The 71,039-nt window shown below is 40.4% G+C and overlaps 5 protein-coding genes and 1 pseudogene across 5 annotated transcripts; all 6 read left to right on the forward strand.

Moving 5' to 3' along the window:
* The first annotated feature begins 11,063 nt into the window (after nucleotides 1-11,063).
* Nucleotides 11,064-11,990, forward strand: LOC120569447 (olfactory receptor 6N2-like). Its single transcript, XM_039817316.1, has one exon. It carries the CDS (start codon nucleotides 11,064-11,066, stop codon nucleotides 11,988-11,990), a length of 927 nt encoding a protein of 308 aa, XP_039673250.1.
* A 4,524-nt stretch (nucleotides 11,991-16,514) lies between these two features.
* LOC120569448 (olfactory receptor 6N2-like) lies at nucleotides 16,515-17,435 on the forward strand. Its single transcript, XM_039817317.1, has one exon. The coding sequence runs from the start codon at nucleotides 16,515-16,517 to the stop codon at nucleotides 17,433-17,435; it is 921 nt and encodes a 306-aa protein (XP_039673251.1).
* An 8,427-nt stretch (nucleotides 17,436-25,862) lies between these two features.
* Nucleotides 25,863-26,789, forward strand: LOC120569449 (olfactory receptor 6N2-like). Its single transcript, XM_039817318.1, has one exon. It carries the CDS (start codon nucleotides 25,863-25,865, stop codon nucleotides 26,787-26,789), a length of 927 nt encoding a protein of 308 aa, XP_039673252.1.
* A 4,272-nt stretch (nucleotides 26,790-31,061) lies between these two features.
* LOC120570524 (olfactory receptor 6N2-like) lies at nucleotides 31,062-38,299 on the forward strand. Its single transcript, XM_039818916.1, has 2 exons — nucleotides 31,062-31,968; nucleotides 38,298-38,299. Coding segments are annotated over exons 1-2 (909 nt in total).
* Nucleotides 38,300-47,623: 9,324 nt separating this feature from the next.
* On the forward strand, nucleotides 47,624-48,568 carry LOC120569450 (olfactory receptor 10R2-like). Its single transcript, XM_039817319.1, has one exon. It carries the CDS (start codon nucleotides 47,624-47,626, stop codon nucleotides 48,566-48,568), a length of 945 nt encoding a protein of 314 aa, XP_039673253.1.
* A 5,970-nt stretch (nucleotides 48,569-54,538) lies between these two features.
* Nucleotides 54,539-59,911, forward strand: LOC120569452 (annotated as a pseudogene).
* Nucleotides 59,912-71,039: the final 11,128 nt, after the last annotated feature.

A 71,039-nucleotide genomic window follows, 5' to 3' on the forward strand; every position in this document is an offset into this window, starting at 1 on the left:
ACACATCCTAGATGATATCATCGTGCTAATCATGATCTGGCTAATTAGGTTCTTCGAACACACCTGCCGTTGATGATTAGTATAGCTGGATTGAGTTAGTGAGATAATTGCGCGTTCATGCGCTTGTTTAAAAGGGGATATGTATCGATAGCAGAAACTTTGATCAGCAACGCTGCTATCTGCTCACCATGGCCAAAGAGCGCGCTCAGTTTTTCAACACAGCAGAGCAAGAACTATTACTGGAAGGTTATGCTGAGTTCGAAACAATAATTAAAACACCAGGGAACACCTCAAAGTCTGCAAAAAGCCAGGAGAGAGGGCTGGCAAAAAGTAGCAGACAAATTAAATGCGTAAGTGTTCCATGTTATGGTTATATCACTTATTACAGTATATATTCTTGTATTTTAATAATTTCATAATTGCTTAATGTCAGAGCCAGCTCGGGACCCACTAGAACATGGGAACAAGTAAAAGTGAAGTACAAGAATATTCTTCAAACTGGTAAGCTTTTCTACTTCTACTGTTTAGTCTCTTTTACCCAAAAACATTTTAAATGATGTTTGTCTGTTTATAACAGCAACCAAGAAAAAGGCGGAGCATAACAAAACAGGTGGTGGTTCTGCACCCCCACATTATACCCCGGCAGAAGAGCTGGCCCTTGGGCTAAATGCGAACCGACCCATTGTGGAGGGCATCCCTGGGGGCAGCTCTTCCTTAGACCTACAGCCAGGGACCGGTAACAGCAACACCTTAATTACAGGTAAATGAGTTTTAAATCATCTTGCTACAGTGTAAACAATTTGTTGCTGCATTAAATTAAGTATGTCTATAATCGAAATGGCTGGTACAGTCATTTCAACAGATAAATATTGACTCAATTGCTTTGACTTGTGAAGGTAAAAACTGCATAACTTAATGTACTAATGTTTTGCAGTATGTTATTGATCATATTTTCCCCTAGTGTAGTTCATTGTAATGCCATTGTGTTCTCCTCTTTTGTGTAGTTTTACATAATACACCAACACTTTTACCTGTTCCCAAGGAAGTGGTGGCTGAAATATGTGCAGTAAGTGGACTTTTTTAACTTTACATCAAAAGGAAAGAGTGCAACACTTTGTAATACCCATTTTTATTTTGCACAGGACAGTGAAGAAACCCTCTCAGATGACTGTCCTTTGGAGGAAGTACTTGTAAGTGCATAAATAACTTTATTTTATTTCTAGTTGTGTGCATATTATGTCTGACTGCAATATGAGGAAACGCCTACAGACAGGCCTACCGCGAAAGTGATACAGAGGTGAGCAGCCTACTTTTCATTTTTATTTCGTTGCATGAGGCTTCTGTTAATTTTTTTTTTCTGAATGGCACAGGGTGATGTCCGTACCCTATATAAACGGCATCTTCAACAGAAAATGGAGTATTTTGACCTTAAAAAACAAAAATGAAGGGGAGAAATGGAGCTCGACGCCTTAAAGAAGACAAAACTGGCACTAGAGATTGAGTTGCTTCAAAAGGAACTTCAGAGTAAGTGCTAAAACACTATTTTTCACAAAGAGTACTATTGCTAACCTTGGATAACAATATATCTTACTGCAGGCAAAAGATGACCATCACTGGCTGATCAAGACAAACAATAATTGAAATAAAACTCAATGAACTAAGCATGTTGTCTTGTCTTCTATTATTCATTTAATGAAGGTTTTTGTGTGAAAAAAAAAAAATAAAAATAACTCAAAAATGGTGTTCCACAATTCTGTCCCGTGCATCTCTGCCACTAGGTTGGTCCAAGTGCACTGGCTGGAGGTCATCATCAGGCTGCATCTCCACCACAGGGGTCCTCTCCTTTCTGATGGTGGCAATATTGTGGAGGATGGCACATGCAACAATAATGTCACAGGCCCTGTCAGGTGCAACCCTCAGACCCTTCAGACACTGAAATCTTCCCTTTAGTTGCCCAAAGGTCATTTCAATGCGTGCCCTTGTCCTGGCTAGAGCTGTATTGAAACGGGTTTGTGGTCCAGGGTTTGGGTCAGGGAATGGCGTCATGAAGTACTGCCTGCAGGAATAGCCCCTGTCACCAAGCAGGATCCCGTCGTAAGCACCTGGAAAATGCAGTTTTGTTAGGCTCAGAATAAAATTATGTAATAAAGTGAGCTTGAAATATAATCTTTTCCTTACCACGTTCAAATAATATGCATAAATGTGACTCTCTGAAAATCCTGGAGTCATGCACAGAACCAGGCCATTTGGCTTCCACATTTGTGATGTGGAGCATGGAATCACACACCCAGGGGCGGATCTACCGGGGTGGCATAGGGTGGCAACTGCCACCCTAAAAGAAAGCCTTGCCACCCCTGCTGCCACCCCAGTTGGCAGCAACGAATTACGGTAAAAGTTATGGCCAATTTGACAATTTACGAGCGTGCGTCTCCAATGTCCGACTACAGTGAATGCAGCATAAGATGACGCCTGAGCGGAGAGAGCGTGTTTTGTTTGGAAAACTGAGTGGTGCGAAGCGAGGGAGCCAGGAGTCGCGATGAATGGAGACACAGGAGGAAAGAGGTCAAAACGGATTAACTATCTATCAAGAAATGAAATTATAACGAAAGCACAGTGCTAGCATAGTTGCGATGCTGATTTTGAGATGATAAAAATCAGGTTGAAGAACGTTATTTCGCCAACTATACAATGTTGGTCTGACGTTTGTTCTGTGTAAAGTAGGCTACAAAAGCTACTATTGATTCAACGTCTGTCAAGGAAAACATCGTTACTTTGAATCTTACAGAAATCAAGAGGAAAGGTAGCATATTCAGTTTTTGTCTCCAAAGAGAAAGGCGAGAGAAATAGAAAATGAACAAGTGAGCAAGGTAGATGGAGAAGATGAGGTGGAAGGAGAGAGAAAAGAAGTGGAAGGAGAGAGGGAAGAGGTGGAGGGAGAGAGAGAAGAGGTGGAGGGAGAGAGAGAAGAGGTGGAAGGGGAGAGAAAAGGGCAACAGAAACGTGACAGAGACAGAATACAAGGCCAAGGCGACCAGGGACAGGAGGAGGTGGGAGAAGACCACAGCGGTGAAGATATGGAGGGAGAGCATCACCAAGATGAGGAAGGAGAAAGCGAGAGACAAGAGAACGTGCAGGGCTCAGACAGTGAAAGGGAAAGCAGAGTGCCTGGGCCATCACCAACCATCTCCAGTCAAGCTGATCCACACGGTATGGAAACTGTTGATGCATAGTATACTAAGTTAGATATGAATAAGAACAACAAATGACAAAGCTTAAATATGAATAATTAGGGAAAGTTGTCAGTGTGAAAGTTTGATGAGATGGGGAGATGAGTTTTTATATTTTGTGTAGAATGTATTTTAGATCTATTGCTCAGATTAAATATAAAAAATAAAAAAAATATATAAATAAAACAAAAAATAAACAAATGAACCTAAAAATACTCTCCCAGGCTAAAGTGTTAGTGTGTGTTAACACAGTCTGATGGTTAAAACTAATCAATGACAGTTCCTAATTTTGTACAAATGCTGCCTGCATCGCTGCCTCTCTGACACAGTCCAAAACAGTTTGCTTCCCCTCTCACATATCTGCCTCTCATCACCTGGGTCTTAACTTAATGCCTTTCCTGTGACAATGCCCCTTCCTTCTATCATACTTCTATATCTCCTATTAAGTGAGATCACATTGTACGGTCACTTATTCCTAATATGAATTGTTTCAAATGAAACCCCAAATGCAGGACATTGATTGCATGAGATGAAGTTTGTCTGTATGAGTTTGTAAATGGCAGCCTGTGCCCTTTTGTAGTGTGTACATACTATTTCTCATCAAACTGTGATAACTGATTAAATTCAGTAAATATACGTCTGACATATGTTGCCACCCCTCAAAAATTCCTGCCCCCCTCTCGCCACCCCAGAAATATTTTTCTAGATCCGCCCCTGCACACACCATCTAAAATACTGGTAATCAGTCAACTGCATACTTTTTGATTACATTATTTTTATATATATATTTCTAATCTGGAATATTAAGAATTGTAATAGTAATTTACCTGCACATTTACACTGTGAAATCCCTTTCTGTTCACAAACTCCCCTTCATTGGGGCCAGGTGGGGCCTTGATGGGGACGTGTGTGCAGTCTATGGCACCAATCACGTTAGGGAAGCCTGAGGAACAAATACTGTAAATCCCAGGCTACTTTTTGGCATGATCATGGATACATGATCTTCATTAACAATTATGTACCTGCAATGGCAAAAAAAAATTTGCTTCACAGCCTGTGGTCTTAAGTGGCTTGGAAATACGACAAAACCCCCTAAAAACTGTTTGAGTGCCAGATAAACTTTGCGAATGACACGACATACAGCACTTTTACACAAGTTTTCGGCATCTCCAATGGTGTAAAGGAAAGTGCCACTCGCAAAGAATCGCAGAGCAATACAAACTGTTTGTGCAGTTGTTAAAGCCCAACTCCGACGAGTCAAACTTTTAACGTGTGGCTCCAACAAGTTGATAATGTAGATGAGACCCTCCCGAAAAAAACGATATCTCTCAATCAATAGATTGTCGCGCTGCGCTAAAGGATCCTGTCGATCTCGCAAAACGCGATTGATTCAAAAAGCTCTTTGAATTATTCTGGCACCTTCAGCAACAGGTTCCTGACGTAAAAACGGACAAGACATGGCTGCGACAGACTTCCCATATCACCTCCGTTTATATAGCCGGGATCTAATCCTGTTGACATGAAATAAGCCTGCTCGCGAGCAGGTTTAAGATTGGGCACCTGTTGCTATGACAGCAAGTCCAGGATGAGCGTCGAAGAACTAAACAATCCAAGATCATGCCAAATCGTCAACAATCAAATCCAGCTAAGTGAGTTAGCGACGTACGAAGAATGGGCCCCAGGCCTCCAGAGTATGATCAAGTTGTTTACATGTTAGTAGCTTTTCCTTTGGAAAGTTTAATGAAATCCATGGAGGTTGAAACAGTCTGATAAAAAAATGTGTCACACACTCAAACAGCTTCAATTTCTGTTTGCTGGACCAAGTTCAGGTACTGAAGACTGAATAAGGCAATCTCAGGTTATATTAGATTTACCGTAATATACCAGTTTTTTGCATTAACATTTCCTTTTGAGCAACCTTAATGGATAATAAATTAAAAATGACATAACTTTTGATGAGCATGTGGAAATGCACAAATACAGATATCTTTACTTTGTGATCATGTTTACAGCATATTTTCTGATTATTTGCAGTAATTCCACTATTGTGTGCATCATAGTGATTAACAAATCCCTCCATGAGCCTATGTACATTTTCATTGCAGCTTTGTTAATCAATTCTGTTCTTTACAGCACTGCGATCTATCCAAAGCTTTTGATTGACTTTTTGTATGAAAAAACGATCATATCTTACTCAACCTGTCTCTTTCAGTGGTTTATATATTACACTCTAGGTGTTTCAGAATTCGTCCGTTTGGCAGTCATGGCCTATGACAGATATGTGTCTATATGTAAACATCTGTAATATTCAACCATCATGAGAAATAACAACTGTTAAAATTGTCCTGATTTTAGCATGGATTATGCCTGCTTGTCAGTTATCACTGGGGCCAAAACTTATTGCAATGAAATAGCTCTGTTACTTTATTGTAAAAGGGATGATTTGCAACAGCACAGTTCAGACACTTCACTGTGAGTTCAACAGTGCTGAATATATGGCTTGAGATGCTGCACAGACCTGTTTACCCCAACTGTTGGTTATAATCAACTTTTCCTGTTTGAGTGCTTATGATGTACTTCTAGCTCAACTAGAAATACATTTTCCCACATATTTACGTTTAATAATGTCTTTACAAATGATTTTGTATCATCCTCTTTTTATCCGATCATATATGGAACAGAAATCAAAGAACTTTATAAAAACCTCTAGAGAATGTATAGTCAAGACAAATTAAACTAATATATATAGTTTATCTGGGTACACTTATTACAACTTAATTATAATGCAACGATTCGTGGAAGGTATTTAATTCAAGGATTTGTTTCTAATAGACGTAAACACAATAAAAAGTGTTTTTAGCTTGAATGTGATGTTAAATATTTTTTCCACTGATATTTAAAAATCCAACACATTTTATCATGTAATCCCAAAAATGCATATTGAAGTTTCAATTTTGTTTCTGTAGTAAAGTGAAACTGTGTTACCAGTAATGGAATCACTATCAGTATCATGTATTTCTCTGTCTTCCAATAAAATTACAAGAGGTTTAAATCAACAGCAATGAATGTGAGTTTTCTGTTTAAATTTAGTTTTAGTGTCAAATTTGTCCATATATTGTAAGTGAAGGCTTAGTAGTATAAGTTTTGTTTTCATTGTGAAAAACAAACAAATATAAAAGAAACCTTATTATTGTTGCAATCACATTTTTTTATTATTATTAGCACTATTTGTAGACTATGCCTCATGAAAAACAAGAAAACTAGCACTGCAAGGTTTCTAACAGCCTTAGTTGGGTAAATCATAAACTGTAGAACTGATTTTGGATTTATGGATCTGTTTACATTCTGCACCAGCTACATTTGTGACAAAGACCATAGGTAAAAAGCCTATTTAGCAAAGATCAATGAAGGCCAAAAAAGTTTTACTATTGGGCCAGAGTCATGCATTTGTCAGACAGAAATTAAATTAATTTGACAACAGTGGACCAAAACTAAAATTGATGTAAGTAGTATATTTTCTAAGTCTGTGGTAGCAGTCTCTCTGCAGAATTTTCACCTTGCATTTGGATTTTAAGAATGTTCTGAAGATGTTTAGTGATGCAGAGTAGAGAGTATCTTTAACATGCAGCCACTATCAAGGTGCGACCACAATCTGCACAACCTTGCAGGAAATCTGCAAGGTGAGAAAGCACAAGGACTTCGCAGAAGAAGCTAAGTTAGTAACATGCGTTAATGGGACATGAATGCACACAGATGGAGAAAGAGAGGAGCAGAGTCTGTCATAGGAAGTCCCCTGTCAGTCTAAGCCTATAGCAGCATAACTAAGGGCTGGTGCAAGGCAAAACTGAGCCAGCACTAACTATATGCTATATCAAAAAAGGAGCATTTTAAGCTTACTCTTAAATGTGGCGACGGTGTCTGCCTCCCAAATCGAAACTGGGAGCTGGTTTCACTGAAGAAGAGCTTGGTAACTGAAGGTTCTGGCTCCCATTCTACTTTTGGAGTAGGAACCAAAACTAACTGCATTGTGGAAATGCAGTCTTCTAGTAGGGCAATGGGATACTATGAGCTCTTTAAGACATGATGATGCCTGACCATTTAAAGTTTGTTGGGCAGGAGAATGATTTGAAATTCAATTCTAGATTTTACAGGGAGCCAGTCAACTGGAAAGTCCTTAGGGTATTCTGGGAGCAACCTGATAATAAATTACAATAGTCCAGCCTCAAACTAATAAATGCATGGACTAGTTTTTCTGCATTTTTGAGACAGGATGTGTCTTTTTACAATGTAACACAAGTGAAAAAGGTAGTCCTTGAAGTTTGTTTTAGGTAGGCATTAAAGGATATATCCTGATCAAAGATAAATCTGAGATTTCTTACAGTGGTGTTGAAGGCCAGGTAATAGGATGGAGTTGTTGGGGCCAAGTACAGATCTTTATTTTTGTCTGAGTTTACTAACAGGAAATTGTAGGTCATCCAAGTGTGTATGTCCTTTATGCATGCTTGAAGTTTAACTGTTCGGTTTCTTTTGACTTGATCGATTATAATTGGGTATCATCTGCATAACAGTGTTTCTTAATAATATTGCCTAGAGAAACCAATTATACCAAATATACGATGAATAGAATTGGTCCAATCACAGAGACTTGTGGAACACCATGGCTAACTTTACCGTGCACGGAGGACTCATTTTTAACATTAACAAACTGAGGTCATGAACACACGGAAGTCGGATGAACGTCTTCCAAACTCGGGAAATGGGACCATCAGATGATCATCTGAATGCAACATTGCCCAGAAGTCTATGCTCATAGAGTGCCATTCTTAATATGACAGAGTCATGTAATCTGACAAAACAAAGTTACCAACATCTATGAGATCTGGGCTCTCATTTATATTTAACACAGTAGTTGAAAACAAACGTATACCTCTAACGTACATATAAAACCAGTGTGTGTACGCCAAACTGCCTAAGCAGAGCCGTAAACAGAGACACAGAAACAACACAGGACCGAATACGTTTAATAAAGGATTGAACAAAATTTCCCAAGCTTTAAACATCCCAACCTGTCACATAAAATGAAGGAGTACAGACCACTACAATACAAGACCCGGCCCCCTCTAAACTTCAGCTCATACAATAGAAACTGACAGAATCAGCCAAGAGCCCATGATCACTCTGGATGAACTGCAGAGATCTACAGCTGAGGTGGGAGACTCTGTCCATAGACAACAATCAGTCGATACTGCACAAATCTGGCCTTTATGGAAGAGTGCAAGAAAAAGCCATTTCTAAAATATCCATAAAATGTCGTTAAAGTTTGCCAAAAGCCACCTGGGAGACACCAAACATGTGGAAAAGGTGCTGTGGCAAACCAAAACAACTTTTGGCAACAATCAAATTAGTGTAGCAACACAGCTCATCACTCACACCTCCACGCAAACATGGTGGTGGCACATCATGGTTTGGGCTGCTTTCTCAGACAGGAAATGTTCAAATATGAAATAGAGCCAAATCAGGACCATCTGAAAAACCTATGAGTCTGCAAAAACCTGAGACTGGCGAGTGTCTTCCCAACCAAAACTACAATGGAAGCACAAACATATCCAGGTTTAGAATGGCCAAGCAAAGCAGACCTGACACAAGAACTTAAAACGAAAACTGCTGTTCACAAACCCTCCATCCAACCTCACTGAGCTCGAGCTGTTTTGCAAGGAGGAATGGGCAAAAATGTCAGTCTCGATGTGCAAAACTATAAACATCCCCAAGCCACTTACAGCTGTAATCGCAAAAAGGTGGCTACAAAGTATTCACTTAAGGGGCTGAAATTTTGCCCCAATATTTCAGTTTTTATGTTTAAAAGGTTTGAAATATCCAATAAATTTCCACTTCATATTGTTCCACTTTTGTTGATTCTTCACAAAAAATTACAGTTTTATATCTTTATGTTTGAGGCCTGAAATGTGGCAAAAGGTCAAAAAGTTAAAGGGGGCCGAATACTTTCGCAAGGCACTGTACGTGGCGTACGCACAAAACAGGGCTGAAAATGTGTGTACGCCACTTCCGACGCAAAGTTGTAAATTATAAAAAACAAACTGGATGGGAGAATGTGCGGTCCTCCACGCAAACTCTGACCCATGCGTACGCACATTTTGGAGACAAAATAGGAATTGACGACGCAGATGGTGAGGTGGTGAACTGAAGTCAGACTGCAGAAAGTAAATGGGAATAACAATTACTTGTAATATTTTCAAGTATTGATGCATCATGCACATTTTTTCACTCCATATCATCCACATTACCATGAAGATTAACACCTTGTAAAATCCAACTCAAATCTTTAATAAAAATGTGTTCTTAATGTTTAGTCGGCGCTGTCTCGTCGTCACATTGTCCACTACGGAGCGCATGCAGGATTAGGGGATGGCCCGACTGCATGGAATACAGGATAGCATCAAATACCTTAGCGTTAGATAACGGCAGAACACAGTGTAAATAACTAAATATCTGTCTTTTAAAACATATATCATCAAATGTCAAAGTCTGGAAATACAGCCGTTAAGCTCTCTCGCAATTGTTACCCTTAATGTCCTCGTTATCAGTCCTAACTTTAATACTGTTTGTGACAAAACCTGCATGAAGAAAAGTGTGTTTGACTACTAGACTTTCTTTCGTCTTCAAATTGTATCTCGGGGTGGGGGATACCACTAGTTGATGCTGTGTTGGCAAGGTGTTAACAATCACAAATTGTTGTAAACAAATACTGTGGTGAACCCGTGCTTAATGCTGCATGATGGCACTGCTGGCCCGCAGGAGGACTACAGCAATGGAAAAATCAGGAGAAAAAGAGACTTCAGGGACCATGACGATGACTTGCTAATATGCAGATTTAGATCTTGGATCTATGCACTGAATTGGGTCCAGTAGGGCAACGCGCTGGAACCGTGCCATCCCGGTCCAAATACAGGTACTCGCCACTCTGGGGGAAACCGGCTGTTTCCAGAGGGAAATGTCAGACAAAAGTGTTTTTTTTTTAAAATAAATATTATATATAATCTTCAACTTTATTTGAAGGCTTGTTTGGATATAGTATATAGTTCTGTTAAATCTTATTATATACGTCTGGTATATCAAAGCTGTCCCAGAGTAATGCCTGCAGTTTTGGACGTATTTTTAATACATGTAGTTATAGATCAGGTTTCCCTACACTGTGCAAGAACAGGCCCAAATTATAGTTCAATTGGCAGCAATTCCTGAACGTCTGATAAGTTTTTTGCTTTTTCTCCGCCAGTCATCATGATTCGGTCTAACAACTGCCATTGCCATTCATATACTGATCAGCATTCACGAGGTGCTTTGCATTGATTATTTATGGTTAAAAATTGGCGTGTACAGGGTAGGTACAGTAGGTAATCTCTGATTTATAAGGGGAGCATTTCTTACAGGTGTGCGTACACACGGTTTAATAAATCTGACTTTTTTTTGCGTACGTCATTTTGGGCTTTGGGGCGTACATACACTTATAGTAAGGATCCCACGCACAGTTTAATAAATGAGACCCCAAGCCTCCAGAGTTTGTTCAAGTTGTTTACATAGTGGTACATCAGTAGCTTTTTCTTTGGAGAGATTAATGAGCTCCATGGAGGTTAAAGCAGTCTGATAAAAAAACTTACCACAGACTTAAACAGGTCACAGATCCAATTTCTGTGTTTGCCGGACCTCACCAGTGTGTATCAAATTCAGGTACTATTGACTTAATAAGACAATCTCAGGTTATATGAGACTTCTTGTAATATAACTGTTTTATTCATTAACATTTTGTTTTAGACAACCTTAATGGATAATGAATTAAATGCAACATATATAACATTTGATGGGCATGTGGATGTGCAGAAATACAAATATCTTTATTTTGTGATCATGTTTACAGCATATATTCTAATTATTTGCAGTAATTCCACTATTGTGGGCATCATAGTGATTAACAAAGCCCTCCATGAGCCTATGTACATTTTCATTGCAGCTTTGTTAATCAACTCTGTTCTTTACAGCACTGCTATCTATCCAAAGCTTTTGATTGACTTTTTATCTGAAAAACAGATCATATCTTATTCAGCCTGTATTTTTCAGTGGTTTATATATTACACTTTAGCCATTTCAGAATTCTTCCTGTTGTCAGCCATGGCCTATGACAGATATGTGTCTATATGTAAACCTCTGCAATATCCAACTATCATGAAGAAAACAACTATTAATATTTTCCTGATTCTAGCTTGGATTCTACCTGTTTGCCAAACCTCAGTCAGTACTTTAATAAGTGCTAATAAAAAGCTCTGTTACTTTATTTTGAAAGGAATAATTTGCAACAGCACAATTCAGAATCTTCACTGTGTGAGTTCAGCAGTGCTGAATGTATATGGCTTGATTGTGTTTGTAATTGCTGTACCTCTCCCTGTACTCTTCATACTTTTTACATACACCAGGATATTTATAATAACCTATCGAAGTAGTAGAGAAGTCAGGAGAAAAGCTGCACAGACCTGTTTACCCCACCTGTTGGTTCTGATTAACTTCTCCTGTTTGAGTGCATATGATGTACTTCTAGCTCGACTGGAAACAAATGTTCCCAAAACTGTACGTTTAATAATGTCTTTACAAATAATTTTGTATCATCCTCTTTTTAATCCAATCATTTATGGACTGAAAATGAAAGAAATTTATAAACACCTCAAGAAATTGTTCCGGCTAGATAAATTAAACTAATATTTTCAACTGTGTACACTCAATACAACTTAATAATAATGCAAAGATTCTCGGAAGGTATTTAATTTAAGGATTTGTTTCTAATAGACTTAAACACAAGCAAATGTGTTTTTAGCTTCAACAATGTCATGTTAAATATTTTTTTCGATGATATTTAAAAATCCAACATATTGTAATCACAAAATGTATGCTGAAGTTTAAATTTTCTTTTTGTAGTAAAATACAACTTTGTTACCAGTATTAAAATTTGTATCAGTACCATATTTCCTCTGTCTTTTGATAAAATTCCAAGACGTTTAAATCAACAGCCTTGAATGCAAGACTGCATACCTTTGTGATTTTTCTGTTTAACTTTTGATTTGTGTATGGTTGGCAATATATTGTATGTTAAGAGTTGGTAGTATAAAATGTTTTTTAATTTCATTGTGGAAAAATAAACAAATATAAAAGAAATATTATTATTGTTGCTATCACATTTTTTTTTTCATTATTATTAACACTATTTGTAGACTATGTCTCATGACAAGCACTGTGAGGTTTCTAACAGCCTTAGCTGAGTAAATCATGAACTGCAGAACTGATTTTGGATTTATGGAACTGTATATATTCTGCACCAGCTGCATTTGTGACGAAGACTATAGGTAAAAAGCCTCTTTAGCGAAGATTAAAGAAGGCCAAAATGGGTTAACTGTTGGGCCAGAGTCTGCATTAAGTAAGTATTAAGAGTATTTTAAACCCACAGTCACGATTAAGGTGCGACCACAATCAAAGACAATCTGCAAGGTGAGAAAGCACAAATACTTTGGGGAAGAAGCTAAGTTATTAACATGGGTTAATGGGACATGAATACACACAGATGGAGTAAGAGAGAAGCACAGTGTGTCATAAGAAGTTCCCTTGCAGTCTAAACCTATAGCAGCATACAGAAAATAAGGGCTGTTTCATGGCTAACTGCTAGGGCTTTGACTCCAAACTCCGTTATTCGAATATAATGATATTCGAACAAATATTAGGCAGCCCTTAATATTCAAGCCTGTTATGGGCATTATTTTTTGTAAATGTGTTTGCTTGTAAACGTTTTCAGTTCAGATTCCGAGGCTTTGTCACGCATTTCAAAATGTAACTACACGTCACGGCAACGCACGTTTCTCGGCTGTGACTTGGTAGCGTTGCATTCACCCCTAATTCTCAAAGAAGGCAGGCTGGCCCAGGGCCAGGCCAGCTCAGCGGCATCTTTCTCCCGTCGCGTGCCGCTGTCTTTCCTACCTACACCGGCGCCCGCACCCTGTCCCTTCTCCCCTTTCTACCTGCCTGCTCAGTGCTGTTGCTTGTGAGGAGAGAGCACAAAGGGGAGGGCGGGGCTGCTCCTCAGTCACACAACAGAAGAGAGAGTTGACTGTTTTGGAGGGCCACACACACACACGCCGACTCGACGCACACACCAGCACACAAGTAAAAACATCAGACCACTTACGTAGGCTACGGCAAAAGCTCAGAACTTCCTGTCGAAAGCATAGTGTTTGTGTTTAATCCAGGGTCTGACTTTAAATGTTTTTTAAAACTTAAGTTTGATACCAATATAGGTCTTACTGAAGGCATTTAATGGTCAAAATAGTATTAATAAATATTCAAATATATTTGAATATTAATATTAATGAACAAACAAACTTCGAATATGATTTTTGGGCAAAAGTCAAAGCCCTACTAACTACTGATATGCTTTATCAAAGAAGAACATTTTAAAGGGGTGATAGAATGATTATATAGGGTATTTCACACTGTTCCTTATGGTCTCCTAATGGGGTATGTAACATTGGTTGGGGTGAAAATGGGCTGGTTGACATTTTATTGGCCCTTATGCATCCCTGTGTTTTGGCCCTATTTGTAACAAGAGCTTTTCTTCCAAATATGGTATGGTCATGAATATTTAGATGAGCTGCACGCTGATTGGTTGAGTGAATCCCCATACACACACATTAGAGACGAGACAGCAGGTCTCATATTCCAGACACTGCAATGTTCCGTTACCAAATTCACTTCTGAGACTTTTTTTATGCGAGAAATCAACTATATAAAGCTCAAATATGGGCCGTTTTACAAAAATTTATGGCTACATGCAAATTTGGTAAGACATGTTGGACTTTAGGAGCTCCACACAGTCTGATGAGAAAGCGGCAGCCTGCTGGGCTCCATACCCAGGGCAAAGTCACCCTTTGTGGATTACTGCACTACTGGGGCTCCGCGGCCAGCTGCCGGCATAACTATGATATATTTACAGTTTGAATTTCGTCACAGCTGATGGAGAGGATGTTAGCTGTTTTGGGCTCTTTAAACCCGGCTTTCCTTTTCACACGTTTTTCTACGACAGCTCCTGGCTCCTGTGCGCACTGCTTTGGCCAGCTCTCCCATCTCATCCACCAAGGATTACTGTGGGTTAGTTGTTGAGGCAGACAGGATTTTCCTCGCAAACCGGCAGCAGTTTGTGCTTGTGCTGCTTCCTGCACAGACTTTCACTCTGCCTTTGGAGGACACGTTAGGCACCGCGGCTGCAATGGCTGCTCTTCAACAATGGGACAATGGACTGTGCTATTACCACAACAGGTTTGGAGCCAAGGCCAAGCAGTGCTGTCCACCATGCAGTTTAGCTGCAGGGGAAATGCCAAAGCCGGTGCTCAATAGCAGCAGTGAGCACTGGCGGGGACAGCAAGCTTTTGTTTATTAAGGACTTTTTGTCGGGCCGGCGGCTGCTTATCAATTCAGGCGCCCAGCGTAGCATCATGCCTGCGTCAGCTGTGGACACGATGGCCAGGGGACATGGCCCCCCGATGGACGCCACTTACGGCACGCCTGCACGGACCTATGGCACCAGGTTTGTGGAGGTGTGTTTCGGCAGGTGGTGGTTTCGGCTGGGACTTTGTTATGGCTGGTGTATCTGTTCCCCTCCTGGGTGCAGATATTCTGTGTGCATTTAGGCTGCTGGTGGATGTTACAAACTGCCACTTAATTGATGCCGTCTCTTTTGCTTCATACCCATGCATCCTGGGAGGGGCAGAGTCACTCGGCCTGTCTAACATGCTCGCTGCAGGGGATGTGTAACGCCTCCTTGCAGAATTCCCTGGCCTTCCCACACCCACGTTTTCAGCAGCTGTGGCCAAGCATGGGGTGGAGCACCATATTACTACCACTGTTTTCCCAGTCTATGCCGTGATGGGCGCCTCGATTCAGCTAAGCTTGCAATCGCCAGGGAGGAGTTTGCAAACATTGAATGCCTGGGCATCGTGCGCCGCTCCTCCACATGGTTACTAAGTGCAGTAAAAGATGAGGAGTAGAACTTGATGTAGTCGATTCAATGACCATTTATTATTCTTGATGTAGATAGAATGTTACATAAACAAAAACTTAAGGTAAAATAAACCAAAAAGTCAAACTAAAGCAGTCTCTTATATGGTAGCAAAACGGCTTGTCACGTCATGGCACCACACGGCACACCACCACACGGTCAAAACACTGTTTCCCTCTCAGGCCACACCCACTGCTGTGGCTTCCTGTCTTTTAAGCCTTTCCCCTTGGGCTCCACCTTCAGCGTCCCAACCATCCTGTAGGTGGGTGTAGACAGACCTGTGGCCACATATACTCACTCATCCACAAACACACACATACTCACTACTATTCAGAAGAAAGAACATTAAATGAACCCAAAGCTCAATTTGGCTCCTACAGCTGTGTCACCTGAAAGTGTAACCTGCAGCTGTAAGACTCAACTTGATTTAACTTCTCCGTCTCGTTTGTTCCGCAATCCCACAGGACGTCAATTGTTTCAACAACGAGCGCCCACGAGCACAGTGATGCTAGCTAGAGAGTGACTTAAGAGAGCCAGTGGCGTTAGAACACAGCAGTGAGTTAGAGAAATAAAACGTTTTCTCCATTTTATCACTAGAAATGCAGCTGTAGTAAGGATCCCACTATCACTAACGTTAGCCCCATTCATATTAAGATGCAACAAATGATATATCCAGCTACAAAGAAGTCTTTAAGTCGGAAGTTAGAACAAAATTACAAAGAGTCGTTGCTATGAAGATGATACACTGTCTCGTCATGTCGTATTGGTGTAAATTCGCAGGTTTGAGAACATTGCAGACCGGTGCATTGCAAGTAGTTTCAGGTTTCAACTCATCACGTCGAAAATCTTTGATCCGAACAGGGCTTAGGAGTGCAATTTTTAATATGACAGAGTAATGTAATCTGAGCAAACAAAGATTAACAACACGAGTTAAGGCCTCCAGAGTTTGATCAAGTTGTTTACATGTTAGTAGCTTTCCCTTTGGAGTGGTTAATGAGATCCTAGGAGGTTGAAGCAGTCTGATAAAAACCTCAAACAGGTCACAGATCCAATTCTGTTTGCCGGGCCAAACCAGTCCGTATCAAGGTCAGGTATTGATCATTAAATGAGATAATATCAGGTTATATGAGACTTCTAGTAATTTACATGTTTCATTCATTAACATTTTGTTTTAGACAACCATAATGGATAATGAATTAAATGGAACATATATAACTTTTGATGGGCATGTGGAAGTGCAGAAATACAGATATCTTTATTTTGTGATCATGTTTTCAGCATATATTCTAATAATTTGCAGTAATTCCACTATTGTGGGCATCATAGTGATTAACAAAGCCCTCCATGAGCCTATGTACATTTTCATTGCAGCTTTGTTAATCAACTCTGTTCTTTACAGCACCGCAATCTATCCAAAGCTTTTGATTGACTTTTTATCTGAAAAACAGATCATATCTTATTCAGCCTGTCTCTTTCAATGGTATATCTATTACACTCTAGCCATTTCAGAATTCTTTCTGTTGTCAGTAATGGCTTATGACAGATATGTGTCTATATGTAAACCTCTGCAATATCCAACTATCATGAGAACAAAAACTGTTTATGTTTTCCTGATTTTAGCTTGGATTCTGCCTGCTTGTCAGTTTTCAGTGGGACCATTACTAATTGCAAATAAAAAGCTCTGTTACTTTATTTTAAAAGGGATCATTTGCAACAGCACTATTCAGAAACTTCACTGTGTGAGTTCAACAGTGCTGAATGTATATGGCTTGATTGTGTTTGTAATTGCTGTACCTCTCCCTGTACTCTTCATACTTTTTACATACACCAGGATACTTATAATAACCTATCAAAGTAGTAGAGAAGTCAGGAGAAAAGCTGCACAGACCTGTTTACCCCACCTGTTGGTTCTAATCAATTTTTCCTGTTTGAGTACATATGATGTACTTCTAGCTCGACTGGAAACAGATTTTTCCAAAACTGTTTATTTAATTATGTCTTTACAAATGATTTTCTATCATCCTCTTTTTAATCCGATCATATATGGACTGAAAATGAAAGACATTTTTAAACACCTGAAGAGATTGTTCAGTGGAGACAAATGATACTATTTACAACATCATAATAATGCAAAGATTCTTACAAAGTATTTAAGGATTTGTTTCTAATAGACCTAAACATAAAAAGCATTGTTAGCATCAACAATGTGATGTCAAATACTTTTTTCACTGACATTTAATGATACAACACCTTATTTTTTATCTTATCATCTAATCACATGAACTGAAGTTTGAAGTTTGTTTCTGTAGTAAAATTAAATGTTACCATTGTTGACTTTTTCATCAGTACCATATTTTCTCTTTCTTCAGATGAAATTCCAAGATGTTCAAATCAACAGCCTTAAATGCAAGAGCCTAGAACATGAGTGCATATCACTGTGAGTCTTGTTTTTAGTGTCTGATTTGGCAGGTTCAGCCATCCATTCTGACATACCCCCACTCTGACATTGACGTCTAATTGTCTAAAGTGGCGGCACTTCCATTGTTTTCAACAATTTTTTTTTCCGTTAGGGTTAGAGTTAGGGGATAGGGTTAGGGAATAGCAGCATGTCGGAATAGAGGCATGTCGGAGTAGCTGCATGTCGGACTGGCAGCATGTAACCTGATTTGGTAATATAAAGTACGTAAGGGGTTAGTAGTGTAATGTGGTTTTTTTTCATTGTAGAAAAAGAATAATTATAAAAAGATATTATAATATATTATTTTTGCTGTGATATGTTTTATTTCTTAGCACTATTTGTTGATTATACCATGTGACATACAAGAACACCAGCACTGTGAGGTTTCTAACAGCCTTAGTTGGGTAAATCATGAACTGCAGAATTGTTTTTGGATTCATGGAACTGTTTGTATTCTTGGACTTTTTGAGAGTATTGTAATTTCTCACTCAAAGCACACAGCCATCCTTGGAGGTATGGATCTTCTCTTGAATTTCCTCTCACAGAGTTTTTCCTTTGTTTTCCTTAGCAGTGATGGGAATTCATTTTGACCTGTAAAAACAACCCAGTCTCAGGGCAGTTCGTGAAATGGTCACGTTATTTAATCTATTGATTTGTGTACACGGACACGATTATGTCGTTTTTTTCATGGTGGAGAGCACACATTTTAAATTAATGTATTTTAATGGGAAGCATCTTTCGTGATCACAGCACGACAACGGTAGCGAATAGTATTAAAAGCTGAAAATCTGCGCAAGGAGGTTGGTTGGGGTGGTGGATGGGTCAAACAACACAGGACTTTCACGCAGGAGACTGGGGATCTTCTCCCATGTGTGACGTTAACTTTCCGCGTTGTTCTTCTCCTAAACACTACCGTCCGCGTGTGACCGGTTCCTTTCCCCGTCCGTTGTTGTGTGGTTTACTGCGAGTCACGTTTGCTTTCCCCGTTCGTCTTTTCCTTAACCCAACGGTCCATTGTTGTCTCGTGTCCCCAAGTGACCGGGGCTCATTTCACGCGAGTCGCGTTTGCTATCCCGATTCTTCTATTCCTAATCCCAACTGGTTCTTCTTTTCCTTAACCCAAACCTGCTCTTCTTTTCCTGATCCCAACCGGTTCTTCTTTTAACCCAACCGTAGCCTCGCATGCTCCTTTCCTGTTCTTGATGCTTCCCATTTCGTGCTGACCACCATGAAAAAAACGAGATAAACGTGTCCGTGTACACAAATCAATAGATTAAAAATAACGTGACCAGTTTAAACAATAAAAGATAATAAAATACTATCTATGATGTGCTGCCATCCCCCCAAAAACCTTAACCAGTGGTACATAGAAGACCCCATATGCCACTCTGCAACCAGACTCCAGCTGCACTCAAACATCCTGGTGGGCTGCAAGACCAGTATCATTTAAGGTCGTTAAACCTGGCGGCACAACCAGGTGTTGTGGTGTCTTGCAGCAGTGCTGATAGTCAGTGGATGAAAGAGTTGGTAGAAAGATAAGCTCAGATAAGATAAGATAGACTTTATTAATCCCACACTGGGGAAATTCATGTGCTACAGCAGCTCAAAAGAAAAATTTACACACAACAGAATACCACAAATACACATTAAGTAGACATAGGAGAAATAAATATACATTAAGTATAAGAAATAGAAAAAAATATAATTAGTTATAATAATAATAATAGTAATAAATCTAAAATATTTACACAGTAATAAACCTCCTATTAACAGACAGTATATAAACACAGATTAACAAATTAAAAAGAGCGCGCGCCCATATGTAGAGGTTTTTTCCTCGATGCAGCGACCGCGGGTTTGACTCCGACCTGTGGCCCTTTTGCTGCATGTCGTTCCCCCTCTCTCTCCCGTTTAACATCTTCAACTGTCATATACAAATAAATGCCTAAAAATTCCCAGAAAATAATCTTTAAAAAAAAGAAAGATAAACAAATTGTATTGACAACAAAAACTATGCGATAGAGATTTCATTAATCTTTAAAAAGCAATTGATACAGTTGATCATGAAATACTGTTACAAAAAAAATGGAAATATATGGCATCAGAGGTGTGGCATATGATTGGATGAAAAACTACGTAGAAAACTGGAGTCAGTATCTAGATATGGATCATCACCTTTGACGTCCCACAGGGCCAGTATTGGGCCCAAAACGGTTTATCCTCTACATAAACAACATTTGTAAAGTATCAAATCTACAAAAATGTATTGTTTTTGCAGATAACACAAACAAAATGTTGTTGCGGGATGATTTACAGAACTTGAAAATGGTCACAAAAGAAATTAACAAATTATATCTTTGGTTATATTCAAATAAGTTTAAAGCTAACTCGTGCCTAATTAAGGAATCCTGTATTTGACAGGTAGCCAGTGCAGGGACGCTGGTACTGTTGTAATGCTGTCTCTTTTTATGGTGTCAGTTATAAGTCTTGCTGTCGAATTATGCACCAGCCCCAGACATATCGAAGAGAATATGTAAAAAGATGGATATTTAACCTCTTCAGCCAAGATTAAGAGAGGCCAAAATGGCTTAACTGTTGGGCAAGAGTCTACACTCAGACTAATACATTTCTCAGCAGAAATAAAATTAATTTGACATCATGGACCAAAACTCAAATTGATGTAAATGTTATATTTTATATATTTGTATATATAAGTCTTTGCTGGCAGTTTGTCTGCAGTAATTTGGCTTTGCATTTAGATTATAACAATGTTCTGTTCAGTGATGCAGTTTTTTGGCCACTTGGAGGCAGCGCAACAGGCAGAAACCTCAAATAGAACCTGGCTCTTGGTGGGTGGCCTTCTGCCACGACCACTTGGGGGATGAGAGAGAGAGATGCAGATCAACTACAATAAATCCTAACTATAATAATTATAGAAATATGACATAATAATTATAGCAGTGTGTATGGAAAGACATGATGAACAGTGACAGTTATAGTAACAGTAAAGATTATAAGTAATAAAAATAATAGTACTAGCAGTGGACATTGAGCAGGAACACGGCCTCTATTTAAACATAGGCAAAAGTTTGCAAATTATTGTTAAAATTGTCTAAAAGTGGGGTCCCTGGTTTTTTAATAAGAATCTTGGTTTATTGTTACTCACATCAGACAATGAGAGTGAGATGGAGGAATGTCACATCTGTTCCCTTCCAAGTGACCAATGGTGTTAGCCAGGACGGAAGTCTGTCTCCTTTTCTATTTAATATGTATATGCATGATTTGTCTTTGATTTTAAATGCATGTGGTACAGGTTGTAGGATTGGTGACTCACTAATTAATCACCTTATGTACGCAGATGATTTGGTCATTTTTAGCCCATCTAGTGCTAGTCTCCAACAGCTTCTGAGAATATGCACACAGTATGGTGCTGACTTTGATATAAAATACAATGCCAAAAAGAGTAAGATCATGATTATTAGAAGTAGAGAAGACAGACAGTCAACCTTCCCTGACTTCTCTCTGCCTGGCACTGCACTTGGGATGTGCAGTGAGATTACATACTTGGGTCATATTATTGCAAATGACCTGTCTGATGACAAGGATATCTATAGGCAGCATCGGAAGCTGTATGCTCAAGCGAACATGCTGTGTCGTAAGTTAAGCATGTGCTCTGTATCCGTGAAGATCTCACTCTTTAGAGCGTATTGTACACCTTTGTATACTGCTTATCTGTGGTGTCGTTATAAGCAAGGCAGCATTAGAAAACTCACAGTGGCTTATAATGACAGCATGAGGCTGCTGCTGAGAGCTCCAAGAAGCTCCAGTGCAAGCCATATGTTTGTCAGTGTTGGGGTACCTATCTGCTGTTTTACGTAATCTGATGTATAGATTTATATGTAGGGTATCTGAGTCAGAAAACGACGTAATCGCTGTTTTGGCTAACCCTGTATGCAGTTCTATAATATTTGCTTCCAGACTCCAGTGGAACCATTGGCGGACATGTCTGTATGTTAGACACTGAACATTGTGGAAGGTTTTGTATTTTATTTTTTTTTACTCTGTGTGTTTTTATTGTGATATGGATCCCCCTGGGTCTGTAATAAAGAAATAAGATATACCTTGATCAAAATTAACTCAGAGATTTCATACGGTGGTGCTGGAGGCAAGGGCAACACCTTCCAGAGTAGCTTTATCTTTAGATAATGAGCTTTGAAGGAGTTTGGGGCCAAGTACAATATCTTTCTATTTTGGCTGAGTTTAATATCAGTAAATGTTAGGTAATCTAGGTTTGTATGTCCTTAATGTATGCTTGAAGTTTAACTAACTGATTGGTTTCTTCTGGCTTGATTGACAGGGTATAATTGGTATCATCTGCATAATAGTGGAACTTTAGGGATTTTTTTTTAAGATTATTGCCAAGAGGAAGCAAATGTAAGGTGAATAGAATTGGTCCAAGCACAGAGCCTTGTGGAACACCATGACTAACTGTAGTGTGCACGGAGGATTCATCATCACAAAGCCCTCAATGAGCCTATGTACATTTTCATTGTAGCTTTGTTAATAAACTTTGTTCTTTTCAGCACACTATCCGAAGATTTTGATTGACTTTTTATCTGAAAAACAGATTATATCTTAGTCAGCCTCTCTTTTAGTGGTTTATATATTACACTCTAGCCTCTTCAGAAATGTTCCTGTTGGCAGTCATGGCCAATGACAGATATGTGTCAATATGTAAACCTCTGCAATATCCAACTAATGCAGAGATGTGATTACTGTTAACATTTAGAAACTTGTTGTAAGTACTGAGAAAATCACTTCAGTTAAAAAAAAGCAAAAATTTTGGTTAAAAAGTTACTGTTATCACAATTTTAATTATTAATTTTAATTTGCTTTTAATGAAACACAGCAGTGCAGTGCAATGTCTTGTGGTCTACAGCGACATGTAGTGGCTAAACCCATAACTGAATACACATATTTACTGTCTTGTTTAGGAAGCTTACCAGGTAAAATAAAGATTAATATGCCATCTCTTCAATCACTTGGACCTCAGCTGTAGACAAATACAAACTTAAATGTCTTCCTTATCTTACATAGCTTAAACAAACTCCTCTTTCTAATAATAGTATCAATTTAACAGCAATCAACCTAATGTATATAACACTACTTTACAGAGAGTAGCTTTTAACTTAAAAGGGTACAGGAACAGGACTTTCAGTGGTGTCTGTTACACTGTCAGGAACCAAAGAGAGATGAGTAGTGTTCCATGTATGTCCAGCACATACGCACTTGCACCTCTCCTCACATCTCTGTAGGCTTTCGATGCGTTTTGTTTGGATGTGACACGGTTGCGCAGCTGCTTCTCTGGCAGCAGGGTAGATTTGCTTGCTGGACAGATGTTCACCTTCGTGCGCATATTCCTGTTGAACATCAGTTCATATAGCCTCCTGTTGTCCTGTGGAGTTGCATGGTACGTGAGCAGGAAATCTTATATATAAAAAATCCTATATGAATGGTTTCCATGGTTTTCTCTCCTGCTCGGCAGTTAGAAGTGTCTCTTTAAGAACGTGGTTCCAGCATTCAGATGAGAGTTTACCAACCACTGAGATAATCTGCCCATAAGTTCAGGCCTCTAGAGTTTGATGAAGTGGTTTATAAGTTAGTCATTCTTGGTGTCAATCAGTTTGAATTACGTTTTTATATTTTTTATTTTCTCTCGCAATCGCTTACCACTGCCAGGGGTTCAACTAAAGTAATAGGCTAAAGCAACGGCAGTTTATGGAAAGCACGAGTGTAATTATGGTCAGATCTTGTGGAAAGTGATATTGGACATATAGGAAGCAGCAACTGTATTGCGTTTTGCCTGAAAAACCGTGTCTGTGTTCTTCATATTTATGTAGAATCTGTGCAAACACCGCCTCTTTTATGTGAACGTGTGTGTTGCTGGATTGGGAAACCCTGGGTAGGTTGAACTAGTTGGTAACCACCGTGGTAATACAGCTTATGCAGGACTGCGGTTGTTAGGTTAGATGAAGCCGGGTAACTGAAATAAATCCAGGGCATGTTGATCTTGAGCTTGATCCAAATCTAGTTTCACGAACAATGACATCTCACCACTGGTCTGACTGACTGCTTGTTTGGGTGGTGTCATTTTCTTTAGTCTGTGGCAGGTAAATTAGCTCTCCAAGCTATTCAAAGTATTGACATTTAAAAGCATCAAACATGCATTTTAGATGAATAAGATGAGAGTATGTCCAGTTGTTTCTCTTAAACGTTTGCTCGGCGCTGTTAAACTGTATGTACGGACACAGGAGTTTTCTACCCGGAAGTTATGCTAAACAAATATTGTGATTGGGTACTTTGCAATTTATATTAGGAAATTAATAAGTGTGCTCATTTCTCCCTCTCTCTCGTTCTATAACGTTGTGGTTGTATAAATTTTTAGTAACAAACACCAGGTCATTGTAGTGGATACAAAATTCATTAAACATCCCAAGGAGCACTGTGCAGCTATATTGAAATAAGAGTATACCACTACAAATCTAAACCCGGTTCTAACTTCACTTACATAATCAGAATCCAAAGGCCCATATCATCTGGATACTGAGAGTCTACAGCTGAGTGGGAATCTGTCCATAGGACAACAATCAGTCGTATACTGCACAAATCTGGCTTTATGGAAGAGTGGCAAGAAGAGTTTCAAAATATCCATAAAGTGTTTAAAGTTTGCCAAAGCCACCTGGGAACGACAAACATTGGAAATGTCTGTGGAAAGAACTTTTGGCAACATGCAAGTTATTTTTAAAGCCACAGCTCATCACTGACACACCATCCCCACTGTAACATGGTGGTGGCAGCATCATGTTTGGGCTTTTCTTCAGCAACAGGGAATGTTAAAATTGTGGAATATGGACCAAATACAACCATTCTGAAGAAAACCTGATGAGTCTGAAAAGACCGAGACTGCGAATTTGTCTTACACAAAAGCAATTACATTGTTCACAAATAACATATCCAGGTTTAAATAAGTAATAACAATGGTGTAAATGCTGTAACATCCAACCTACTCTCGCTTTTTGCGTGGAAAATTTTCATGTGCATAATTTACAGCTTCAGCAAAGGTGGCTACAATATTACTGAAGGTGAATAATTTTCCACTTTTTTATTTTAAAAATGATGCAATATTTCGTTTTCATAATTGGGAATTTTTTATTCTTCACAAAAATTACAGTTTATATTTATGTTTGAGGCTGAAATGTGGCAAAGGTGAAAAGTTGAAGAATACTGTATATATATATAGACATTTCTTTATGTTCCTTTTTATTGTAACTTTTTGAGTTTAAAGTTTGAAGTCCCCTTTCCACTCTTGGTCTCCTTGAACATAACAAACATCCTCCTCCAAACCTTTGACAAATTAGCCAAAGGCCTTGCAACAATTTCCACCTCTGGCCTTTGGGCCTCGTCCCCAACCACAGAGCAAGTGAATTCTGGAGATGAACAAACTCGAAGTGTGTTTTAAGGTCAGGTAACTGAATAAGACGCCAGTAAAGGTTACATGTATATTTTAGTTCTTTCCTTGTATACAATCTGTCTCTTTAATTCACTTTTTCAAATCTTAACTCCATATACATTTCTCTATTTATTTTGACAATATTTAGGCCCTCAGGCCTCATTCAAATAATTGCTGATTTGGTCCTGAAGTACGTAAACATGGCCTCCTCCAAACTTTCGACCAACTAACCTTGCAATTATATCTTCGACTTCTGGCCTTTGGGTCTTGTTGAACATTGAGAGTTTACCAACCACTGAGATACTCTGCCCATAAGTTTAGGCCTCTAGAGTTTGATGAAGTTGTTTATAAGTTAGTCATTCTTGGTGAAGAGTTTTAATGAGATCCATGGAGGGTGAAACAAACTGATAAAAAACATTTCACAGACTCTAACAGTTTACTTAAGTTCAATTCTGGAGATGAACACACTCTCAATGTAAGTGTGTTTTAAGGTCATGTTTATTCTATGACTGTTATTTCCTTGTATAATATATACCTCTTTTATTCCATTTTTTAACAATCTTAATGGATGATGAATTAAATGTAACATATATAACTCTTGGTGGGTATGTCGAAGTGGACAAATACAGATATGTTTATTTTGTTATTATGTTCATAGTATATTTGCTAATAATCTGCAGTAATTCTACCATTGTGTATCTTATCTGGGTTCACCAAAACCTCCACGAGCCAATGTACATTTTCATTGCAGCTTTGTTAATCAACTCTGTTCTTTTCAGCACTGCTGTCTACCCAAAGCTTTTAATTGACTTTTTATCTGAAAAACAAACCATATCTTATTCAGCCTGTCTCTTTCAATTTCACTTATTTTACTCTTTAGGTGGTTCAGAGTTCTTACTGCTGGCAGCCATGTCTTATGACAGATATGTGTCTATATGTAAACCTCTGCAATATCACAGTATTATGAGAAAAAAAACTGTCAGTATTTTCTTGGGTTTGGCTTGGATTGTACCTGCTTCTCAGATCGCTGTACCAGCTGGTTTGAGTGCCAAGGAAAAACTCTGTAGCTTTATTTTAAAAGGAATTTTTTGTAACAATACAGTTTATAAACTTCAGTGTGTAATCTCAGGAGCACGTGTTGTACGAGATATGATCATACTCCTTAATGTTGCACTTGTCCCTGTGCTTTTCATACTTTTTACATACACAAGGATATTTATAATAACCTATCGAAGTAGTCGAGAAGTCAGAAAAAAAGCTGCACAGACCTGCTTACCTCATCTGATAATTTTGATAAACTTTTCCTGTTTGTGTGCATATGACGTCATTATAGTTGGACTGGAACCACATTTTCCGAAAATTGTGCATTTAATAATGACTTTACAAGTTATTTTGTATCATCCTCTGTTTAATCCAATCATGTACGGACTAAAAATGAAAGAAATTTCTAAACACCTGAAAAGGTTGTTCTGCACAGCCAAAAATAATTGATGTATCAACACTGATCAGTTTTTCCTTTCTCCTGTAACAATACTGAAAATAAGTGACATTTCATGAGCTTATGGCATCCAATGTAAGAGTTTGTTAATATGACTGATACACAGTAAAGAGTACCTTAGCATCTACTATGTAGCAACTGATCAATTCATTTTCTCAGAGTATTTTAATTCTGTTGTTTTATTCTGAATCTGTTGCTCTAAAGGAAGTCCACAATATTACACACACACAGAACCAGTGAAAGGTTTATTTGCATTTATTATTTGTTTATTTCCGAAATCATGTCTTTATGTGTGCACTTAAGGGAAAAGCAATCAAACTGTGTTGGTTTACACTGTTTGAGAATGGCTTTCATCTGTTTTTGCAAATTAACTGTTTACCACAACCACCACTGGGCCGTAACTTCCCCTAAGATATCAAGGTCATGTCATCAGCATTTTTTACTAAAAATGTGTTTGAATCCACTAAAGGGCAGTTACCTTCTATAACAGTTACACATGCCTTTTTAAATATCCTAGAATGTCTTTAAAATGTGACTGTTTAGTTGAGAGAAATGTTTTATTGGATTTTTATACCACTCACAAATGTTTACTGGCAGACAGACAAACAGACACACAGATAAATGTAAGAAGAAAAAAAGAGAAACTAGAATGATCCATTTTAATATTTCTTTTTTGTGATTAACAATTTTTATTTTTTAACAACATCCCCCCACTCGTCATACCCACCCATTCAGACAAAACTCAAGAAAAGATTAAACAGTAACTACAATATTCAAGACCATTCAACAATATAGTAAAAAAAAATAAACCAAATAAGCATATGTATAAATGACAACACCTTAAGCCCATTTTACATGTCTCTCCTCAGCAAAAAGCTTGTTAAGAGCCCTCCAGCAAGCTCAGGTACCAAACGCCCCCATCCTAGCCATCTCACAAGCCCACTCCTGGATTGACCGCACCCTTTCATACTTCCATCCTCTTCAAATAATCTGCCTGGCTATTATCAAACTAGTCTTGATCCAGCTTCTTATGTGCTCAATTTACTATTTATAATGCCGACCTAACACCAAATGACTTTTCAAGAGATTCCACAATCATCAGAATTAAATCATGAGAGCCTTGCTAGAGTTGCAGCTAGCGTTGGTGTAAGGTCATAACACTCAGTCCCAAGCAGTCTTTTTCCTGTCTTGACGTTCCAACAAAATCAATTGCGTTTCAAGTTTTAAATCTTGGTCGTAAAATCTTCTCTGTGACTAAAAACTCAATGACATTATGACAGATTACTTTAGATGTGAGATGGGGTCAGACTTTAGTCTTTTCAAAGTCGTTTTAGAGTATTCTAGTGTATGTTAGTCGTTAGCTGAGAAAAATTAAGAAACTCCACTCTGACTTATGTCAAAACAAGGCAGATACTGGATATTTTTTCGGAACTGTTTTGGGTTCATTATAAACCTGTTATCAAACAAACAGCCTTGCTAACATTGGCAGAGATTTCCACTATACTTTTCTTTGTCCATGTTATTTTAGCACCTGCTGCATTTTAGAAAGGGGTCTAGCTAGCATTAGCTCCTTCATAGGTCCAGATGTCGTGATGGTGAATGAAATTTGTATTTGGTACAGTGTCAACAGCAGAACATATTACACAATAAACAATCACAATATTGCTGAGACAATAAAGAGCTGAATGCTATGACCAGTGTTTTCTCTACGTTAGTTGAAGACTTAGTTGCATGCATTTGGTGGGGGGTTTAGGGGTCCTACCTCAAGGAAATGTTAGGTTTTTCCAATAAAAAGGTGACATTTCACATCATTTTGGACCATTATTATTATTATTACATATATTATGTGCGTCTAAAATGTAGGAAAAGCAAGAGCACTCTAAAACAAAATTATTAGACCTAGGAACAGTCATTTAGTTCATTTGGCTTAGGTGGTGCCCAAAATGGCATCGGTGCTGCCCTTAAACCTTATAATGGTAGGGAAAATCCTGATGACAATAAAACATCTTAGAAATTAGCTCTATCCTTCAGACAAAAACTCCTAAGATAAACGGAATTAATCAAGAATAGCTCCTCAACCATAATGCCTACATGCATACAGCCCTATCTCTATTACCATTGTCGAGTAAATGGAGATGCAATGAAGGAAAAAAAAAGATTGTTATCCTGCCTAGTATGAAATCTACAATTCAAAGACAATATCACCATTATAACCAATATAGAGGGGACAATGAGAACAGAGTAAAACAACTATAATTGTAACTGTAAATGTGATAAAAATACACTTAAATACAACATTTATAATACACTTTATAAGTGATTAAAATTGAATTGGTGGTTATACTGGCTGCAGACATATAAGTAACTACATCTGCTGTTGAAATATTTATTATGTCACTGTGACTTCAAAAGGGAATTTTGACTTCTAGGTTTACATGGTGTGACGACCCTTCCCATGTCATGTTCTGCTCCTTTGAGATATAATTTTACCTGCTCATTTGATTATGCACTGTGTTGTATAATGATTCTACTGATGGTAGTGGGGAGCCTAGGATCTGTTGATAATATGTGTGAGTTTCTAGGCTGCTGTGTAAAATGGTTAGGTAGAAATTCAATTAAATCAAATTTTATTTTATTATTTTTATTTATTGTATCAAATCATAACAAAAGTTATCTCAAGACACTTTACAGATAGAGTAGTTCTAGACCACACTCTATAATTTACAAAGCCCCGAGAATTCCAATAATTCCCCCAAGAGCAAGCATTAGCAGTGGCTATTGCAACAGTGGCGAGGAGAAACTCCCTTTTAGGAAGAAACCTCAGCAGACCCAGACTCTTGGTAGGCAGTGTCTGACGGTGCCGGTTGGGGTTATGATGAACAGTGGCGTAATAGTCACAATAGAGATAATGGAACAGTGACTACAATGGTAGTCGTAGTAGTTCATGTCGCGGGATGTAGCGTGGCACAGCAGAGCATGGGTGGACGCAGCAGGACGTAGCCGGACATTGCAGGGAATCACAGGGTGTAGCCGGTCCACAGCGACAGCTGCACCCAAGACCCAGATCTTGGTGTCACCATAATCTGAGGTGATGTTCTGGGCGAAGAAGAAACATAAGGACTCTGGGGAGTAAACTCCCCAGAGCTAGGTTAGTAACAAGCATTTCTGGGACAGGATGCACATAAAAGGAAACAAAAGAAAAGAGAGGAGAGAGCAGCTCAGTGTGTCATAAGAAGGAAGGAACTTCCCCTGCAGTCTAGAATTATAATAGCATGACAAAGAGAGGCAGGTTAAAGAGAGGTGCCTGGTCGGGCTAGAACTCTGCCCAACCGGATCAGGCTGTACTGGCCTGCCTCACTCTACTCTCACTATATTATTGATTATATGATAGGTAAATCTGATGACTATAAAGAGAAGCAGAGAAAAGCAGGGGTGCTGTGTCTGCAGCTATACACCCTGCCCCGCTGGTCTAGGCGTACACTGCAACTCCGCACTCCCTAACTATAAGCTTTATCAAAGTGGAGAGTTTTCAGTTTAGTCTTAAATGTGGTGACGGTGTCTGCCCCCCGAACCCAGATTGGGAGCTGGTTCCACAGGAGAGGAGCCTGATAGCTGAAGGCTCTGGCCCCCAGTCTACTTTTAGAGACTCTAGGAACCACAAGTAACTCTGCATTCTGGGAGCACAGTGCACTAGTGGGTAAAACACAAGACTTTCACCCAGGAAACAGGTATTCGTCTCCCGGGAGTAGTACTTAAGGGGACCGGTGTTTTTTAACCCAAACCACAATTCTTTTTCAAATCTTAACTCCATATACATTTCTCTATTTATTTTGACAATATTTAGACCCTCAGGCCTTATTCAAATAATTCTTGATTTGGTCCTGAAGTACGTAAACATGGCCTCCTCCAAACTTTCGACCAACTAACCTTGCAATTATATCTTCGACTTCTGGCCTTTGGGTCTTGTTGAACATTGAGAGTTTACCAACCACTGAGATACTCTGCCCATAAGTTCAGGCCTCTAGAGTTTGATGAAGTGGTTTATAAGTTAGTCATTCTTGGTGAAGAGTTTTAATGAGATCCATGGAGGACGAAACAAACTGATAAAAAACATTTCACAGACTCAAGCAGTTTACTTAAGTTCAATTCTGGAGATGAACACTCTCAATGTAAGTGTGTTTTAAGGTCATGTTTATTCTATGACTGTTATTTCCTTATATTTTCCTTAATATCTACCTCTTTTATTCCATTTTTTAACAATCTTAATGGATGATGAATTAAATGTAACATATATAACTCTTGGTGGTCATGTCGAAGTGGAAAAATACAGATATATTTATTTCTTTATTATGTTCATAGTATATTTGCTAATAATATGCAGTAATTCTACCATTGTATACATTATATGGGTTCACCAAAACCTCCACGAGCCAATGTACATTTTCATTGCTGCTTTGTTAGCTAACTCTGTTCTTTTCAGCACTGCTGTCTACCCAAAGCTTTTAATTGACTTTTTATCTGAAAAACAAACCATATCTTATTCAGCCTGTCTCTTTCAATTTCATACGTTTTACTCTTTAGGGGGTTCAGAGTTCTTACTGTTGGCAGCCATGTCTTATGACAGATATGTGTCTATATGTAAACCTTTGCAATATCACACTATTATGAGAAAAACAACTGTCAGTGTTTTCTTGGGGTTGGCTTGGATTCTGCCGGCCTCTCAGGTGGCAGTACCAGCTGGTTTAAGTGCTGATAAAAAACTTTGTAGATTTATTTTAAAGGGAGTTTTTTGCAACAATACAGTTTATAAACTTCAGTGTGTGATCTCAAGAGCACAAATCATACATGATATGGTAATTTTGCTTAATGTTGCACTTGTCCCTATGCTTTTCATTCTTTTTACATACACCAGGATATTTATAATAACATATCGAAGTAGTAGGGAAGTTAGAAAAAAAGCTGCACAGACTTGTTTACCTCATCTGATAGTTTTGATAAACTTTTCCTGTTTGTGTGCATATGATGTTATTATAGTTCAGCTGGAATCTGACTTTCCAAAAACTGTAAATTTAATAATGTCTTTACAAATAGTAATGTATCACCCTCTCTTTAATCCAATCATGTATGGACTAAATATGAAAGAAATTTCAAAACACCTCAAAAAGTTGTTCTGTCAAGCCAAATGTATGTGATGTATTAACACTTAAAACAAATGTACAGACATTTCTTTAATGATTTGATAATGAAGGATATTTTAACTGTATTTTGAAATATTTATTACGATGAATGCAAAGTAAATAATATTGGAAACATGAACAATGAACTTACTGATCAATGTATTCATAACACCTTTTTGTTCGATCAAGAGATCAGGTTTCCTTAAAAAATTTTAAGGTCAATTTCACTGCTACTAAATCTAAATGATGTATGATCGTTTGGATTGTTTGTATACAGAAATCATGTTAAGTTCATGCAATTATAGGTCAAATTGAAATGGTCAAAAACAGAGACTGGCTCTCATCACAATGCCATTCATATTAATACCATATGCCCTCTGAGGTCTAAGCCATTTTTCGCAATCTTTGGTTCGGTCTGGTTTATTTGTTTGAAAATCCTTGTGTAACCTCAACCCTGTGATGCACAATCAAGTTATAGACATTTTTCAGAACATCCAGGACTATCAGGATATGTACACTGCAGAGATGTCACCTAAATGTATACATTGTTAAAGACAAAAGAAAAGATTAAATGGAAATTTAATTTCACAGAAGAAGAGAATAATGATGAACATGACTTTTGGCATTTTAACATTTTTCTCCCAAGTCTTGGCAATCAGAGGAGACAGATTGTGAATAACACAACTGTTTAGATTCCCCCGCCCAGAAAAGTCCAGGGGCCTCATGTATAAACGTTGCGTATGCACGAAAAGCTTGCGGTTTTCATGCACACGGTGTGATGTATAAAAATTAACTTGACGTGATGATGTGCGGGCCGTCACACAAACTTTGGAGCAGACGTGAGAATGTGCAGGCCGTCCGCAAAGTCGTGTCTGGCTCTGTAACGTGGCGAATTCTAACTGAAAAATGCTGAAACAAACTAAACAATACAAAATAAAATTTCCACTTCAGTTACTCTCAAATGTCTATCACGTTGACTATGAAAAAACATGATTATATACACTGATACTCATGAATCACATCTTGCATACTATTAACTGTTAACTATTAACTGTTTAATTCACAGGCTACTTAACTTCTGTTAAAAGATGAGGGCGTGAAATGAATGAAAAAGCCACCTAGAAAATAGCCTACTTTCAGTCATCTGTATTTCCCACAGATGAAATATCTTACTCACTGTGCAACAAAAAGATCGGCATGGAAAAATGCACTTGTTTCTGTGAGTGTAGCTGTTGAGGCTCAGACGTAATTGATCCTGTGGATGATGTGTATGTAAGTGAACAATGTGTTAGAAATGAACCCAACCCGGGCCACCAAACACTGGGCCAAATGCAGCAGCTTTACAGCGCTGTTTGGATCATAAACAGAATGTGGAAAAGTGGTAGGAGACTTGGCATAGCCTATATGTTTTAACCACTTCTTACACTTATATTGTGTAGAATGACATCTATTTGTCTTAATTCTGCAAATTTTTCTGTTACTGTATTAACTATTTTATTATTTCATTCATGCGTGGCGTAGCGGATCTGTGCGCACTGTCCTCTGCCATGGAGACGCTGGCAGTGCTTAATTTGTAAAGTGGGAGGTCCCGGAGCGCAGAGGGGGGGTGGATCCGGCGACTCAAAACGGGGGTTGGAGGTAACGGAACAAAAAAAATGACACTGCCTACGTAGCTTCTCTGACTAAAAAAACCTAAACAACGCTGTGTGTACATCAGGGCAATGTTTATTTCTATTTCAGAACATGCACTGCATCGGTGCGAAATGTAAAAATAAAAATCCACTGCAACAATCGTTTTCACAAGCAGCAGTTATCCATCGGACTATTAAATTAACCAAAAAACCCACCGTGGTCTCCACATTCTTGATCAGCAGAAACGTTTTTGCTTGTTTGGGATCCGACTGGCCAGCGTATTTGAACAAGTTCAGCAAACTTTGTCGTCTTTTTGACATTTTTCCCCTGAGTTAAACGAGGCTATAACAGCAATCTCAAGCAGCACAAGCACTTGTGTTACCTGAAGTGCAGCGCCGCGCTGTTGAAGTGCCTCCCCTCCCCCCTCTGTCTCCCCTCCCTCCCTCCCTCCCTCTCCTCCCTCCGTCTTACCCTGAAAATTCACCTCAAAATGCATGGAAAATGCAAACACAAGATTTTTGTATAACTTTAATGGGGAATAAAGACTAACAAGACAGATAACAACATTGAACACTACACAAACAGTAGTTTATTTTTTTCATTTAGGAGATTCATTTTTCCTGGTGACACAGGAGGTGCCGGATCCAACAAAAAACGTTCCGGATCCAACGTCGGAGGTGCCGGAACATGTTCCGGCGTGTTCCGGCTCAAATTAAGCCCTCAGTTTCACTGAGTCAATGGCATTACATACTAAGTGGGCTAAAACTGGTTATCGTGCGTAATTTGGACTGATACAATACATGTGTGACATGCATGTTGTTTGGTAACTGTGGCGCTGCCACCCTTCTCTTGATTACCACTTCGACGATAGACCTTTTTTAAATTTCTGCCATAGTTCAGTGCATTCACCGCCCGGTCACCATTTGCCACTCTTTTATTGCTTATCCGAGATCAAAAACACTCCAAACTGAAATTTTTTCCTTGCCTCAACCTCCACAATCAGCACCTCAATCTCAGTCGGTGAAACATTTTTTTCCGTCTGCAGCGGGAATTAACTGTTGTGACGTCAGGCACGCATTTATAGTCATTTCCATATTAATTTATGGTAGGAGGCAATTACATGTTGATTGTGATGTATAAAGATACTTTTCAAGTTTTGGGCGTACGCCATCTTCTGGTATGAAAGCTGTGCAATCTTTTATACATAAGGCCCCAGATTAGCCTCACAAGCCAGACCCACATCAAGATGTTGGGTCTGGGAACTCACCATTGGCAGGGCTCAATCCGAGGGGCGGGATAAACGGTTGTCTTTCAAATTCCCTCTGCACGCAATAGGATAGTGCTACAACCAACCAGAGCAACACTAGTTGATAGATTAAACTTTAAACTCTGAATACATCTTCCTTTCTTAAGAATGACTTCAGTGCCGTTCTTTGTTCTTTTCTCAAATAAAAGCTTAACGCCAAGTCTTCCAGAGTCGCAGCCAGAGCCGATTCGAAAGACCACTGTTCGCCAGCAGCAGCAGCCATTTCCTTTGTTTTCAAGTAGCAGGGAATTCACGCGGAACCGTCACAACTCTGCCATCATTATGTTAGGCCCACCCATCGACGCTATACACGATGTGATTGGCCTGACTAGAGTTTTATTACATTTGCTGCCGCTAGTGTGGGTCTAGATTTCTAGGCTAGCCCCAGATGCTTTTCATCCAGAAAGTTAACTCTGCCATCTGTAATGCATTTCCTGTCTGCTATAAGACACCAGTAGGCCAAATCACATTTATTTACTAACCCAAGGCTGCCTGAATGACCTGCAGCTCTGCATGCAATGCACATACTACATTCAAGGCCCTCCTGCTTGTATTAGGTTAGGGTTGTGTATTGTCTGAGCAAGCTGCATTTCTGTGGACATCACTTAATGTCCATTTGCCTGTCAATAACTCACATAAAATATGTAAAAAAAGAAATAAAAACATGCAGCTATATCGGAGATTACGTAATTTAGGGATTCATCATTATTGATTTATTATACAAAGCCACTGTAGTTCCATGGACTACGATCGCATGGAAGATCTTGTTGAAACGGCGCAATTCTCTTGTTCTATTCAAACAAAGTAAGTGTCTATGCTGTATTGATCTGGAGATAATGAATATTACATATAACGCAGTTGCAACAGTGTCGACCTCGAGGGTGAATGTCTTTGAGTTCATTGATTACGTTTATAACCGTCACATATTCAAGATGTGTTGAAAATGTCAACATTATCAAATGATCTATTGTTCTGGGTTTCTCTTTTAAGTTAAACAGCCTTAAAACAAGGGCACGAGGAGACCTGGCAGCGCACGTTGAATACATAATGGCTACGTTTAGACTGCAGGCCTTAACGCTCAATTTAGATTTTTTTTCCAGATCCGATTTTTTTTTTTTGATTGACTGACTGTTCGCATTATTGTTTTTTTTAAATGTGGCCCACATCAGACTCAAGTACAGGGGATGACGTTAAAAGTGACCTGCATGCGCAAGCGAGTAATACAACATCACGGGTCACATGCAACTCCCTGTTTAAATGCTTATCAAAATGAACCCATGGATGTATTAAGAGAACCACAGACATGTAATCATTAGGTCGTGCTACTAGCTACCGCTCCCTACTGAACGATGGCCTGCAGTATGGAAACAGATAACAATAACATTACAAGCTTTACACTGGTAAGTTTATGTACCTCAAAAACATTTATTCGCTGATATATAGATGTGTCTTTTGCTATGTAAAGCGGAAAAAAGGTTGCAATTCTACCATGGGCCACTATGCCAGTGTTTGCATCAAAGCCTGGCTTTGTTCCTGGATGCTTGCTGTTCTCGGGCCAGAATTGTGACGATGCTTGCTCTAGAGTGATGTCAGTTTGATGAATTCCAATCTGACTGTCCAGACTAGGCTTGATTGGGAGAAACGGCCTCACTGATCTAAACCCAAGCTGTACAGTTTTGTTATACTTCTGTGCTAGTCAAGGATTGTCTATAAAGAACACCATGTTCGAGCATAATGATGCTCATAAGTGTACGTGATACCAGAGCACCATAGACTAAATGTTGATTTTGTGATCGATCGTCTGATCTAAGGCTGCATGTTTTAGACACTTGAATGAAGAGACGGGCGGAGAGGTCAACTGATCACCATCTAGATCAGTGCACTGGGAACGTCTGGAGGAGGCCCCTGTCAAAGAGATCTTCACTCACACCTCCGGCGGTGCTTTTCTGGAATCCCTGTTGACATTGGGGGCATTGAAAATGAGCAGAAAATGTTCAGTGCTTCCATTGTTGAAGCTGTGGGGAGCTGTGGTCTCAATGGCTAAGGTGCCTCAAGGGGCGGTAAACCTCAGCAGCATGGTGGACACAGGTGGTCAGGGAAGCCATGAACCTACTGAAGGAGTCTTTCCCAGATATCTTATCAAGGAGCACTTTGGAGGTACTGCCAGGACCAAAGGGCTGCAGCCTTTGCCTGGAAAGAGGCAAAGCAGTGGGTGTTGGAGATGTCCAGAGAAGACATGGAGAAGGACTTTTGGTTTACTTTTAATCTTTACTTTCAGTTCACTCTGTTTGCAGACTATGGGCCCCTCAGATATTTGTTCTTCAGTCTGTGCCTGTTGCTCTACATGACTGTTGTCTCTGCTAACGTTGTCATTATTATGACCTGACAAAGTCTTTGCATAAGCCCATTTTCATCTGCTGTCTGTCTTTTAACTCTGTATGGCAGAGCCGGCTTGTTCCCCAGGTTTCTGATGGACATTCTGTCTGACAATCATTTGATCTCACGTCCATTATGTTTCATTCAGAAGTATGGTATTTACACCTATGCATCATGTGAGCCGAGTATCCTCGGCATCATGGCCTATGATAGATTTATTTCTATTTGCCAGCCTTTAAACTATCACAGTATTATGATATTTAACATGGTTCGACATCTTTTGTTTTTTGCCCTGCTCTACCTTGCATTGTATGTGAATAATTCCTTTCACAATGCAGCAGGTTGAAAATGTTGGTGGCGCGTACCGACGCAGCGGCCCCTCTCTGTCCCGCGCAGTGTTTTCTTTTATTTCTAACTCTTCTTTTGCCTGTTCTTTATGTTTTCCACAGCCAAACACAAGTACAGTAGTCAGTTTATGCTGGACATTGGCAGAAAAGTTAACTGCAACTACTAAAGTTACCCGACAGACTGAGACACAAGCTCCAGGAACTTGGACTGCTTTGCCGGCCGGCTTCCACCCCGGAGAGGAGATGCCGAAAGCGGTGTGAGAGGAAGCAGAAGAGAGGCACTCATGGAGGTGTTCAGGAAAGGCAGGCAGAGAAACCTTACCGGCCAGCTATCCCAACTGTCCTTTTGGTGAACGTAAGGTCTCTGGACAATAAAATGGACCATATACAGCTGCTGAGGTCTTCGCAGCGCGAAGTGAGGGAAAGCTGTGTTTATGTGTTTACGGAGACATGGCTGACCGACCGCATCCCAGACTCAGCCGTTCAGCTTGAGCGGCTTACGTGCCACTGCTCGGACCGAGTCATTGTTAAAGGAGGAAAGAAAAGAGGTGGTGGAGTCTGTGTGTACATCAATGACACTTGGTGTCGGGGCGCCATTGTGGTACATAAACACTGTTCGCTGGCAGAGTTTATTATTGTAAAGTGCCGTCCTTCCTATCAGAGAGAAATAACAGCGATTCTTGCTTGCTTGTCGCTGTTTATATTCCCCCCACTACCAACAATGCTGATAGAGTAGACACACTTTGGAAACTTTACAACGCCATCAGTGAGCTAAAATAGCCCACCCAGATGGATTTTTCATCATCACTGGATTTAACCATGCAGATCTCAAGACTCCCCCATTTCATCCACATGTGAACTTTTTCCTACAAGAGTAACACCCTGGACTTGGTACACCTCTCACAAAGGTGCATACAAGCCTTTCCCCCTCCCCCACTACGGACCCTCTGACCACATTAGTGTCATGCTAATACCTGCATACAGACCAAAGGTGAAGGTCACCAAACCAGTTCCGAAGCAGGTGACGTGCATGTGTGGCCAGGGGGGGCATCTGCTGCACTGCAGGACTGCTTTAACACCACTGACTGGAATATGTTTAAGCAGGCAGCTACCTATAACAACCATACAGACATTGAGGAGTATTCAGACAATGTCACTTCATACTTTAGCAAATGCATTGCTGATGTAACCACCACCCAAACCATCACAACCTGGGCTAACCAGAACCCAGCTAACAATTTTTGGTTCCCAGAACGTTCTGGGAACGTTCGTTTTTGGTTGCGCGAACGTTCCCTGAAGGTTAGGTTTGGTTGTGTTTTCGTTATTATGGAAAGTTGGTTGAACGTTCTGGGAACGTTCGTTTTTGGTTACATCGAACGTTCTCCGAACGTTGTCAGAACGTTGCAACCCTTAGAGAACGTTCCCCTAGCGTTCCCCTTACGTTGCAACCTTTAGAGAACCTTCCCCTAACGTTGTAACCTTTATGGAACGTTCCCCTAACGTTCCCCTAACGTTGCAACCTCCAGGGAACGTTCCCCTAACGTTCCCTGAAGGTTGCAACCTTTAGAGAACCTTCCCCTAACGTTGTAACCTTTATGGAACGTTCCCCTAACGTTCTTTTTTACATTCCCCTAACCTTTAACAAACTTTAATAACAATGATACTAATTTTATTATTACTTTAAACCGTCTGCATGAGCAGGAATGAATTATTATATATTAGCAGGAATGAATGAACAGGCAAACTTGATTGGATTTAAAACTTTAATTAACAATATACAAAGAATAATAAAAAAATACTAAATAGATAAGGATGTATTGTGCAAAATGCATATTGGAATGATAAAGTATGTAATGTGTAGGTGAATGGCCAAAGTGGGGATGAGCCCACTTATCAGCAGTTCAGGAGAGTGATGGCAGAGGGAAAGAAGCTGTTCTTGTGTCTGGTTGTTTTTGTGTGCAGGGATCTGTATCGCCTGGCAGAGGGGAGGAGGCAGGAGGATGGCAGCAGTGTAGAAGATGGCCAACAGCTCTTGCTTCCGCAAAAAAAAAAAAAAATAGAGCTCCATGGTTTTGAAGGCTCAGTCCTTCTCAGCTGACCTAAAACGAAGGAAAAAAAAGTTTGATATGTCATACTAAGAATAAACACATTAACAAAAGCAAGACAAATTGCCTGACTAACATAGTTAGATAGTTTTTGATTATTATGATTATTATTAACATCACAGAAGAATTTCAATTTACCGTCTGTGTGGGGCAAACTTCCAATCAAGTCCTCCGCGTCTGCTGCAGTCAGCGCGGGGAAGTTTTTCTGGGAGACCGCTAGAGTAGAAGTCAAAATGAAGCAACGTTACAAGTCAAATTAAAACCTCTTATTAGCTAAGCATAATACTGATGTGAACAATAAAGTAACACCTGCCTGTTATAACCCTTCAGATAGTCAGGTCCTGGAAGGCCTTCTTTCCCTTTCTGCCCCGCAGGATATACAGTTTTAGAACATCGTTGGTTGCGACTCGCCGTAGCATGCGACGCATGGCAGTACCTCCGGTCGAACCTCCGGGCTTGTCAGGAAAAGTTGCTGTAAAACATATAGAAACACAAATTATACACATGGAACAAAGTGGAGAGCTTGTACAATCTCATTTTGTAAGAGAAGTCAGTTCTGTTATAATTTAAGTTATGCAAAAGCCACTGTACCTTCAACTGGGTCCCAAGATGAAGTGGCAGGCCGAGCTTGCGTTAGAATACACCCATCCAGCTCTGGGCGACCGGCTGGTTTCCTGTGTGGTGTTGACTCATCTAAAAAGAAAGTAGATATGAATATTGGGCAGTTCATTTATGGTAGGTTTCTTGCAAATGCCATTGCATAACTACTCTGTTACATTAGACAATTGCAAAAAAAAAAACTTACATGCAGGTGGTGGTGGCAGTGATGTCTACTGACCTGAAAAAAGGCAGGAAGAGACAAACACATCAGAACAGTCACATGATAAGCAGCAGGCTGAGGGTCAGTAGTTCCACGGTAGGAATATGACTCTGGTTTCTTAAATGCATGTATTTATTATTATTATTATTATGTATAAATGTTAACTTACAGACAGGGCTTCCACACACACGCTCCGTCCTGGAATGCTTTCTTGCTTGTGGACCGGAGTCATCTGAAATAAAAGACCATACAATTTGTACTGATTGCAAAAATAATATTTGAATGTATACAGTGTAAACAAACATTACAACATAAACATTGTATGTGACGGTATTTCTCAGGACTTTTGCATTGCAGCCCAGAGACTTTCTAATGGGGAGACACAGCATCCATAGAAATGCATGGGGTTAGTTTGTAAAGCCAGTATGGCAGCTGTGTAGCCTAAACATATTCCCTCTATTCTTGTATGCTTCCCCATTCACTTAAATAGGAAAATAGCTTGCCGATAACTGCCCAAAGTACGTTGCAAGGTGGCCGCCGAGTGACTTGCCTAAAATGACTGATTGTATTGGCTATCAAGTATGTACTGTACACTAAAACTAATTGAAAGAACTGGTATGTCTTATTTGTAACAACAACAACGCAAGCAGGTTAACACGATGACACAAAACATACAATGCGGCAAAGCATACACGTCGTGCACAGCAGCAAACAAAGCGCAATATATATGCAATCCATTTAAAGTGTAACTCTCGCCACAATGCAACCTAGGATCTTTTTGTGAATGTACCAGAGTCAAACTTCGTTAAAAGCATAATTAGGACGGAAACGCCAACTTTTAAGATTGATCGTATTGTCGTTTTTCTGGTCAAACGGCCTTTTGAATGGGAGAACTAGAGGCTACTTTTATCGCATCAAAATCACTATATGTAAAACACTAAGACGCTCGACACAACATGAAACTTTGCACGAAGTCTCACCAGGGGATTTACACATGAACTCGAGCATTGAGAACATTGTTTGTGCACAAAGAGTTTACCAAAAATAAAAAATTTTGAACAAGTCGCTGCTTGACTGGCAAGATGGCGACGAGGGGAAAAACAAATGCTGAAGTGAGTTGTTGAACCTTTTTTGGTCAACCTGATTAAAACCGGAATATAACAAAGCACTACGAGGGAAAGGGCTAACGGTTAAACCCAAACCGTTGCACTACAACCATAACATCATGAAACTGTAACGTATTTCACTTACTTTTTCGTGAGATCGTTTGGCGAAGCAAATAAAATCTTCTTTCTTTGTCCGTTGGTGTAGCGTATCAAACGCAAACGGAAGTCAGGAGAACAGGACTTGAATCGGTCACCTGAGAGCAGAAGCACGGTCTTACCCTACTGGCGGGGGGGTGTAACGGTTGGATTTAAACACTGATTGAGCCACTTGTTAGAAGTGAAATGGAAGAAGTGAATTGTCTTAGTTGTGAAAATCGATAGATTCTTGTTTTAAGTATTTTCACCTAATACAGTTAAAACAACGAAATCAAGCACAAAAGTACAGTTTTTAGCAAAATTGATTTCAGCCTTAAAGTAAATATATTATCTTGCTATGTTGTTTATCTTACTTAGATTTTATAAGACCAATCATTTTTGAGTGAATCTAAATCAAGTGACTGCAAACCTTTTATATGCTACTTCAAAAACGTAAATGGAGCTGGTTTAAATAAACATTTCAAAACCGCACTCAGAACAACCAAAAACAACCCAAAACTACCAAACGGGAACGTTGTGTGGAGGTAACAGTGCAACCACAGGAGAACGTTCCCGTTGGTTGGTTCCCCTAACGTTTAGAGAACGTTATAACCATGAGGGAACGTTCCCTAAACGTTAGTTTTTGGTTTGGTTCGAACTAACCTTTAGAGAACCAAAAACTAACGTTCCCCAACGTTCCCTAAACGTTCTGTGTTAGTGGGGAAGCCATGGCTGACAGGAGAGGTCCACAGGCTATTGAGGGCCAGAATTGTAGCCTTCAGAGCTGGGGACGCAGCTATCCTGAGAACAGCAAGGGCCAACCTCTCTCGTGGCATCAGGTTAGCCAAATTCAGCTACACCAAAAAAATATCCGGACATTTGTGCAGACCTGTGACAGCAACACTTATCTGCTGAACGACCTCAACAGCTTCTTTGCCAGGTCCGAAGCACACAACAGCATGCCCCAACAGAAAACCACCCCCCTCCCCACGACCAAGCTCTGTGCCTGACTGCAGCCAGCGTGAAAAGAACCCTCTCCAAGATCAACACTGCAAGGCTGCAAGTCCAGACAACATCCCTGGTCGTGTGTTAAAGAGGAGCTCAAAGATGTCTTCACGGATATCTTCAATGCTTCTGAGTCAGGCTGTTGTTCCATCATGCTTCAAAGCCACCACCATCATACCTGTTCCAAAGAAGCCTTCTCCAAACTCTCCAAAACTTCTTCCTCTCTAATGTGCATTCACTGCCCAACAAACTGGAGGAATTATAACTGCTGTTGGTGAGAAACAGGGACTTTTCTTCATCTGCTGTTTGGTGCTTCACGGAGACGTGACTTTGTGGATTAATACTGGACTCTGCGCTGCAGCTGGCAGGCTTCCAACTCTACAGAGCGGACAGAGACACAGATCTCTCCGGGAAAAACTAAAGGTGGAGGAATCTGTTTCTACATCAACAGTGGCTGGTGCAACGACTTGACAGTGACCCAGCAGCACTGTTCTCCTGACCTGGAGTATTTCACCATAAACTGCAAGCCTTTTCATTCACCCCGTGAGTTCCAGTCATTCATTTTGGTTGGTGTTTACATCCCACCGCAGGTTAACGTGCAGGACGCACAGCGCATGCTTGCCGAACAGATACTGAGTGTGGAGCGGACCAACCCAGACTCCTTAGTTATTGTCCTTGGTGACTTTAATAAAGGAAACCTCACTCATGAACTCCCTAAATATAGACAGCACATTAAATGAACATTCTGGATCACTGTTACACCACAGTCAGGGTAATTTTATCACACCGTCCCCTGTGCCGCACTGGGACTCTTTGACCACGTCATGGTCCACATGATCCCCGCGTACAGGCAGAAACTTAAACTCTGCAAACCTGTAGTGAGGACATCAAAGAAGTGGACCAGTGAGACTGTGGAGGATCTTCAGACGTGTTTGGACTCCACTGACTGGGATGTGTTCAGGTCTGCTACCAACAATCTGGATGAGTACACAGAGGCTGTGACGTCATACATCAGCTTCTGTGAGGTTCTGCTGTGTTCCATCACGCACCAGGGTGAGTTATAACAACAACAAACCCTGGTTCACAGCCAAACTCAGAAGGTTAAGGCTGGCTAAGGAAGAGGCATTCAGGAGTGGGGACAAAGACAGAATTAAAGAGGTGAAGTACAAGTTCAGGAAGGCAGTGAGAACGGCTAAACAACTGTACTCCTGAGAAACTCCAGCACCAGTTCTCTACTAACGACTCTGTGTCTGTCTGGAGAGGGCTCAAACAGATCACCAGCTACAAGCCCAAAGCCCCCCACTTTGCCTTTAATGACCGACGCCTAGCCAACGACCTGAATGAGTTCTACTGTTGTTCTGAAAGACAAAAGGACAGTCCTGAAACCATCCCCCATGACAACTCCCTACAGCTACAGCCACTGTGCATCACCTCCACCTCCCCCACCTCAGCAGGGCCCTGGGCCAATGCCCTCTTTAAAGATCTCCACCTCCACCCCCCCTCATACCCCAGCAACAACTCTTTCCATCAATGAGAGAGATGTCAATAGACTCTTCAGAAGACAGAATCCCCGCAAAGCTGCGGGACCGGATGCTGTTGCCCCATCCAGCTTGAAGCACTGCGCTGATCAGCTGTCTCCAGTGTTCAGACATTTTTAACACCTCACTGGAGACATGCCACGTGCCAGCCTGCTTTAAGACCTCAACCCTAATCCCTGTTCCCAAGAAGCCAAGGACCACAGGACTTAACGACTTCAGACCCATCGCCCTGACCTCTGTGGTTATGAAGTCCTTTGAGCGCCTTGTGCTTTCTCCAACCCGGTCTCATGCCAGGTCGTGTAATAGTCACGTTATTTTGATTCATAAATTTGTGTACAGGTTACGATTTTTACGTTTTTTTCGTGTATATGCAAAGACTTTTGAACGTGTACAGGTCACGCTTTTCGAACCTGCTCTGGGGGACGCGACAACGGGGAAATGAGGCGCCACACGCCGGCCAAAACAACGGGACGGGCCGCCACTCGCGATCGGGGAAATGAAACGCCACAATAACGACACGGTTGGGGTTAGGAAAAAAAAAGAATGGGGAAAGGAACCGTCACACGCGGGACACACCGACAAAGGAACTGCAACACGCGGGACAAAGGTACTGCCACACGCAGGGCGCGATCCCCGGTCTCCGGGGTGAAAGTCCTGTGTTTTCTGACCCATCCACCATCCCGACCAACCTCCCTACGCGGACTTTCGCCTTATCAACTACTCGCTACCGTCAGCGTTCTAGGATCACGAAATATGCTTCCCATTAAAATGCATTGCTTTCAATTTCGTAATTGCCACACGAAAAAAACGGCATTTACGTAACCTGTCCACGACTTAATAGATTACAATAACGTGACTATATAAGGACCTGGCATGAGACTGGGCTGGCTTTCTCACCTCAAAGCCATCACTGACCCCTCCTGGACCTCCTGCAGTTTGCCTACAGAGTCAATAGGTCTGTAGATGATGCAGTCAATTTTGCCCTCCACTGCATCCTCCGGCACCTGGACTCTGCAGGAACCTACGCCAGGATCCTGTTTGTGCTGGAATGATTGTGGCTGACCCCTCCCACCCCGGCCACAAACTCTTTGAGCCACTCCCCTCTGGCAGGAGGCTGAGGTCCATCAGGACCTCAACCACATGCCACATAAACAGTTTTTTCCCCTCCACCACTAGCCTTATTAACAAGGCCCGGAAACCACCTTGACTCTCTCCACACCCCACCTCTGGCTCTACATGCCCCTGTACTTACTCTTCTTTAGCGTTCCTTTTTACTACTGTTTAACTTATTTTATTATTTATTTTACATTTATTTTATCGTTATTAATACATACTGTGTGTATATGTTTATACTTCTATTGTTTATATTCTTTTTATCCTTCTTATATTTGAGAATGTGTGACATGCACCAACAACACCATGACAAATTCCTTGTATGTGCAAAACACATACTTGGCAATAAAGCCCTTTCTGATTCTGATTCCATCCACCCATTGCACGTCCCATCATCATGAAATGCTTTGAAAGGCTAGTCATGGCTTACATAAAATGTAGAATACAGTGAGCAGCACCAAATTCCTGGGGTTGCACATCAGGACAACAACTGCATCACTAGCCAAGAAGCCCCAGCAGCACCTCTACTTCCTCTGCAAACTGAAGAGAGCGAGAGCAGCCCCATCATTTGTACCTTCTACAGGGGCACCATTGTGAGCATACTGTCCAGCTGCATCGCTGTGTGGTACAGGGGTTGCACCGCCTCCCTGTAGCGCATAGCAAAGGCTGCTGGGCGTATCATTGGTGTCCCATTCCCCTCACTCCTGGACATTTACCAAATCTGCCTCACCCGCAAAGCAACCAGCATTGTGGGTGAAGTAAGCTGAGGTATATGGTCATCTTATTGTATCTTCATATACTATATGATTTGTATTTAAGCTTTGGGTAACAAAGAAACCCAGATCTTTAGCCTACATTCGTTGGACACTTCTCTGAAGACATCTGGGATGCATCCACACACAAATAACTTTATAGTGACTTTTGAGAATCTGGGTAGCTGTCGCTCTCCGAGCTCTGCAGGGCTTCTAAATTGATGCTGAATTCTTTTGATGTGAATAAACCTTTATAATCAAGAAACAGTGACAGCGGATTCCTCTCCACATAGCATTACAGCATCACTACCAACTACACCACAAAGCCATCCCTCAAAACAGCCTCTTCAGCCTCCTGCCATCTGGGAGAAGGTACCGGAGCATCCAACCTGTTTACCAGACTGGCGAACAGCTTCATTCCCCAGGCTGTCAGGAAGCTCAACACCCTCCCCTCTCGCCACCCCTCTGCCCCCCAAGAACTCTGGACTCTGCCCCCCCCATCCGGATCAGCACTGGCTACTTTATAAAGAAGACCTTCAGAAACTCTTCGGGTTTTTTGCACAATAAAAATATCTTTATCTTCAATATCTTTTTTTATATGATACTTAAATACATAAAGTTGACTTGACTTGACTATGCAAGTAAAAAAACAAGTATATATCTGGCCTTGGAAAGTTGGGCTTGGGTATACTGATGCAACATAACACAAAAATGTCAGTGTGTGACACACCATACCTCCCTTTGGACCCTGTGTGTACAGGTTGCGGCTCTCAGTGTGAGAGCAAAACAGGATAAAAGTTCAGCAGTTGACTCAGTCTGCTGTAGGTCAGGGGAGGGTGCTGTGTATTATTCTTAAAGTTTACATACACTGATGCAAAGACTTTTCTGAAGATCTTCTTGAATGTAGTAGCTGAAAAGACCACATGAATTACATAAACACTATACACAGTATATTCTGTTGTCTAATATATGTACTGATTTCTCAGCTATCAGAGGACACACAACTTCCATTAAAAGTGAAAGCTTTTTAGACATTGCAAAGACAGTTTTCACTTGTTGAAAAGGACAGTTTTAATCTGTGTTCTTTGTGCCTTGATAACCTACATACATCTCTACTTCATTGAGCTGACATACATATCATTGATTGACAAATGTGAGGTTGCGTGTTGATTAGTTCATGTGACACTGACCTTTTTCCACCCATGTCTATTTTTTGAACATGTCTTTGTGAAATGTGCTGTTTATGCAACTTACATGCAGGTTTATTGTATGTTTTTGTGTCTTCTTAATGTGTTGAAATAGAACATTTTGCTGAAATATTTTAATCCCATTTACTGTAACTCAATCTGTTTTTTTACCCTCCTTTTTCTCCATCACTATCTCTTCTCTTCTTCCAGCTCTGCTGTTGTGCAGACATGAAGAGCAACAACAGCCTGAATCCTTTGTATTTTCAGTTCACTCTGTTTGCAGACTTTGGGCCCCTCAGATATCTGTTCTTCAGTCTGTGTCTGTTGCTCTACATGACTATTGTCTCTGCTAACGTTGTCATTATTCTGACAGTCTGTCTGGAGAAGTCTCTGCATCAGCCCATGTATATTTTTATCTGCTGTCTGTCTTTTAACTCTCTGTACGGCTCAGCCGGCTTCTTCCCCAGGTTTCTGATGGACATTCTGTCTGACACTCATTTAATCTCACGTCCATTATGTTTCATTCAGATATATGTAATTTACACCTATGCATCATGTGAGATGACTCTCCTCGGCATCATGGCCTACGATAGATTTGTTGCAATTTGCCAGCCTTTACATTATCACAGTAAAATGACATTTAAGATTGTGAGACACCTTTTGTTTTTTGCCGTGCTCTACCCTGCATTAGCTATTGGCTTCTGTCTCTATCTTACTGTTCGATTAACGTTGTGTGGCAATAAACTGCACAGACTTTTCTGTTCCAACTGGCCTGTGGTTCAGCTCTCCTGTGTGGATACAACTCTGAACAACATAGTAGGTCAGTTTTTCACGATAATAACCGTCTTCATCCCCCTGTTCTTTGTCCTGTACACCTATCTACGTATTCTGCTTGTTTGCAGGAGAAGCTCGTCTGAATTCAGAGGAAAGGCGTTACAGACCTGCCTGCCTCACATCGTGACATTCATGACCTATTCTTTCTCTCTCTTCTGTGAGCTGTCATTGACTCGATTTGAGGCTGATAAAATGAATCCGATCATCACAGTTGTTTTATCTTTAGAGTATTTGATCATCCCCCCCATTAATAACCCTCTAGTTTACGGCCTGAGTCTGCCTCAAATCAAAATAGTAATTTTTAGATTTTTGAAGAATGGTCCTGCTGTGAAAGTTTAAAACGCAGCATTGCACGATTGGCAACGATGAAGCTCTAAATTACAATATATGCTTCTGAAAATGTTTAATGTATCTGTCAATCGATTTTCTTTGCTATCAAATTTTTTTAAGAGAATGAGAATGAAAAGATGTCATCAACCTGAACTACAACATTGATATTAAAATTGCACAAGTTGTATATGCATGGTTCAACTCACAGGTTAAATTATGTTTGAAACTCACATTGTGGGTTTATACAATGTTAATAGAATAGAATAGACACAAATTAGGCTAAAGGCCTCCATTTGAAAATATTTCGTTCCAGGGCCGCCCACCTGGCAGGTTGTTTCCTTTTGGATGTTTTATTATAGAAAGTGTATGAAATCCATGATCTAGATAGTCATACATTTGTTTTTGTGTTACGATGGAATTATACTGACAATAAGTTTTCTCCCTTTTGCTGGGGACCCCATGGAACCCCCACTTAGGGAAACACTGATCTAGAACAAACTAGAATTGATAGGATTCCAGGTGTGTTTATTGTTTTAATATTTTGTGGTTTGCTGTAAATCATTTACCCTTTGTTATTATAATAACCCAATATTATTGATAGGTGGAATAATCAAGCCTGCATTTACTCAAATGTATTTTCATATTTCATATATTCTATAATGTGGTACAGTGAGACTAATGTAGAAATTCTCAGATTTGAACTCTTGGTCAGAGTGAGGCAAAAGGCCCTATGCGTTGGATCTGATCCAGATGTTGGGTCTGAGAAAATAACGAATAAGGGGCCCTGATTGAGTAGCTGTCCAGGAGTTGTCATGTATTCTGAAAGCCTATATCTGAATAACAACTTATGTAACGTTCACCTATGACCTTTGGTGGGGGCCTACAGTATACTTGAGTTTATCCGAGCAAGGGACCCTTACAATGTTAGGATGAGATCATGAATAAGGGTTTCCTGGTGGGCGGCCCCAGAAAGTATAAAATGTATGTTCAATCCTAAGATCGAGAGACACTTTGGGTACATGCAGCTTGTGTGTGTACACATGGTTATCTCCTTTGTTCAATATTGAATAAAGTTGCCTATAATCTGAAATCATCTGAGTCGTCATCTGTGAGCATCTCCATCATCAATTTCCAGAGAGTTCCATCTCTCAATTATAATTACATAGGCTATTGAATAAACAAGACAGTCGACAACCATGAGTATGGAATCAGATTTGTGTCAATATAATCAAACAAAAATAAAAATTTGAGAAAGTCAAAGGAAAGTACAGAGCTGGGGATTGCTCTGGCTTAAATAAAGTTGGAAGGAACTTGCTTTGGTGGAAGAAAACGCTGCATAAAATATTAAAATACAGGGATACATAAATCATTTAAAAACAATAAAGAATAAAACAACAATAGAAACAACAGAAAGAGGCAGAGCAATTGACATCAAGTGGAATAGGCAGTTTCAAAAAGACGTGTTTTGAGTTGCAATTTGAAATGGGGGAATGAATCGATGTTTCTGAGTTGGGATGGTAATGAATTCCAGGGAGCAGAGCGGCTGAATGCTCTACTCCCCATGGTGGTGAGATGGGCGAAGGGGACAGACAGGTGTATGGAGGAAGAGGATCTGAGGGAGCGGGTGGGAACCTGGAGGAGATCAGACAAATATGGGGGGGGGCGAGGTTGTGGATGGCCCTGAATGTAAATGGAAGGACTTTGAATTGGATACGGAACTGGACCGGGAGCCAGTAGAGCTGTTGGAGGACAGGAGTTATGTGGTGGATGGAGAGGGTTCAAGTTATGATGCGGGCAGCTGAATTCTGGACCAGTTGAAGTTTATGGAGTGATTTGTGAGGGAGGCTGAAGAGGAGACAGTTGCAGTAATCCAGACGGGAAGTGACGAGACTGTGGACAAGGTTGGCGGCAGTGTGGGGGGTAATGGAGGGAGGGGAGGCTTGATGTTTCGTAGGTGGAAGTAGGCAGACCGGGTAATGTTATTGATATGGGGTAGAAAGGATAGTGTGCTGTCTATGATTACACCCAGACTCTTAACCTGGGGGGTGGGTGAAACGTGGGAAGTTATCAATAGTTAGAGAAAAACTGTCTTTGGTTTTGGATAGAGTGGATTTGGTGCCAATGAGGAGAACCTCGGTTTTATTACTGTGTAATTTGAGGAAGTTTTGGGTGAACCAGGTTTTTATTTCAGAGATGCAATCAGTAAGGGAGGCGGGCGGGAGAGTGGACGAGGGTTTGGTGGAGAGGTAGAGCTGGGTGTCATCAGCATAACAGTGGAAGTGAATGTTAAATTTGCGGAAAATATTGCAGAGGAGAAGGAGGTAAATTATGAAGAGTAGGGGCTCCAGGACAGAGCCCTGGGGCACACCTGAAGTGACGGAGGAGGGAATGGATTTAAAAGACTTGAGTTGTATGAACTGAGTGCAGCCAGAGAGGTAAGATGTGAACCAGTCTAACGGAGTGTGGGTGATGCCGATGGAAGATAGCCTGTTGAGGAGGGTGGTGTGACAGATGGTATCAAAGGCTGCACTCAGGTTGAGGAGGATGAGGATGGTGAGGAGTCCAGAATCAGCTGCCATAAGGAGGTCGTTGGTGATTTTGATAAGTGCTGTTTCAGTGCTATGGAGTGGGCGGAAACCGGACTGGAATGGTTCATACAGGTTATTGTTGGATAGGTGAGAATGGAGTTGAGAGGCAACTGTTTTTTCAAGGATTTTGGAGATGAAGGGTAGATTGGATATAGGACGGAAGTTGTTGAAGTTAGATTGGTCGGCACTAGGTTTTTTCAAACTAGGGGTAATGGCAGCAGTTTTGAAGGATGTAGGGACAGTTCCAGTGGTGAGAGAGGAGTGGATGATAGCAGAAATAATGGGGATCAAGGAGGGAAGGCAGGCTTTAACGAATTGTGTGGGGAGGGGGTCAAGTTGACAAGTTGATGGCTTGGATTTCTGGGTGAGTTCTGTGATTTCTGAAATATCTGGGAGCTGGAAGGAGGAGAATGAGTGTGTGGATGGGTGAAAGTCGGCTGAGATGCTGGGGTGAGGGACTGATCCAAGGTGCTGGTGGATGTTCTTGAATTTTTTCAGTGAAAAAGGACATAATGGAGTTGCAGAATGAGGTTGTATACAAGAGAGGGGGGAGAAAGTCCTGGGGTTGGGTGATATTGTTAAGTAGGGAAAACAGTTACTTGGAGTTTCCTTTATTGGCAGTGATTATATTGGAGTAGTAGTGGGTTTTGATGCTAGCAATGGAGTCCTTATAACATAAGATGTTGTTATTGTACATTTCTTTGTGAATAGTGAGATCAGTTTTTCTTTGAAGACGTTCAAGTTGCCTTGGCTTTCGAGACGAAGATTGGGGGTGAACCAAGGTGGCGGAGACAGAAAAAGAAACAGAACTGTTTTTTAACAGAGCAAGGGAATTAAGAATATTATGGAGTCCAGTGTTGTAATGAGAGAACAGATCATCGGGGGTGGATAGATCGTGAGTGTCAGGGAGGCAGGAGGAGTGGATACTTAAGTGAGAGTGGTGGGGTTGATATTCTTTATATTCCGAAATGAAATAAGGCGTGGTATTTTAGAGATGGAGAGAGTGAGTTTCACTGTAAATGAGAGGACAAAGTGGTCAGTTATGGGGAGTTCATCAGCTGTAAGATGACACCAGAGCAGCAGATTAAGTCCAGAATATGTCCTTTGGAGTGTGTGGGAAAAGTGGTGTGTTGCTGACATCCAAAACTCTCTAAGCAGGAGGTGAAGTCTTTGTTGAGAGGCAGATTGATATTGTCCATGTGGATATTGAAATCGCCCAGCAGTATTATGTTTGGTGAGAGAGAAGACAAGTGGGTGAGAAAAGCAGCAAAGTCATTTAAAAATTCACTGTTCGGTTTAGGGGGGCGGTAGACAGTAGCAATGATGGTTGGAGTGGGACCAGACAACTTGCAGACAGCAGATTCAAACGAGCTGGAGACAGGCACAGACACCGGCGAGACTTTCCACTTCTCGCGGTAGATTCTCGCGAGACCTCCTCCCTGGCTGGAGCCACAGGGTTGACAGATGTAATCAAACCCACTAGGAGAGGATTGATTCAGCTGAGAAAAGTCGTTGGGCTGTTGCCATGTCTCGGTTAAACAAAGAAAGTCTAGTTTACGATTGGAGATGAAGTCCTGGATGAGATGTCCCTTGCCTGTCAGTGAGCGGATGTTGAGCAGAGCGAAGTTGAGTGAGGTGTTGTCACAGCTGGTGGTGGTGCTAGCCGACCGAGCTAGATGGGTAACACGCTGTGGTCGACAGCCCAGTTGGTGGAGCGTGGAGGGCGACGAGAGCTGGACCAGATGGACTTTATTGCTGTTGAGCTGTTGTGGTGGAAATTCCGGCGGGACCATTGGTGGATGTATCTCAGGCGGGGCTGGAAGGCGATGTCCGGGTGAAGGTGGAGAGCCTCTGGTGCAGGTCCAAGCAGGTGACAGCCAGAGCAGGTCAATGGCTGAGTATGGCAAGCAGCAGCAGCAAGCTGTGCCAGCGTTCACTCTTCAGCCGTGACAAGCCATGACCAACTTGGATCCTCCGGTCATCAGGCATCATGTCAGACTCCAACCCTGTATAAAACAAAATACGGCGGAGAGATGACAAAATGCGTAGCTATATATAACTATTGAACTTTGCTAATGAACTGAGTATGAAAATCAAACAAAATTAAAGCTGCAAGCAGCGATGACGGGCCCTCGCTTCTTGCCCCGGGGGGTACTGGCAAATGCAACATCACATGTAGACCACACATTCTAAGTTTAATGTAAATCAGAATAACTTTTGCTAAGATAGAACCGTTCATGTTTCGACACCCACCTACAGGAAGTTGTTCCTCCATAACTTGTGCATTGTGTTAGCTATCAAAATTCTTTTGATAACTTTTAGTTACGAGGGTCCATCGAGTCTATATCCAAGTTTTCATGCAGATTGGACTCACGGCCCAGGAGGAGTTAGACAAAGTAGGTTTCCCATATATCGCAATGTGAATAATTAATAAAAGAAATTCTAACAGCGCCATCTAATGGCCGATTCACTCTAAATTTGGCATGGATGGTCAAGCCCCTATGCGGAACAACTTTGTCATGCTTGGTGGCAATCGGAATAAGTCTTGGTAAGATATGCAACTTCCTGTTTCGACAGCCCCCTACAGGAAGTTGGTCCTCTGTAACTTGTGCATTGTGTTAGCTATCAAAATTCTTTTGATATGTTTTTGTCATGAGGGTCCACCGATTCTAGGTGTACATTTTTGTGCAGATGAGACTCACGCTCTTGGAGGAGTTAAAAAAGGAGGTTTTGCTCAAAGCGAATTTGCTAATTAATTACAGAAATTAAAACCGCGCCATCTAAAGGCCAATTGACGCCATATTTGGCAGACAGCCTCATTGGCACATGAGGAACAACAGTTTTAAGTTTTGTGTCCATCGGAATAGCCATTGGCAAGATACAGCCATTCCTGTTTCCACACCCACCTACAGGAAGTTGGTTCTCCATAACTTGCGCATTGTTTTAGCTTTCACAATTCTTTTAATAAATCTTTGTTACGAGGGTCCTCCGAGTCTGTATGAAAGTTTTTGTGCCGATTGGACTCACGCCTCAGGAGTAGTTAGACAGAGTAGGTTTCCCACATATCAATATTTTGCGGATTAAACAAAATTAAAACAGCGCCATCTAATGGCCAATTGCTGCCAAGTTTGGCAGAGATGCAAATTCTGCCATGAGAAACGACCTTGTCAAGTTTCGGGCCAATCGGAATAATTGTTGCCAAGATAATGCAACTTCCTGTTTAGACAGGAAGTTGTAAATACTGGAAAGATTCAAGAAGATTGAAAACACGGCCTAGGACAAGTTTGAAAGAATGTAAAACACATGAAAAATGCATAATTAAAAATCGCCGACTTCCGTTGAGCGGCTAATGAATGTAAATGAGAAATATGTCCGCAGTGATAAGAGCAATATGTGTATTAAATCTGGTGAAGATTGGAGCAACTATGTCCAAGTTGAGGCCTTCCACGCATTAGGGGCCTATGGAGCCCGCTTACAGGTATGAGCCAAATCGCTGCACAGTCTCGCAAAGCTCCCAGGTGTTTTATGTGTGCCCAATTTTTGTGAGTTTCGTGTATATTGAGGCCCGTCAAAAATGTTCCCAAGGGCTAAAACCAATTAGGGGCGCTATAGAGCAACCATACCACTTTCAAGCCTAAATGTGTATTCAGATGAAAGAGTTTAATATTCTGCACATAGCTGCAACATTTTAAGAGTTTTCGTGCATCCTAAAGTCCTCAAACAAGTGTTCGTAAAATGAAGATTATTGCACGAAAACCAAGACTCGGAAATTTTTGAATTTTGTAATTTTTTCTAAAAATAGCTCCATGGAGTTCAAGATGAGACCTATGTTCCCTCAAAAGTTGGTATATTAAATTATTACTTTTTCGAATTAAAGTCACGTTAGGGGCTATGGAGCCCCCTGGCAATACCCGGCCCAATCACTACAGAACTTTGCAATTTTCACCAGTTGTGACGGCAGTGCAATCTTTGTGAGTTTTCGCATGCTAACCCCTTCAAAAATGCGAACAAAGACTCCGAAAAATAATAATCTGACGAAAACAATAGGTTCCTTCCTTTCAGTGCTAAAGGAACACCTGCTGAGTTCAACGATACCTCACACAAGACTCCATGTCATACAGTTCATTAGCTGTGAAAGGGAGCGTGGCTAAAGCATAGGGGGCAGGTCAAACCATCACCAATTAAAAAGGAACTCTCTGCTGAGTTCAATGATACCTCACACAAGACTCTACGTTAGATGGGTCAGCATTTATGAAAGGGGCGTGGCTTAAACATAGGGGCGGGCCAAACCATCACCAATGAATAAGGAACTCTCTGCTGAGTTCATTGATACCTCAAACAACGGTTAACCTTAAATGGTTCAAATATTATGAAAGGGGCGTGGCTTAAGTATAGGGGGCGGGCAAAACCATGACCAATGAAGAAGGAAGTCTCTGCTGAGTTTAATGACACCTCACACAAGGGTCTACATTAAACGGGTCATTAGTTATAAAAGGGGGCATGGCTAAAGCTTAGGGGCCGGGTCAAACCATCACCAATGAAGAATGAAGTCTCTTTTGAGTTCAATGATACCTCACACAAGGGTATACCTTAAACGGTTGAAATGTTATGAAATGGGGCGTGGCTTAAACATAGGGGGTGGGCAAAACCATGACCAATGAAGAAGGGAATCTCTGCTGAGTTCAATGACACCTCACACAAGGGTCTACATAAAACGGTTCAAATGTTATGAAAGGGGGCGTGGCCTGAGTAAGTGGGCGTTGTTAAAGTATAGGGGGCCGCTCAGTATCACATGTAGACCACACATTATAAGTTTCATGTAAATCGGATGATGTTTGTCATATAAGGCGCATTTCCTGTTGCCAGCGGGGGGCGCTATAACCAAAAGTCAATTTTGGCCTAAAGGTGTCCTCAGGCCTGGACCCTTGTCAATCGTGATAAATTTCGGGCAGATACGACAACGTACACTCAAGTTACAACAATTTCTTTGTTCATCGCTAAACACTCAAAATGGCCGCCACGCCACGCCCACACCGTCTGACGAAAAGTTTTCATTGTTAAGGTGTTGGGATGGTACAGACCAAGGTTGAAGCCCATCGGATGAAATCTCTAGGAGGAGTTCGTTAAAGTATAGCACCTTGACTTTTAGGCCTACTTCCTGTTGCCACTAGGGGGCGCTTTGACTTTAAGTAAATATCGGCCTTTATTTGTCCTCAGGGTTGGACTCTTATGAATCCTGAAAAGTTTCGAGCCAGTTGGACAACGTACACTCGAGTTACACCCACTTCCTGTTTCGGCGTGTAAACGCACAAAATGGGTGCCCGCCACGGCCACGCCACGGCCAAAAACTTTATATTTTTTTTTAACAACTTTTCATCTTTAACATCTTAAGATGGCACAGACCGAGTTTGAAGTTGATCGGATGAAATCTCTAGGAGGAGTTCGTTAAAGTACGACATGTGGAAATGGCCAAAATCACACTAATTTCGAATTTAGAAATCAAAATGGCAGACTTCCTGTTGGGTTTAGGGTATGGCTCTAATGAAGTTTTTTGTACATCTTGACATGCTACATATGTGTACCAAGTTTCGTGAGTCTACGTTAAACGCACTGCAGGGGCTAATTTTTCTTAACTTTCTAGGGGGTGCTAGCGAGCCATTTTTGTGCGCCTATTCCCGAAACCTTTAAAATACATACATTTTCACCAGACTTGATGCGACTGCCAAATTTGGTGAGTTTCTGAATATGTTAAAAGAACACGCCGACTTATTGAGACTTTAGCTTATTCCGTATCCCCAGAGTTAGCAAGTTCAACAATACTTTCGCTTATCTCCGTCGTACGGCCGTAACGCTGTCTCGACGGCTCCAGCATTAGTTAGCCCAGCACAGATCCTGCAGGTAACTGGTTCCAACTAGCCTACTGCTCCAAATTGTGAGATAGTGACAAAATAACACCAACATGTTCCTATTTACATGTTGTGAGATCACAGCGCGTGTACAACAACGCGTAACATAGAACCAGCCATCTTCTAACCGTAAACAAACCGGGAACTATATTCTCAGACAGGCTTGCTGCGAGCATATCACTCTGCCCAAGTACTATATTCTTCTACCTGAGAATATAGTTCCCGGTTTGGTTAGGGATAGAAGATGGCTGTGTCTCATGTTACGTTGTTTTTTGTACACGCTGTGACTCTACAAATCACAACATGGAAATAGGAACATGTTGGCGTTATTTTGTCACTTATTCGGAGCAGTAGGATTACTGGAACCATTCACCTGCATGTTCTGTGATGGGCTGATGCTGCTGGAGCCGTCAGACAGCCTTACAGCATGCACGGAGATGAGAAGGGTATGTATCGACTTGTCTAACTCTGGGGGTTACGGTGAATAAGCTAAATTCCCAATAAGTCGGCGTGTTCCTTTAAGCCCATCAAAAAGCCAATTAATTTGCCCTAATAATAATTCCTTCAGTTTCAATAGGGCCTTCGCCTCTGTCGGCGCTTGGGCCCTAATAATCAATGCATTCGCGAAGAAGAGTAAAATTACTGACAGACAGAGTGGTGTCAATCTTGCCAGCGTCCCCGTTACTAGGCAATATAGATTTGGCCAATATGTAGTATGTACTATGCAGTATGCAAACAAAAGCAAAAACTGCAGTATGCCAAAAATACCCGGATGTCGCATTGATTCATAGAAAATCTCCAGTATGCCTCAGACCAGTCCATCTCGCCTACTGTATCCCACAATGCAAAGTGTCAGAACACTCACAATAACCCTGGCTTACCGTTGTGGCCAACAGCTGGAAACGTTTTACAATTTTTATTAGCTATTTGATCACTAAATTCACTTCTGAGACTTTTTATATTTATATAGTGGCCTCTTTGAATTTGCCACCCTGTTTTATATTTACATCATGCAAATCTGGTCTGAGTTCTCTGGTGTGCCCTCTGGTGGAATCCTTTAGTAACAAGTGTAGTACATGGGCAAGTATGTGAACAGTTCCGTTCACGATGCAGCATGTTGTCGTATTGTGGGGTTAGAATATCTTGGGCCTGGGAACTCTGGGCTTGAGTAAATCGAGGCAACACACACACACACACACACACACACACACACACACACACACACACACACACACACACACACACACACATAGTCAGTGTGTAACACAGCGTAGCTCCCTTTGGACCCTGTGTGTACAGGTTGCTGCTCTCAGTGTGACAGCAAAACAGGATAAAAGTTCAGCTGCTGCCTTAGTCTGCTGTAGGTCAGGGGAGGGTGCTGTGTATTATTCTAAAACCTACGTTTACATACACTGATGCAAGGACTTCTGAATATCTTTCTGACTGTATTAGCTGGACAGCCCACTGGACTTATAGAACACCATATTTTCTGTTGGTTGATATGTATTGATTTTTCAGCTATTAGCTATTATTGGGATATGAAAGTGGGTAAATTTCAGACGGATTGCAATTGCGAAAGGTCGTATGGAAATAGTGCATTTAAATCACTGTCATCTGTGAACCTTGTTAACCTGGATACATCTTTTCTTTTATTCAACTTTGTTCAATGACAAATGTGAGGTTGCTTGTAAATGTAATTCATAAGACACTGACCTTTTTCCACCCCTTGTCTATCTGAAATGTGTTACCTATGCTGAATATTTTCAGGCAGAATTGTTAGAGATAGTGCAGTTTATGCAACTCACATGCATGCATGCTTATTGCTTCTTGATAAAGTGTTAAAATAGGAACACTTTAATCTCATTTACTTTTTTCCTCCATCACTCACTACTCTTCTTCCAGCTCTTGCCTGTTGTTCAGACACGAACAGCAACACAGCCTGAATCCTTTGTATTTTCAGTTCACTCTGTTTGCAGACTTTGGGCCCCTCAGATATCTGTTCTTCAGTCTGTGTTCGTTGCTCTACATGACTGTTGTCTCTGCTAACATTGTCATTATTCTGACAGTCTGTCTGGAGAAGTCTCTGCATCAGCCCATGTATATTTTATGCTGTCTGTCTTTTAACTCTCTGTACGGCTCGCCGCTTCTTCCCCAGGTTTCTGATGGACATTCTGTCTGACACTCATTTGATCTCACGTCTATTATGTTTCATTCAGATATATGTTAATTTACACCTATGCATCATTTGAGCTGACTCTTCTAGGCATCATGGCCTATGATAGATTTGTTGCTATTTGCCAGCCTTTACATTATCACAGTAAAATTACATTTAAGATGGTAACACATCTTGTGATTTTTGCCGTGCTCCACCCTGCAGTTGCCAAATGTTGCTGTCTCTTCCTTACTGTTCGATACCGTTGTGTGGCAATAAACTGAATAGGCTTTTCTGTTCCAACTGGCCTGTGGTTCTGCTCTCCTGTGTGGATACAACTCTGAACAACATAGTAGGTCAGTTTGTCACGATAACAACCATCTTCATCCCCTGTTCTTTGTCCTGTACACCTATCTACGTATTCTGCTTGTCTGCAAGAGAAGCCTGTCTAAATTCAGAGGAAAGAAGCGCTCAGACCTGCCTGCCTCACATCGTGGCATTCATGACCTATTCTTTCTCTCTCTTCTGTGAGCTGTCATTGACTCGATTTGAGGCTGATAAAATGAACCGATCATCACAGTTGTTTTATCTTTAGAGTATTTGATGATCCCCCATTAATAACCCTCTAGTTTACGGCCTGAGTCTGCCTCAAATCAAAATAGTTATTTTTAGATTTTTGAAGAAGGGTCCTGCTGTGAAAGTTTAAGACTCTGCATGAGTGGCAACGATGAAGCTCTAAGTCACAACATATGCTTATGAAAATGTTTAATACATCTGTTTGCCATCAATTTTTTTTAAGGGAATCTTTGAAAAGATATCATCAACCTGAAATACAACATTGATATTAACATTGCAGAAGTTGTATATGCATGGTTCAATTCACAGGTTAAATTATGTTTGAAACTCACATTGTGGGTTTCTACAATGTTAATAGAATATTCTTTTGTCTATTTCTCATGGATATATGTTAAAGCACATGTTAGAAAATGTATTGTGTATGTGCTGCTTTTTCACACAGATTGAACTGTCAATAAATATTGTGCCTTTGATATCATAACCTAGAAAAGTGGTGTCCAGATTTTTTTTTTTACTTCAAGGACCCCTAAACTGATGCATATTAGGCCAAAGACGCCCATTTGAAAATATTTCATTCCAGGGCCGCCCACCTGACAGATTTTTATCGTTTAGGATATTTTATTGTAGAAAGTGTATGAAATCCATGATCTAGATAGTCATGCATTTGTTTTTGTGCTACTTATGGATGGAATTATACTGACAATAATTATTCTCCCTTTTGCTGGGGACCCCATGGAACCCCCACTTAGGGAAACACTGATCTAGAACAAACTAGAATTGATTACAGGTGTGTTTGGTGAGAATTTGGTCTCAATATTTTAACATTGTATGTTACACTGTGTTTATTGTTTTAATATTATTTTGTGGTCTGTTGTGAATCACTTGCCCTTTGTTATTATAATAACACACAATTATAATGACATATGAAGGAATTTATGCTAAAAATGTGACCGATGACCAGTCTGGCCCTAAAAAGGCCAGACTTAACCCTGACTCCAATTCTATGGTCGCTACACCCTGAATAGTGTTCGTTTACTGGTAGATCAGAGAAATAAAACTCAGGATTCGTTCAGTTAAAGTTATAACGAGCTTTAGTGATGAATGATATTGCAATCTACAATTACGTGTACACGGATCAGATACTACAAAACAAGTCTAGCTTTCTCCCAGCATCTGATGCCCGGCTAACTCAAACCCTTACTCTTTAACCATTTCTGTCCCATCTTCTGGTGGGCTATCATCAGTTTGGATACAGTCCGGGGCCTGTTTCACAAAAGCAGAATATATAAATCCAGGATAACTGATAAAGCCGTGGACCTAGTCTAATTTGTGCATCCTGGCTTGGTGCGCTTCAATGGCGCAAGCCAGGCTGAGGAGGAGCGACTAGGTCGAGCCAGGCTGAAGTAATTCAGATAGATGGGCGTCCACGGCTTTCTTTAAAAGACCGCGGTAGGTCGACCAGATTTACTGATGCCAAAATGGAGAATACGCATTGTACATACTTTTATACAGAGTGAGCAGCAGCTTCTTGTGGAAGTATGATATCATGAAATACATTATCTGTATAAAAAGAAAAGAAACACGGCCGCTGTAATGAAACAGTGAGAAAGCGTGGCAGACGATCACGGACCGACTGAATGCGTAATTGTAGCCTAAATATATACATTAACTGACCACGGCTCTGAATTGAAACCGTCATAATCATACCATTCAAGGATTAGGCTACTAATCATTTGCACAAATTAACAGTTGTTCTCTTTGCCTTAAAAGTAAGCAGAAGATAATGTTACTCAGGAAATTTACCATAAAGATCAATTTTCTACAACGCTAGAATATGATGTGAAATATCTCTTTCACTCTGTTCCTCCCTCTCTCTCATGGGCTAAAATATAAATGTCCTAAGTCATATTATCTTCCACTGCTCGCTTTTAATGCAAAGTGTACAACTGTTCGTTTTTGGCCAATGACAGTGACTCATTGAATGGTTTCAAGTTAAGAGCAGTATTTCATAAATGTATATTTTTTAGACTATAATTCAGTCTTTGTCCACTATTGTCTGCCACCTTTTTTTCTTTTTTTTTATTTGATAGAGGACGAGTTTCCTTCTCTACATATTATATGCCTTGCCGCTCCGTATATATACGGACATAAGAAAATAAAGACACTAAAGAAATTGGACTCTAAAATCTAGAAACTATGAAGATAATTAAGTGATAAATTCCATGCACACTGTAAACACGAATAGAACAGAGTATATTCATCTGTTATTCCCCCCAGCAAAATATAAGGTCAAAAACCATTGAGGTGTCCCCTTCCCTGTTGTCATGAATGTACAGTAGCCTACATCACTAGATAGTTACTGGTCCAGTGAACTAAGACTATAATTTGGGAGGACTGTACAATTAGGATATGTTCTTAAAATTGTACAATCCTCCCAAATTATAGTTCCAGTTTACTGGACAACACAAATTGTGTGCTAAGAATGCCAAATACAATGCACATGGAAGCGGAAAAATATGATACTTATTGTTAAAGAATAAAAAAAAATTAATCAACCAAAATAATTCAGGGTGCATTGGTCAACTATAGAAATACACAGCCCTGTATGTATTGCCCTTAGTAACAGACTTCATTTAAAACCACATTTGAAATTGTATCAGGCTTTTCTAATTATCTCAACAACTGCCATAATATATTAATTAAACTTCTTAACTTAAACAATATGAACATCAGTCTTCATACAGCAATATAACAGTAATAATGTCACTTGAATTATTATAAAAATAATGGTCACAACTTTAAATAATAACAGTACTTAAATGAACAGCAATATGCACCTGTTAGGTGCATATTGGCCCACAATAGGGTAAAACCACTGCTGGGTGATCAGAAACCCTCCAGGATTAAATAAATCCTGGCTTGCTGTAGCTGGTCGGGGGCAGGCTAGCTGCACAGAATAAATCTCCATGGTGATTTATGTGCCTCTGCTTTCGGAAACCGAAGTCAAGGCTTAATTCATCCTGGATAACTGGGAAATCCCAGCTTAATCCCTTATCTTAGTTTTGTGAAACAGGCCCCCGATCTTCGCGCTCCAGCCGGGCTAACACTATGTAGCACAATGTATGAAAACGTTACCGTTTCGGCTTCTCCCATTCTTCAGGTCAAATGAGACAAGGCTGTTATTGTTGGGATTTGAATACCTGTGTGTTCTTAATCTTCTGCAGATTTAGGGAGATGGTGACGGGGCGCCAAGGTCATTTTCATACCCTGTGCTACACTTCTCGCTTGCAAAACACTGCACCATTGTCGGTCACTGCCTCCTCCGGTCAGAGGACACCTTTCTCAGTTCCCAATCATTCCCCGGGTGCCAATATCCCATACTCCCTTTATAATGTCTTATCACTTTAAAACCAGATGGCCTCTCATAACCCAGAGAAGCAGAGACGACAAGGTCAGGTCATGAACTCTGAAACCTCTCCACTTTATTCTCACCAAATATATTCCTACACATAGGATATAGAATAAACAAGACAGTCTACAGCCATGAGTATGGAATCAGATGTGTGTCAATATAATCAAACAAAACATCTTAAAGCCCATCTTGCAGAGTTTCTAACACTTTTGTGCAATTTGCTTGTTGGTAATAAACATTTAAACTGTTACCCAACAACATCAAATACAATGGATATCACAAAATGGAATAAAATACGAAAAAGTAGTACTATTTGTATAGCGCTTTTGCAATGATTCTCCTTTCCCCACAATGCATTGCATTACGTCACGTTGGAGAGACGACAGACGAAAAGCCCGCCCCCGGTTCACTGTCTATGGTCACAGTTTCTGCCACTTGTCTTGCAAAATATGGCTTTTGGTCTCGACCAGTCCAGTGCTTTATTATGTGTATAATAATATTGGAGGGAAAGTGAAACAACTTAGACGGGGATGCTGTCGGGCTTTCGGAGTTTCTATGTCGCCCATGTTGTCAACATAAGACGTGGTGTTAGTGCCCTTTTGTACCATACTTGTATTGAATTAAATATTAAGCTTCGCCCTAAGATAGGTGTTTTTTGTAACGTTACACACAAAGCTAAACCGGCTATAGTTAGCCGTATGTTTGCTAGCGGAATTAGCTAATGTTGCATAGCCAGCCTGTAACTCCGGCAATCGGCAGTAGTTTTGGCGAAGCTAACCATAAATAACAAAAGCATCACGGTTTTTTGCATTTTTAGTTCACATACAGTACCTGGAAATGCCTTACTGTGCTGAAATAGAAATATATAATAAACATGAGAATTTCAGTTTTGGGCACGCACTATCTTCAGCTTTCGAGTTTGTTATGACGTTATTAGAGAAAAATATCCATTTAATTTTTTCCTTTTCTGTGACAAAACACAGAAGATAATGACAAATACACTTTAGAAAAACAATAAACGGTTGGGTTTAGTAAAAATACATTGGATAAGGCTTAAAAAAAGAAAAAAAAAAAAAAGTTAAAATTGCCGTGCGGGACACCAAATGGCGTATTATACGCATTTTCAGCTATCCATGTGTATATCTACGCTGTATACAGCAGATGTAAACATACCCATCACGGTTTCCCGCACGTGCGTCGGTTATCGCGAGAATGCAACATACTACACGTAGAACGTCACACGCCTCGTTAAAAAAATAAATAAATGGTTGGGTTTAGGAAAAGAACACAGGGAAAGGCTTTAGTAACAAAACAGTGACAAAAACACGGAAAATAACGACAAAACACGCTTTAGGAAAATAATAAACGGTTGGGTTTAGGAAAGAAACATTGGGTAAGGCTTAAAAAAAAAAAAAAAAAAAAACAGCTGAAAAATCGCCATGCGCGGGACCCGAACCCTGCTCTCCTAGGTGAAATTCCTGTGTTTTCCCATGTTCCTTTATACTACTTCCGCTATGGCGGAAATTCAACCTTGCAATGTAGGTCAATGCCGGGCCGATTTGCGTTGATATACACGCTAAAATGGCATTGCTGTCTTGATAAAACGCCAACGCGATACAAATTGAGCGTACAAACAGTACAGGCCAAAAGTGGAACACCTTCTCATTCAATGCTTTTTTTATTTCATGACTATATTACTTGATTCGCATATAAATGAATCATAGAACACATGTGAATATATAACAAAAAGTGTGAAATAAACGAAAACAGCCTATATTTTAGATTCTCAAAGTAGCCACCCTTTGCTTTTATTAAGGGAAATAATTCCACTAATGAACCCTGACAAAGACACACCTGTGAAGGTAAAACCATTTCAGGTGACTACCTCATGAAGCTCATTGAGAGAACACCAAGGGTTTGCAGAGTTATCAAAAAGCAAAGGGTGGCTACTTTGAGGAATCTAAAATATAAGACATGTTTTTAGTTATTTCACACTTTTTGTTAAGTACATAATCTCCATATGTGTTCATTCATAGTTTTGATGCCTTTCAGTGAGAATCTACAATGTAAATAGTCATGAAAAATAAAGAAAAACGCTTTGAATGAGAAGGTGTGTCCAAACTTTTGGCCTGTACTGTAACATACCAATTCATGAGATCAGTCTGCATTTTCAGCGGTAGCTTGCTAGCTCGAAAAATTATTGTTCGTTTCCCATAGCCACAGGATTTTCAGAACAGCAACTATTATGACCCCTCCCTTCCTGCCTGCTGTGGCTTCATTGGCCTCCTGCAGGAGCTGTCAGTCTGGGAGGTTCAATCAGGTAAATAGGTAGGCTGACACTCGGTAGGCCTCAAATTAGGCCCTCAACCTAATCTATATCTGCCAGACCTGTCACATTTGTTTTGCCATTTTTGTTGTAGTCAACATTAATCCAACCAGTCTTCACCCATCTATACACAAAACTCACCACTGATTCCGTAGTTCCACCACACGTCATGATTCGGTAAATAGTTATCTTTTTGTTAAAGTGATGGTTCGGAGTAATTTCACCCTAGGGCTTTTGCACCATGACCCTCGGCCAAACAAACCCCGCAGTTTTTTCACCTGGTCGACTATTGGGCGAAGTTAGCGCTTATCAGCTGAATAGCTTAGCGCAGGGCAAAATGGATTCAGGTTTGTACCCCGGTAAGTTACCCACTAATAATGCCGAAATGATACCAAATTTCTACACTAGTACAAATAGGTTATGCACTCATAAAAAGATGGATTGGAAAGTTTGTAGGTACACCAGAAGTTTATGAACACTTGCCTGCTGGCTCTGCTCTCTGCTGCTGCTGTTACTACTGCAATAAGACAAGTGCTAGGAACTACAAGTAACTCTGCATTCTGGGAGCACAGTGCTCTAGTGGGGGAATAAGGTACTATGAGCTCTTCAAGTTTGTTTGGGTAAGGGCGTTAAAGGATATATCTTGATCAAAAATAACTCCTAGATTTCTGACAGTATTGCTGGAGGCCAAGACAATGCCATTATGAGTAGCCATACCTTTAGATATAGGGTTCGAAGGTGTTTAGGGCCCAGCACAATAACTCTGAGTTTAACATCAGAAAATTCTATTTCCTCCATGATTTTCTATCTTTAATGCATGCTTGAAGTTTAGCTAACTGACTGGTTTCGTCTGGCTTGATTGATAGGTATTATTGGGTGTCATCCGCATAACAGTAAAAGTTAAATGAGTGTTTCCTAATAATATTGCCTAGAGGAAGCATATATAAGGTGAACAGAAATGGTCCAAGCACTGAGCCTTGTGGAACGCCATTGCAACTTTAACATGCTTAGAGGATTCATTGTTGAGATTGATCAGATAAATAGAACTTAAACCAGCTTACTGGCGATTCCTTTACTGCCTACTAAATGTTCCAGTCTCTGTACAGCCCAGTCTCATGCCAGGGTCGTCGAAATGGTTACGTTGTTGAATCTATAGATTCGCTGAACAGGACACGCATTATCGTCGATTCTCGTTTTTGCGTGTGGTGATTACGAATTTTAATTTAATGTATTTAAATGGGAAGCATATTTCGCGTATAACAGCACGGCCAACGGTAGGGAAGTAGTATGAAAAAGCGGAAAATCTGTGTATGGAGGTTGGTCGGGTGGTGGATGAGTCAGACAATACAGGACTTTCACCCGGAGACCGGTGTTCGCGAAGGTCTATAGGATAAATCTAAGTATATATCAGGTCTTGTCGTTCTTTCTAGCGGTCCTGCATTTAAAGGTGAACCGTGAGAAGTTGAGGGCAAGAGGTGATGAATTTTATCTCTAATTGTTATAATTTTATCATTAAAGAAGCTCATGAAGTCTTCACTACTCAGAGCTAGAGGAATAGATGGCTCAGTAGAGCTGTGGACTATCTGTCAGCCTAGCTACAGTGCTGAAAAGAAACCTTGGATTGTTCTTATTTTCTTCTATTAGTGATGAGTAATAGTCTGATCTGGCATTTCAGAGGGTCTTCTTCCTATATGTTTTCAGACTGTCTTGTCAATCTAAAACGATATTCTTGGTGGAATGCCATTTACTTTCAAGTTTTCACGAGGTTTGGGAGTTGTACCAAGGTGCTAGTTTCCTTTGCCTCATCATCTTCTTTTGAGAGGAGCAATAGAGTCTAAAGTCGTCCGTGATCGAGGCCGAAGAGCACCGCTCTACAAAATTATCAATTTGGGAGGGACTACAGTTAACATAAGAGTCTGGTATTTAAGGGGCAACGACATTGAGTTAAATGCTGTTGAAAAATCTTCCTTAAATTTAGCTATAGCACTGTCAATAGGCATCTACTGTAGAAGCTTTATCTAATTTCTCGTATAGTCGACTAGTAAGAATTCAAAAGTTATTAAAGGAGTGATAGAATGATTATATAGCATACTTCACACTGTTCCTTAAGGTCTCCTAATAAGGTATTTAACATTAATTGGGCTGAAAATTGCCTGGTGCTATTTTACGGGCCCAAATGCATCCCTGTGTTTTGGCTGCTGGCATAACTATAGTATATTTACAGCTTGAATTTCATCACGCCACTTATATTACAGCTAACACTTGTGTCAGATTTCAATTTAATGCATTTTTGTGAATATGAGGGGTTTCTCAAGTAGCTGCTAGTGTCCATTCAATCCTATGGGTAGACAAAGATCGCAGCTAGCTAGCTAGCTACACTTTTGGCATAACTATAATATATTTACAGTTTTAATTTCGTCCACGCCATTTTATATAACTGCTACCATAAGGTCTTACAAAGCTAACGCTTGTGTAACGCATTTCAAATTTAATGCATTTTGTGAATATGAGGGGGTTCCGTTAGCTGCTAGTGTCCATTCAATCCTCTGGTAGCGCTAAAGTACGAGTTAGCTAACTAGCTACACTTTCGGCATAACTATAATATATTTACAGTTTGAATTTCATCATGCCACTTATATAACAGCTACCCCCAAGGTCTTACAAAGCTAGCTGCTGGTGTCCCTTTCAATCCTATGGGTAATCGTGGCTAGCTGCAGGCCCTGGACTCGGCTCAGGGCATCGGTGACTTTGTATGGAGTGCCGCTGGCTTCCGGTCGCGGACGGAGATCCATCTAACTCACAGAGAGCCGGGTTCGTGAAGGAAGACACACCGGCTGCGAGGCAGCACCGGCCGCATGTCATGTTAGCCTGCTGAGGTCCTGCTGAACAGCTTGACACACAGTCGGACAAAATTTGCAATTAGCCATCAATTTTCGTAAAACAGCCAATATTTGACCTCTACATAGTTGATTTCAAGCACAAAAGTCTCAGAAGTGATTTTATTATTTAAAAGCAGACGAATAATGTATAACATTTCTTGAGATCTGCATGACCTAGATTCAGAAGACTAAGCTGACCTCAGGTGAGTTGTACAGCATGTAAATGTTGGGGCGACACAGGTAGAGACCAGCGCCAAATAAGGAGGAGCCACCGGCGTTGAGATTTGCCCGTTTTCAGAGGCAGTTTCAAATTGTGAAATTTGGCAGAGGAAAGAGGTGTCAATGGGATTTTGAGGTTCTATGTATGTCCTATTTACCCTCCAAACTGTCGTTATTCAACTATGACATTGTAAAAGTCGGTTTTGCATTCTATCGACTTTAAACAATGGTCTGATAATAAAGGATTCTAAGCATCGTAAAATCTTTATTTCTTATGCCCGACAAGGTCGTAGGTGTAGTTAAAACAGGAGTGGCCTTATGCACAATCTGACTGAAACCAATTGAATCTAATAGTGAGATAAAAGCAATACTAAGGCTGACGTTATCAACGTCCACATGTATATTTAAATCAACTACAATAAGTACTTTGTCTGATTTAAGGATACATTACACAGATTAAAACTCAGACCATTCAGATCAAAATCAGAATACGGACCAGGGGGCCTATACCATGAAGCTGGTTTAGGTGGCTAGCCAGCTATGTTTCCAGTTTAGTTTCCACCAACCCTGGGTTTTAGGTACTATGAAAGTAGCCCGGCTTTAATCGGTGTTCGCTGCATGGTATCTTACGCTGCACGGCTAACCTGCTCCGGGCAGGTTATGTTCTGGATTTGAGATCTCAGTCTGAAGTTTGACCAATCAGCGGAGCAAAGAAACAATATAGGTGACGAATTAATTCCCAGCTGCTGTTCTCTGTTGCAATCATTGCAATGGGCTTCACCTTTTGCTGCAAAGAAGTGTTTGTGATAAAATATTCACAAAATAATAAAAGGTTGTGATAAATACTCACCACTTTGAATTATATTTTTATATTTTGTCTTGATCTGCTGCCAAGAACGCTTTGGAGTTGGGGTTGCATCTAAAAATCAATTAATATTAATCTTTCTTAGGATGTCAAAGCTAATACATTCACATTTTACAAACATACATATACATATATATATATATATACACACACACATTTTCATTTTATTTTAATACATTTTAATATGATTAGCCTATATTCATAATTTCACATTAATGGCCTATAGAATGTATTTCTTTAACTCCCAACATTAACGAACGAATCTTCCTCCAAGATTGTTCTCTTGCTTTGGCAGCAGAGACGGTATTACTGCGTGCTTGAAAAACATTTTTATATTCTAAAATAATTCTCTTGCTCCTTCGAGAAAAATATATTGCTCTCGCCTCATCCATATTGAACGGATTAGTTCCGTGCCGACGCCACTTTTATGCGTGTACGCCGCGAGTAATCAGAGTTTAAGGATCAAAGCCTGAGTTAACAGAGAAAGTTGATAAGCTGCGGCCATGGGTACCAATAAAGCCTGATTGCATCGGTTGGTTTGTCAACTCTAAACCAATCCTGCAACCCTGAGTTTGTTCAACTACCATCATGGTACAGGCCCCTGGGGCTCGAACAACAACAAATATAATTGTCTGTAATGTTTTCCATGTTGGAATATAGAAAAATAAGAACAAGGCTTTCAATCGAAGTTATAGTTTGGTTTAGGTTATGGATTAAATAACAGGCTTGAATCAAAGATGCCTACAACTCCCCTCCTTTTCACTATAATGATAATAATGACTATTTTAATCATGGATTTCATACACTTATTTTATTAAAATATCCTAAAGGAAAAAATCTTGTCAAATGGGGTCCCATGGCCTAATTTGTGTCAGTTAAGGTGTCCTTTACTGTATGTGAAAAGTTTGGAAAACCATTGTTCTAGGTTATGATATCAAGGCATGTACAGTTTACTTGGTCTTCAATCGGTCGCGTTACCATCACAATGTGCTTTAACATTTTATGTGTGAGGAATAGCAACACGGTCTCATGGCAGTAGTGTAAAATGGTCACGAATTTAATCTGATTAATGTACACGGACACGCTATGTCGCTTTTTGTGGTGGTCAGCACGTAATGGGAAGCATCCAACGGAGGTTGGGCTTAGGAAAAAGAACAACGGGGAAAGGAAACATGACACGCGGGGACACACCGGCGCATGCCTTAAGCGGGGTCGGGAACAAATAACGGGACGGGTTGTGTTTTAGGGAAAGAAGGGGGGAAAGGAAACGCGGACACGCGGGACACGAACATCCACGGTCTTCGGTGAAAGTCCTGTGTTAAAGCCGACCTAACCAACTCTACGCTGATTTCGGGTCATCATACTTCCAGAATGCGGCTGTGTGATCATGAAAGATGTCACTGAAAAATTAGTTTTACAAAACGGCTGGACCACCAATTTAAAAATCATTACATAAACGCGGTCCGCGTACACTAATCAATAGATTAAACTATGTGGACCATTTCATGAACTGCCGCAGACTGGCTGTTAGATAGAATTGTTTATGAAACAGTTGAG

This window comes from Perca fluviatilis, chromosome 12, assembly GCF_010015445.1.
Source record: "Perca fluviatilis chromosome 12, GENO_Pfluv_1.0, whole genome shotgun sequence".
Taxonomy (NCBI): domain Eukaryota; kingdom Metazoa; phylum Chordata; class Actinopteri; order Perciformes; family Percidae; genus Perca; species Perca fluviatilis.

Bases quoted from the DNA above. Each gene is read 5' to 3' on its own strand.
- LOC120569450 (XM_039817319.1), top strand. From the start codon at position 47,624: ATGAAGAGCAACAACAGCCTGAATCCTTTGTATTTTCAGTTCACTCTG.
- LOC120569449 (XM_039817318.1), top strand. From the start codon at position 25,863: ATGGATGATGAATTAAATGTAACATATATAACTCTTGGTGGGTATGTC.
- LOC120569448 (XM_039817317.1), top strand. From the start codon at position 16,515: ATGGATAATGAATTAAATGGAACATATATAACTTTTGATGGGCATGTG.
- LOC120569447 (XM_039817316.1), top strand. From the start codon at position 11,064: ATGGATAATGAATTAAATGCAACATATATAACATTTGATGGGCATGTG.
- LOC120570524 (XM_039818916.1), top strand. From the start codon at position 31,062: ATGGATGATGAATTAAATGTAACATATATAACTCTTGGTGGTCATGTC.